This window comes from Trichosurus vulpecula, chromosome 7 (assembly GCF_011100635.1).
Source record: "Trichosurus vulpecula isolate mTriVul1 chromosome 7, mTriVul1.pri, whole genome shotgun sequence".
In the NCBI taxonomy this organism is placed as follows: Eukaryota; Metazoa; Chordata; class Mammalia; order Diprotodontia; family Phalangeridae; genus Trichosurus; species Trichosurus vulpecula.
In genome coordinates, this window is record NC_050579.1 from 263,651,599 (window position 1) to 263,723,514 (window position 71,916).

Sequence of the window (71,916 nt, forward strand, 5' to 3'; positions counted from 1 at the left end):
CACATTAACCTCTTTAATTGGTGTACCTGCAGCAAGTGTTTCCCCTTTCTAATCCATCTTCCATACAACTACCAGGGTAATTTTCCCAAAGTGCAAGTCTCATCGGGTTCCTTCCCTCCTCTATAAACTCCAGTAGTTCCATATTGATTCTAGTATCAAATAGGAGCTTCTTTTTCTAGTTTTTAAAGACTATGAAACCTGCTTGTCCCTTTGGCAGGTTTTCATTGGGGGTGCCCTCCTAACATAGACCATCCTAATAAAGATATATTAAAGATGAGAGGTGGTACGGTGGCTAGAGTGCTGGGCCTGGAAATTATTTTTGTGAGTTCAAATCCAATTAGTTGGGTGACCCTGGGCAAGTCATTTAACCTGTTTGCCTCAGTTTCCTCATCTGTAAAATGAGCTGGAGAAGGAAATGCCCAACCATACCGTTATCTTTGCCAAGAAAACCCCACAGGGAGTCAGTAAGAGTCAGACATGACTAAATAACAACAAAATATATGAGAAACCAGGTCAATGATGTCTTCTTAGGTGCCTTATTTTGATCTGTGATCTTTTCAGTTAAAAAAAAATAACAAACCAAACTTCCCTTCCTTGATGCATTGAAAAGGCATCTCTAAAAGTCTTTATAATTGCTTCAAAGCTGGTTTTAGGAAAAAAAAAACCTGGGAAGACTTGTATGAACTGATGAATGAAATGAGCAGAACCAGAACTCTTTATACTAGAAAAGCAATATTGTAAAAACGAACAACAAGTAAACAACAAACACCCAAGAACTGTGACCAACCCAATAATTATTTATTATTCCAGGGGGCCAATGTTGAACACTGTTTACTTCCTAGAAAAAAAGGTGATGGACTAAATATACGGAATAAGATACACATTTTTACACTTGGCTGATGTGAGAATTTGTTTTAACTGGCTACGAATATACGTTACAAGGATTTTCTTTTTCTTTTAAATAGGAAGGGGGACATGAGAGAGAGAAAATGCATGCTTGTTAATTGAGAAATAATTTATTTTTAAAAAGAAAAAATTCAACATAGATTCGTTCTATATTTATTTGATCATATCAAGGTACTTTTCCTAGTTTAATCTTAAGTGTTGTTCTCTACCTTGGCTAATAAAGTTGTAGAGACAGAATATTCCATTATTTTCATTGATGAGAAAGGATCACAAAAGAGATAATTTGTGACTCATTTATATAGTGCCTTAGAGTTTATCATAGTATCACAGTGATGGAGTAGATGAGGTTGGTCCGTGACCCATGGGGTCCCTGAGACTTCATCAGATCAAAACTATAATAACACTAAGACTTTATTTGCCTATTAAAATATACCTCTCTTTTCTAACTTACATATCTGTGTGAGGCTGGATTTTCTTCATATACTTCAACTAAAACAATACATTATAACAAATTGAATGCAGAAGCAGACATGGGAGTCCAACTATCTTCTATCAAGCCAGATATTAAAGAGATTTGCCAAAATATGAAAACAATGCCATTTCCACTAAATTTTTAAAAATAGTTTTTCTTAAAAATGTTAATGTTAACATATAATGAATTTATCATTTTAAAATAAATTAATAAATGTTTTAAAATTTTATCAGTTTTAATTTTGAGTACAGCAAATATTGTAATATAACTTACATAAACAAAAGCTCTTTGGAGTCTTCAATAATGTGTAAGAGTATAGACAGATAGATCAAGAAGGCCAAAAAAATTGAGAACTACTGTTCTATGCCACACTGCCTTTTAAATGCCCTTTTATTTGGCATCTATCTATTGGCTTCTTTGAGGTTTTAACTTAAATGTGCTCCTGATAATCTGGTTTAGCTGGTTCTCACACCATTGTCCAAGCTGTTTAGTTATTCAGTCGATTGCTTTTAGATGTTTTGTGAGACAGTATGCTTACAGTCTTTCATCATTATCTATTATGTTTGCCTTAAGGTTGGCAGATGAACTTGCTTTCTAAACCAATGGCGGTCACGTCTCCACTGCACAAGTAAATTAAATGGCTATGGCTGTTTCTAACCTTTTAAAAACTTCCACATTATGATTATATTTAAAAAATTATTTGTCATTCTGAATTTAAACAAACCAAATAAAATAATATTAGAAATCTCCTTTTTAATTCAACTAGTAATATTAATAAATATTATTTTCTCTAGGCTAAAAACCCTGTCTATACTTTTCCTGGTTTGAAAGAACAGAAGATCTTTATTAAGGAAATGGATTAAGGTTGAAAACCAAACTTAGCTCGGGTCTGGTAAATCAAACCTTTGCTTTCCCTACTCACCTGAAGTAACTGGACCCAGGATTCACCAAAGGGCAATGTCCTTTTTTAAATTCAAGATTAAGTTACTGATATTGTGGAATCCTGCTCCGGCCCCTTTGAAATACTTTCTGAGTGAACCCCAAAATTAATTTTGGGAGCATTCTTTGGTCCATGACTGAGAAGGCCTGGGTGCCTCGAAAAGGACACTATCATGATTAACAGTACTTCTCTTATCTTGTTGTTTTATGGACTCTATCCTGTTATGACACTCTCATATTTATGACACCCCCTTGTTTATGGCTGACAGAAACCAGACCCCCTGGGGGCATCCTCTTGTTCTATGGAGACTATTATTTTGGGTGACAAAGGACACAGGCATCCTGAGTCAGGGGGACGGAGTGCTTCCTTACTCTGTAGGTATATAATCTGTGTGGCCTGGTCCCAAAGTGAGCTCATTGCCAAATGAACTCCTGTGCATAGGCACATGCAAGGCTGCCACTTTGAGAGAAATAAACATGTGCAAAAAGCCTAATTTTGTTTGTTTTTCTTAGAACAAACTCTGGCAGGTTGATAATACGTAGGGACAAATTCTTTCAGCCCTTGAGGGGTAGAATCCAGAAAGTATAAAGAATGTTAACTGTTAACTGACAATATAATGACTACAGTTAACTGAATGTTAATTCCAAACTGCATACACACACACACACACACACACACTCAATCAATCAATCAATCAGTCAATCAATCAACTAATCTAAGATAATCTTTATTTGATTTGTGAAAGCCTCTTATTTTTTGGCCTTCTGAGCAGCTCTCTTCTGAGCTAGCCCCTTCTTAGGGCCTCTGGCCTTGGCCTTGCTGATCCTTCTGGTCTTCATTTAGCCTTCTTAGAGGTAAACTTCTGGGCAGAGACTTTTGAGGGAAATGTCATATTTTGGGCAACTCCCTTCTTAGGAGACCCCTTCTGGATAGATGCTTCTGGAGCTTCTTCACTTCTCGCTTGATAATTGTTTGTCATTTAGAACACAAAGTCTCATTTAACACAAGGTCTTTTCCTTGTTCAGGATTCCCATAACTGTTATCTTAAATTGTCTTGGAGTAGAGAGTCATGTTGGAGATCATAGGGGAATTATGCAGATTTGACATTGATTTTCCTAAGCCAAAAATGGTTTGGATATTAGATTAATGTTAAAATAAATAAAATTGGTTCTGACAAATGTGCCTAAAATTCAGGACATACTATTAATATATGTTTTTTTCTTTGACAATAGTATAACAGAAGAAGAGGATTATACGTGAAACTCTGCATATCTATTATGTATGTATATTTTAAATATATATAATAAATCCATCATGTAACTTTCAAAATCGTCCTACTTGTTTGTGATTCTTTCTGGCTTTCCTTTCCTTTTGTGCATTTAAAAAACATGCTTCAAAGACTTCTTTCCTTCCTTCCTTCCTTCCTTCCTTCCTTCCTCCCTCCCTCCTCTTGCCTCTTTCCTCCCTTTCTTCCTTCTCTTCCCTTCTTCCTCCTTCCCCCTCCTTTTATCCCCTCTAAAATTGGAAAACAAACCCCTTGTAACAGATAATGCATAGTTAAACCAAATAAATTCTGGTCATTGCATTGATCAGAGGTCTTAGGTCTCTCGAAATTATTCTTCTTTGTAATGTTATTGTATAAATTGTTCTCCTGGATCTTCTAACTTTACATCACTTTATATACAAGTCTTCCTACCCATTTGATCATTTCTTACAGTGCTACGATATTCCCAGTATGCACAAATGATGGGTACTTCCTTGGTTTTCCAATTCTTTTCTATTACAGAAAGAACAGCTATAAATATTTTTTGCATATAAGAGTCCTTTCCCTCTTTTTTTTTGATATTTGGTGTCAAAGGGCATGCACATTTTAGTGACTTTTTTGGGTAAAGTTTCATATTGCTTTCCAACATGTCTGGACAGATTTCACCAAAAGTTCACTAACATGCCTGAAGTTCTTTTCCTGAAGCCCTTTCAACGGTTATTTTCCTTTTTTAAAATCTTTACCAATTTGATGAGTGTGAGGTGGAATCTAAAACATGCTTTTATTTGTATTTATCTTATTGGTTATTTGGAAACCCCCCCTTTTTTTTTTTAAATGTGGCTACTGATAGCTTGGTTTCTTCTTTTGAAAATTGTTCATATCCTCTGACCATTTGTCTTGGGGAGTAGCTCTTGTTCTTATAAATTTGAATTATTCACTTTTATGTAGCTTGAGCCTCAAAGTCCACTGGTAGGGGCCTCTCTCCTTATTGGGGGGGTCAAGGCCCTTCACAAAATTTTTTTTTTATTTTATATAACCAAAATTGTCTGTTTTATCTCCTGTGATCCTCATGAATTCTTCCTCTTTCCTTTTGGATCAAAATTCATTTTAAAGAAGTCTTTTTTTTTTTTAAATCTCAATGTCATTAAGTAATGCATCCGTTTAGAGCTTGTCTTCCATGAATATTTTGTATTGGTTAAACTTTAATAAATGATAGCGCTGAAAGTCCATGTTGTTCTTTTTTGTCAATTTCCCATTTTTTGGAACTGATAGCTTTATTCAATAAATTGGTTTGAGAGTGCTATAAATCAATGCAGTATTTTTATCTTTGGTCTTTTTCCCTCCTTTGCTTTAGCTGTTTCCCTATTGTGTGAACTTCCATTGGGGAGGGCTGAGGAGGAGGAAGAAGAGAAGTGAACCTCACATTATTTGTGCACGTAACAGATCTGATAATTTTATGTACATACATATATTTAGGTTTAACAGGGATGCTCAAATAAGTGAATGAAATAGATTCTGGAATTGTTTCTTATGTACTTTCATACATGTGAATGTATGTTATAGTTTGCTATATTAGATATAAGATATGTTTATATTAATTCATGTATGATAAAATTTGTATATGTAATATGCATTGTATGTAAATGTATAAAATTCTAACCACGAAGCGGAGCTCTTGAGTGAGTTCGTGAGTTCAGAGCTTGCAGTCGCTAGGTTGCTATGGCATGTTACTATGGTAACTGCACAATCAGTTGCTAGCCTCCAGCTCAGATACTGGGCCTGAGGTGATGTGTGTTCTCACTCTTCCCTATTTTCTCCAGAGGTTATGGTTACCATAAGCTAGTGGAAAAACTGGCATCTGATTAAAAGGGACAACAGCTTTCCTTCTTCCAACAGCATGCTGCTTCTGGTTCGATGTCTTTTTACAAAAAGTATGGAAAATAGGACTAAATAGTATATTTTGTCTCAAGTACTTCTGCAAGATTTGTGGTAAAAATACAAGCTCCTCTTTGCCTTTGTGCTCAATGGCTGTAGCCCCAGTAGGCACTAGTAGGGGATTCCTTCCTCTTTCCCTTATCTATGTATTCCTTAATCAACAGATCAAACAGCTTGGGTTTTCCGTTTTCCAATAAATATTTTCTCACAGGGTTGATGTCCTAAAGCATAAAGTAAATATTTGGGAAAACAATAAAGCCTCCAAACCTGGCTGTCTCTCAAAGAGCCTAGTAGGGTCAAATGGAGGCAGGGAATGAGAAAGAATGAATACCACATGTAACCCATACATGGTCTGAGGGTCCTTAACCAAATTCCCACTTCCACTAACCAGTTTGGTCCCTAGAGATTGGTTACACCTCCTCAGAATTCTAGAGGTACTTTTGATGAGTCAGGGATGAATCTCTAATGCTATTATCTCTAGTACCTATCAGTATGATTCCCCAAAGATGATCATTTAAGAAACAATAAGTCCAAAAAAAGAAGGAAAGAAACAATTAGTCAGCCTTAATTAGCTTGTAGAAAGGAATATTTATTAAAGTATTTCAGTAAGAATAGTTGGTACAACAATCCCCCTTGCCCTCCCCGCCCCCCCAAAAAAAACCCAGTCTGTGATATACCTTTCCACAAATATATACAGTTCTAGAGAAACTGGGCTCAAGATTCAAGAGCACGTGTGGCAAAGGAGGTAATACAGCTCCTGGTTGCTGGAAGTCCTTTTCTCCCATTTGTGGGGTACTCAAGAAGTTCCCCTTAAATATGGTGAATTTGTGTCTATTTGTCCTTGGCTGCTGATGCAGACACTGCCATCAGCTGATCTAGAGATTCCGCTAGGACACCAATGGAAAGATGGGAAGTCCAAAATCTTCCCTTTGAATTTGGCGTGGTCTTGTTCCTACCAAACATGGGAAAAGGAGTCCTGGTAAGGGCCAATGCCTTTTCAGGAATGTGCTGGAAAACCACATTTGCTTTAACTTCTGAAATACTCCAGTTCTAGCTAACTCATTCAGATTGGCCAGCAGTTCTGAATTAGTCCAGACTCTAGTTCATATGACTCCATTATCTTCGTACTAGTTTGAAAACATCATTGTTCTCATGGGCCCAGCAGCTCCAGTGATTCCTTTCAGTAACCACTAATGAAGGCTTCTGGTATCTTCCTTTTTTTTCCCCTACAAATTCTTTTCAATTTGAAGTCACTTCTCTCTCGCCTTCATAGAACTATCCCTTGTAACACTGATGTATAATTAAATAAAACACATTAACACACTGACCAGAGTCCACCGTTTAACTGCTGGGGATGGGGGATGGGGGACGGGGTAGGAAGAGGGAGAGGAGGTAATATTTCACAGTCATTTAATCAGTCAGTCAATAAGTATATATATATTTATATATATATATATATATATTCAATAAGGGAGATATGCATATATATATATACATACATACATAGATGTGAATATGTAGACATAAACATAGAGATAGATGTATACAAGACACAAACAAATACGACACTCCTTTTGAGCCCACTTTCCCTGTTGCCACTCTTACTGGCCAGCCAGATCCCCAGGGGGCAGTTGACCTCTTATCTCCTCAGGATCCTAACACCCTGAGGGTTTGTGGCTTCTAGCACAATTGCTCATGAATCCCTAAAGGGTGTCTTCTCCCCAATATTGTTTAAGCAACTGCTATCAATTAGCTTTTACAAAAGGACTAAAGCTAGAAAACATCCCTCAAAATCAGGGCTACATTCTACCTTCTTTACACACTTGGTCCCTGGGAAGAGAATGCTCAAATTGAAAAAGGTAGTGAAGTAGTTACGCAGGTACCTCTCAAGGGTGGCTGAGAGGGTACCACTTGGATGGGGGAATCCTTTTCTCTCTTTGCAGAGTCCCTACCAAGCTCAACTCTGGGTAGGAGAGTGCTGGGACCAGTTCAGACCAGTTCAAGATAGCAATCTGTTAAATTTTCGGTGTGAGCACTTACGCTTGGAAATCAGCAAGTGTTACAAATTGGGGCTCAATTTATCATTTTTGTTAATTGTTTAGATTTAAGAAATTGATGGAGAAAATCTTAATAATGCTGAAATGTGTCATGCATACATTTTTTTCCCTCTTGGTGTGGCAGAATTGATGGATGAGTAGCTCAGCTAGGCGAGGCACTTGTAGTATACAGTGTCTCAGCTGCTGGGTCAACCCACAGCTTGGCTGGGTAAAGCAGGCTCCTCCTCAGGGTTCATTCCTCACTGGACTCAGATACTGTTGCTACCAGCTCTAGCGGGGTCTATCACTGACTCCAGTTGCTGGACCTCTGATAGCTCTTCTGATATTTCAAATCTCACAAGATTGTGACTTGGTCAATTCTATCTTTGAATACTTAGGAAAAAATAGACACCAGAGACAAAAGACACAGAGGTACCAAGCATTCAAAGACTCAAGTTGGCCTGGTGAAAGAGCCTGCTGCTCTTCTCCCACTCTGTAATCCTTCTTACTCAAAAGCTTCTAAGGAAGAGAGCAAGAGATCATCTACTCCCCAAGGCAAAAAAGGATTCCCAGGGCCAGGCTCAGCCTTTACTCAATCATTGCTCCACCTCACTCCTCAGACTGTTCATCTTTAGTACATATGACTTGCTCAGACAAATTTCTGATGACAAATGTCATGATTACATAGTCACTTATGGCTTCTCAGGCACTCATAACTGGGAACTTTAACTCTCCAAAATTCCATGTGTTGTATTAGCAGCAGGAAATGGATATTGGACATGTTCTGTAACCCACCAGGAAAGGCAAATTCATTGGTCATTTGCACATTAATTTGCCAGTAGATAAATACATGTTGGTCAATCACAAAAGAAGTGCATGATCCTTAGCATCTTTACCTCTCACAATGAAGTGGCCTAGATAAAAGAGCCCTGGGCCTGGAGCCAGGAAAACTGAGTTCAAGTTCTGGCCTCAGATATTTATTAGCAGTGTGACCCTAGGCAAACCACTTAACTTCTGTCTGCCTCACTTTCCTCAACTAAAAAAATGAGGATTAATAATAGCACCTAATAGGGTTGTTGTGAATATCATATGAGGTAATATTTGTAAAGCATAGTGCCTAGCACATAGTAGGCGCTTAATAGATGCTTCCTCTCCTCCTAACTTCTTTTTACCACTTTACCACCATTCCTGTGGGAGAGGGGGAGCTACATAGGAATGACAGTTATTTTACATTTTTAAAAACTTCATGGTCCCTGTCACCAAAAAATCTTCATTAGCTAATGACTAGTCTTGTGGGATGGCACTCTTCATACTTAGTCTGGTCCTCAGGCAGCAGACATATTTGTAACCAGCCTTATATGAAGTCTTTTCTACCAGAGCTTGGGCTCCACTTGCAATGGTTTTTGAGAACCCAGGGCCCACACCTGAATGAGGCATTTGAGCAACTTCTGTGGAAGCTCTGAACATAATTGGTACTAATAAATACTTGCTGAAATTTTTTTTTGTGGGGGGGACGGTAGGTAGTAAGGATAAGTCCATACGCAGTTGTCTGGACAACATAGCACTTTTACCCTTCTACTCTGAAGGCCCATACAGTTTCTCTCAGGGCACATTACTAGGATATCAACACACTGAAGAGAGTGCCCAGTGATTCAGACAGCTGATGCTCTCTCTTTCTCTGCCAAAGGGAAGAATCCTATTACCCACAGACTTATGGAGGAAATCCTACTTCTTTTGGGTTCAAAGATGAGTCTCTCTCCCAACCACAGCTTATCAATGTTACTGAGGGTGATGAAGTCCTTCTCTTGCCAGCCCAGAAGAGGTGAAGGAGAATCCTGATCCATTTCTTTGCATAGAGAGTGAAAGCAGAAGAATCCTGCCTGTGATTTGTTGCTGGGGGTTGGTGGGACAAAGGTCACAAGGCTTTTTTTCCTTCCCAGTTATCTTCAGCAAACCACAACCATTGTGATTTGGATAGAACAGAAAAGCATTAAGTGGGGAAGTTTGGGAACAGTATCATCATTTTCATTCAGTTCCTTGTCTCCTTGAGGAATAGAGCCCTGAGAATACTTTGCCTTAACCAGGCAGGCACAATACAACCTAAGAACTAAAATGGATTTCTGACCACAATGCAAATGAGAGTTGAAAGAGTGAGAAGAAACAGAAGGAGAAATTATCTTAGCCTACACATAGACTACCTTCTTTGAGTAGCCTGGTTTAAGATCTTCATAATCATTAGCTGAAACAGCTGGCTAGAAGATCTGTGGCCTTTTTAGGGAGAGACTTGCTGACCACAGCAGGGTAGCTCAAACAAGTATAACTGAGGTTCAGTGACAGACTGAAAGAGCTGGCTAACAGAACAGCTGTATTCCCCTGGAGTTGGGACCCGGGGTTGAGGGAGAGGGGGAAGAGACAGTTTGCTAAATACAGCATTCCAACATTGTAACTTGATAGCTGAAGACCAACTGCATTGGAGATGTGATGCTTACCTCATCAGCAAGCCCCTCAGAAAGCAGAATGATGGCATTGCCAAAAGACACATCAGTACCTCTGTAGTGTTGGAAGCTTTCGGTCCCTTCATGCATGTGCCTTGGTTATAGGTGTTTTATTTGTTGTACATGTCTCCATAAAGGTATCCTAACCTCATATCTTCTGTATGTATTTATACCCTATATGTGATTCTCATAAGTATATACTCTTTCAACTCAGAGTAAGTATATTCTTTAGAAAATAAGTTCAAGGGTTTATGGAAGGATATTGTGTTTTTACTTTTATTACTATGGAATCTGATTAAAATGCCTTTTGCTTAGAACAGAATCCTCTGGCTGACTAGTAAAAGTAAACACATTAGTGGGGGTTCTTGAATTATGTTTTGGTTTGGAGATGCTAATGGCTGAAAGCAGCTCCTACCTCACTCAAAAAAGAAAAGGAGACAGTGGGACCAAAGCCAATGAGGACTTCCCAGAAGGCCTTGAGAATGAAACTTTTGCTTCCTTATGCAGTAGAGACAAGAAGAGGATAGAAGAGATTGTCTTTTATGGACAATCCCAAGCATAAGGAACTTAAGTCAATAAGCATTTACTGTGTGCCAGGCACAGTGCTAAGTTCTGGAGATACAAATAGAGGAGAAAACATAGTCCCTGCTCTTAAGGAGCTCACATTCTAATAGGGAAAGTAACATATAAAAATTGTCCTATGATATGTATATATCTTGTATGTATATTTACATACGTGTAGTATATATATTTACTTGTATACACAAACATATTTATATACATATATAAATAAATGTATATTTATATACATGCACAATGTAAATGGAAGGTCATCTCAGAGGGAAGGCAATTAGCAATAGGCTAGTAGGTAGTGACCAGGAGACACTTCCTATAGAAGTTGGGATTTAGGGGCAGCTAGGTGGCATAATTGATAGAGCACTGGTCCTGGAGTCGAGCCTCAGACACTTGACACATCTAGCTGTGTGAATGTGGGCAAGTCACTTAACCCTGATTGCCTGATTAAAAAAAAAAAAAGAAATTGGGATTTGAATTGGGTCTTAAGGAAGCCAGAAAAGCCAGGAGGCAGAGGTGAGGAGAGAGACCATTCCAGGCATGGGGGATGGCCAGTGTAAAGGGACAGAGTAGGAAGATAAAGTGTATTGTTCCCAAAATAGCAAGAAGAAGGCCAATGTACCAGAAATACAGAAAGCCAAAAAAAAAAAAAAGAATTGAGATTGAGATGAGGGTAGGGATGGGGAGAGGAAGGTACAGACACATAAGAGGCAGTGACAGCCACATAGTGTGCTGATGATGAGGACACAGTCTCTGGGAACCCCTTGAACCCTTGAACTCTCCTTGAATCTTCCCACTCGACCTGGCCTTGGCCTGAGGCTATAACCATTAAGCCCAAATGCCTACCTTGCCCAGTCCTCTATTGTCCAGCTGTTTCCCATCCTTAATCCTGATCAAAATATCTATACCCTAGCTCGCTACCCCAGCCCTTTATGGTCTGTCATTTCCATATAGCCTTCAGCTATTTCCCCCACCCGGGAGTCTGACCTCATCCCAGTCCTTTCAGGCTCCTCCTTAGACTCCTCCTTAAGTCCTTCCCTAGACCCCTCCTCTGGCCACCCCAGACCACCCCTCAATCCCTCCCACAACCTTTGTGTATATAATCTCCATCTTGCCTCCATGAAGGGGGTCAGATCCAATCTAGCTCGGATTGATCTGGTCCGCTTTCCTTACAGGCGTCGCAAGGGGTGGGATGTCTTGGGGCAGGTCTATTTGGCTAACTCTTAATAAACTTTATCTTTTCCCTTGGCTGAGAAAGCTTGAGCCGAATTCTTTCGGCAGGACCCGGTGTGTCGGTACTTTGGGGTGTCGAGCACCTCTCACCCCAAACCCTCATCACTGAGAATTAAGTCAAGCAAAGACAGGAAGAGAAATATCCAAACGCGGGGAGAAAAAGAGAAAGAATTACTAAAAACGTGAAACATACATATAGTGAATGGACTGAGGACTAGTTTCTTGGACCATATGGATCAGATAATACAAAAATGAGAAGGAAAGAGAGACACAGAAGAATGGATAATCTGTTTAAATTATTTTTTGTGGTTTAGAATGTTTAAAAATATTAAATATTTAAAATATTTAAAATATTAAAATATTTAATATTCAAATATTTAAAACATTCAAAATGTTTTTCTTATTTATATATTTTATTTTTGCTTTACCTGTATTTCTGAATATATCCTGCCCTTATCCATTCAGCCTTATATTGTAACAAAGTTTAAAAATAAATTGAAAAGCAATTCTGCAAAGCCAACCAGCCAACATATATGGCTGATCTGATGTTTTTTTCACAACTGTAAAGAAGGGAGGTAAGTATGTTTCTTCGACTCTTCTCCAGGACTGAGTTTGGTTATGACAAATTATCTATTTAAAGCAAGACATTTAGGGGGTTGCTAGGGATTTGGGTCAGGGGTCCTATATTTAGTACTGCAGAGGAGCCTGGGAAAGGTTTTGGGAAACTCAACACCTCAGGTTGTCTGGCCCTGTTAGGCCTGATTATGCAGCCAGGGCTGACACTGGGGTTGGCTACAGGGGGAAGAGAGGCATGGGTCAGGGTGCTTATCAGGACTCTCCTCTCCTCACTGTGGGAGTGATAGATATCAGCTTTGGACTTTGCTTTTCCACCTGCTCAGGTCTGTTTCTTCCAGCTGAGCCAGTCAAATTGGGATAGCCAGGAAAAATGGGGAGGGGTGAGTTGTAAGGAGAAGAGGAGGGTAGGAGGAAGGAACAGATGTGAAAGGGAGGGGGGGGGGAGAGAGAGAGAGCGCGCGGAGTCCCAACAGACTCTCATCTCTTACTGGAAATCTTCCCCACCTCCTTTGAATTCTAGTGCCTTCCTTCTGTTTATTATTTCCTATTCATCCAGTTATGGCTTGTTTTGTATATATTTATTTGCATGTTGTCTCCCCTATTAGATTGTCAGCTCCTTGAGGGAAGGTACTGTCTTTTGCCTCTTTTTGTATCCGAAGTGCTTAACACAGTGCTTGGAATATAGTAGACGCTTAATAAATGCTTATTATTGAGACAGATAGAGACACAGAAAGAATCCGAAGTTGACCCAGAGACTTGGGGACAGGGTAGGGACGGTTGACAAGACTCCCACACTCTGCCCCGTCTGTAGGAAGAGCCTGGGTATGGGCAGGGCTGGCGAGAGGCGGGGAGGGGAGGGGAGTAATTAGAGCTGTCTGTGGTTTCACTTTTTGGGTTGGGGAAGGGGTTTGGGGGCAGAATTGGCTTGAGCCTTTGCACACTGGAGAACAAGGGTACCCGGGCTCTCATGCTCAGGACTAGTCAGCATCACCAGGGGAGGAGACAACTTCAGCTCGTTCCTGCCTCCAGGGACCCTCCATCTTAGTCCGCTCCCCGACCCCCACGCCACGCCTCCCTCGGGCCGAGCCTCAGGCCACGCCCCTGCCTCAGAGCCCCACCCCCTCAGTCAGTCCCGGGGCCCTCTCCCAGAGGCGGCTGGCTGAACGTGCCATCCCAGAACTGGGGGTGTTGCAGCGGAGGCGGCGGCGGCGGCGGCAGCGGCGGCAGTTGGAGCCGCCGAACCCGATGGCGGCGGTGGGGCCGAGGTCCGGCCCTAGTGCCGGCGCCGAGGCTCTGGCCCTGGCGGCCGAGCTGCACGGGGAAGCGACGTGCTCCATCTGCTTGGAGCTCTTCCAGGACCCCGTGTCCATCGAGTGCGGCCACAGCTTCTGTCGCTCCTGCATCGCCCGCTGCTGGGAGCGCCCGGGCATCCCGGTGTCGCCTGCCCCCCGAGCCCTGCCCTGCCCTCAGTGCCGGGAGCCGGCCCGGCCCAGCCAGCTCCGCCCCAATCGCCAGCTGGCCGGGGTGGCCAGTCTGCTCCGCCGCTACAGCCTCTCCCCGTGCGGGGACGGGGACGGGGAGGGCGCGGGGAGCCTGGTGTCCGGCTGCGTCCAGCACGGGGAGCCTCTGAAGCTCTACTGCCAGGATGACGGGCGGGCCATCTGCGTGGTGTGCGACCGCGCCCGGGAGCACCGCGCCCACGCCGTGTTGCCGCTGGACGAGGCGGTGCAGGAGGCCAAGGTGAGGGAGACCCCGCTGCGCGCGCCCGGGCCGTTGGCATTGAGCGACTCCTCGTGGCGGCTGCCGGCCGCCTGCCCCTCGGGCTCCCGGTCCCCGCAGCCACCGCCCGCCCCTCGCCCCTCTTCTCGTCTTCGTCTGCGGCCCTTCACCCAGCACTGACCCCCAGCCCTGTCTGCCCCCCTTGCTTTCCTCTCCTTCCCCGTCTCCCCCGAGTCTCGGAGTCGTACCCCCGCTCTCCCCCGATGACAATCCTGCGGGGATGTTGCTTTGTTGTTTGCATGTCCTCTCCCGTATTAGATTGCTATTTCCTTGAGAGCAGGAGCTGCCCTCTGCCCTTCTTTATATCCCCAGGGCTTAGCATATAGGAGGTGCTTAATAAATGCTTGCCCACTGATTATGCTCCGGATGCCCCTAGGTGGGCTCCCCTGCTATGGCAGTTGGACCTACGGGACGAGCCCCCGTGGTTCTTCCACTTCCTCCTCCTTCATCCCCGGTGTGTCATGTTCCTGCTTAAAGAGACGTAGACTTTGCCAAGCTGTCCCAGCCCTGGGTGGCGAAGGCTTGGGGAGAGGTGTGGGACAATCTCCTCCAAGCTGGCAGAGCTCTTGAGAGCCACCCAGGGCTGGGGTAGGATCAGGCCCCTGTTGGGCGAAATGAGGAGTGCAGAAATGCCTGCTGGTACACACACCTCCTGATAAATGCCCCGTCACCCCTGGAGCCATGGGCGCTATTCTTCATCACCCCTTCCTCAATTCGGTACATTCCGTCCTTCTTCCTCTCTTGGTTATGAGGGGGTCCTTGGAATGTGCTAAGACTGGGAGGAATTTGGAGACCTCCCATCCAGCCACTAGATGCTTTCCTTCCACAGATGGGTGGCAAGCTTCCTAGATGAGTCGGAGGAGTCACCTGTTAGAGGAAAGCTTGCCTTCCTCAACCCTTACCGAGGGGTAGTGCTCACCTAAAGCCTCCTCACTGGTGTGGAGGCCTGTCCCTGCCCTTTCATGAACAGATCGCTGGGTGGATGTGGGACCACCGCCTCAGCTTCTTCATACATACAAGTAATAATACTTGCTCTAGCCAACCTGACAGGGCTCCTGTGAAGTGAATGCCTTGTGCATCTTCGGTAACAGCTGTTACTATTTTAGAAGCATTGTGGTGCAATGGACAAGTTACTACTCTGAGTCTGTTTCCTCCTCAGTAGAACGAGGTTATTACTTTTGGGTGATAGCTCAGAGGATTATGGGGTTTGTGAACCTGTTAATTTTTTTTGGTAATTATTTCAATATAATTGATTTCCTTTCATTTTTTAAAAAGATTGTGAGAAGGGGTCTCATTTACCAGACTGCCGAAAGGGTCCATTATGACAAAAGAAAAAGGTTTAAGAACCCCCTCTCAAATGAAAATGTATGTCAGTTCCATTACTTACATTTTAGAAGTGCTATATAAATACATCTCATCGCTCCCACCCCCATGTTCTGGTTGGGCCTTCCCAGCCACACTTTAGCCTGGAGCAAAATACTACCCACCCCCACCCCCCACAATTGCATTTCACCAGTTCTTGTCTCAGGCTTCCTAATATATGCTCATCTTCGAAAGGTTAGCTCTCTCCCCGTCCTCCCCTAGCTCCCATTACTTCCCTCACATGGCAGGAAGCTTGTGTATTTTAGCTGTGGTCTTTTGGAGACAACCCTCTAGAGGAGTGAAACAAGAACACTTGAGTGGAAGTTACACAGGCAGATAGAGGCTTGGAATCAGGAAAACCTTCTTCACAATTAAATGGCCCACAAACAGAATGGGCAACCTTGGGGGATGGCGGGTTCCACCTGATTGGAATTCTTCAAACTGGATGATCAGGGAAGGGAATGATCCCCTTGCAACAACCTTCTCAGGTAGTTGCTGTTATCTTCCCCGCTTTACAGTTGACAAAACTGAGCAAACAGGTTAAGGGACTTGAGGAGGGCCACTTAGCCAGCAAGTATCTAATGTCAGGTTTTGAACTCAGATCTTCCACTTTGCCAAGTATCTGCCCCGTTATTTAGTTGAACCAATGGTCAGGTATGCTGCAGTGGTTCTTCCTTTCTGGTATGAGTTGTATTAGGTGGCTACTGAGGTCCCTCCCGACTATGAGTTCTGTGATTCTGAATGTTTGCTCAGGTAAAATAGAGGAAGGCTGATGAGAGTTAGGTTGTTGCAGGCCTGTGGGGGAGATATTTTTGAGTAGGGGGACCTTGTGCCATTGTTCAAATCTTATCATAGCCATGGGTCATTGTTCTCGCATAACCCTCCGGTCACCGAAGGTTATTTTTGCTTTTTCTTCAGTGAACAGAATCAGCCCTGTATCCTGAGAGCAAAGCATGGTGGAAAAGCTGGGATGTTCTAAATTTCCTTCTCCCCCACTCAAAGTCAGTGAATTCACTTGTTGTTCCTCCCATCCAGGAGATGTTGGAGTCCCGGCTAGGTGCTCTGAAGAAGGAATTGGAGGAGTTTGAAGATTTTAAGTCCATGGAGGAGAAGGAGAGCCGAGAACTCCTGGTGAGGAGGTGGAGGCTGGGGAGGTACCTTATATTGAATACCATAGTCTGGGTACCCAATGTGACTACTGCACCACTTCCAAATAGGTGTATGTGGAATAAGAACAGGTACAGTTATGGGTGGAAGAGACAGAAATGTATATATATATATATATATATACATATATATATATATATATATATATATATATATATATATATATATATATACACACACACACACGCAGGATGTCCCAAAAGTCTTGGTGCAGGTTAAAACTATTAAAGCTTAAAATTGCACTAAAACTCTTGGAAGGTCTTGTATAGACTTGAAGGATGGGGAGAGAGGGAAGTATATGTCTCTGCAGAAGAATTCATTTGTGTAGAAGAGAGGAGCATGTGTGTATGTCTGGGAGAAGTCTGAGGTGGATATGGGTGCATGCATATATGAGGCGCTTTCTGTCTTTCTCTGCTCTATTACCTGAGGCAGGCACACAGACCAATAATGGGGAGACTGAGTAGAACTGGAGGTCAGAGAATTCTGAGGGCTCAGGCTGCGTTTTACTTTTGGACTTCTGGGATTCCAGAAAAGAGGATTTGGGAGTTCCTCTGCTCATGACCCTTCTAACTGATCTCTGATACCCTGGAATACCTGCCTTTTGCTGCTGGAGAAGTATGTGTATTTTTGTCAGGTCAAAAGTACTCCCTTGCCCTACCTTTGGTCTGTGATTGCTGTGATTTCAATAGGGAGGGGCAACTCCTGGTGTGGACTCTCCCTTCAACAATTCTTACAATTCCTGGGTAACTTAAGGGCATAAAGTTGTTTTAGGGCACTTGGAGTGACTCATCAATGCTCACTCACCTTACCAAATATTGAAAATGTTTCTTATGACATTCTCACGGTTCTAGTTAGTTTAGAGATAATCTAAACTTCCTTCCCCCTCTAAAATTCTACGCTTCCTATACCTGTCTTTGCAGGATCTCATTCTGAAGGATTCTGCCTGATGTTTGGTTTAGCTTGGATGGGATGCTGTATATGCCTTATTTTTCAACGTTCTCTCCTCCACCTCCTCCATCTGCAATGCCACTAGTTAGCTAGTTGGCTTTTTTGTTTAGTTGTTTTCCAGTCACGTCCAATTTCATGGCCCCATTTGAGGTTTTCGTAGAAAAGATGCTGAAGTGACTTTATCGTTTCCTTCTCCAGATCATTTACAGAAGAGGTAATTGAGGCAAGCAGGGTGACTTGCCCAGTGTCACACAGCTAGTAGTGTCTGAGGCTGGATTTGAATTCAGGTCCTCCTGACTCCAGGCACTGCTCTCTATCCACTGTGCCACCTAGCTGCAAAAGCCCTAGCTTATGGGGCTTTGGTTAAGTCAGTTCTTCCATTAATACAGTTCATACACAGTAGCCTTGAAAAGGTTTTAGTGGGGAATTAAGGAGAAGGCTAAAATAAGATAAAATCTTAAGCTAAGAAGTTGACATAGTCGGAGGATGTTAATATGCTTAGCTCTGTAGGACCCTGCCTGTCTGACCCTTACCCCAAAGTCCTGTTTATCACTTCTTGGCATTTGACACTTAAACACATATACTCCCATCTGCCTCTGCCCTAGGTGGGAAGTTGCCTCAGCCAGTCAGTCATTCAGTCAACAAGCTCCATATGCCTGTTTTTCATTTTGTACGAAGGTGGAGTGATGATGGATAATGCCCTCAGAACAGCTCATTTATACCATGAACTGCCCCCCCCCCCCACTTCAATCTCTCCTTCACGTAGATCAATAAATCTGACGAACATCCAGGAGCCCTTCTTTTTTCGTTTTGGAGAGAGAGACAAATATGAATAAGAAAATTGGAACAGGCCCATTCCAAAATATGGAAGAGTGGAATGTTAAGAGCTTCTTTTCACTGCAGGCCTTTTCTAATCTTTCCCCTGATACCTCGCCTTTCCCCCTCCCTCCCTCTTCCCACCCTTGTCCTTTATCTACTTAAAGGAATTGCTTTTGCTGAGAGAATGTAAGTACCTCGAGGGAAGGGATGGTTTGGCTTTTCTGTGTGTATACCCCATGCCTAGCAGGCTCTTAGTAGATGCCTGCTGACTTTGTGAGTGGATGAATGAATACGAACCTGTGGGTCTTAGGTAACTGAACAGAAGAGCAGGGAGGGCATGCAAGGTTGCTTCTTTAGAAAAGACAGTAAATGGATGAGTAAATGGATAATGACTGATTTTAAGACAGTTACCTTAGTCTGTGCTCCCAATCGAGTGCTACTCTCTTCACAGTAGTTACTTTGGGAGAACATACAATGTCTTCTAATGATACTTCCATTGTTCCAAAACATTTTTGAACTCTTCTTTGGAAATTCTGTAGAAGAATGTACTACAGGTTCTAGAATGTTTTCATAAGTTGCAAATCTTGCTAGTTTTAATTTGGATTTGATTTTTGGAAACAGCCAAAGGGCATGGGCAGTCTCAGTCGGTAAGGTAAGTGACCAGACTGGATGACATTTTTTTGTCACCTTGGTCTAGTGGAAGGAGCCAGCGCATTTCATTTGAGGCCTAGCTGTGTAACTTTGGGTAAGATGGTTGGGGCGTCTCTTTGAGTCTAAGCCTCTTCATCTACCAGATAGGGAAAATGTCTACCTGCCCTATCCCATGGGGTTCTAGAGAGGATTAAAAAGAGATTCTTTGCATGAAGGCACAGTGTGATTATAACTGTAAAGTAATATGTAAATGTAAGTTGCTGTTATTACAAAAGAGAATAATTTATGTAGCGCGTTAAGGTTTGTGAAGCCTGTTTTGTTCACAGCAACCTTGCGCATTAGATTAAATGCTTTCCTCACAACAATCCTGGCAGGTAGGGACTGTGAAAGATTGTGCAAGGAAACTGGGGCTCTGAGGAATTAAGTCACTTGTATGTGACTGAATTAGAAGTGGGATTCAAATCCGGGTCTCCTGACTCTAGAAATTTGACCATGTTGCCTCTCCAGATTTGTTGGGTTTTTTTTTTAATTTCCAGTTCTTTATGACTCTATTTGGGATTTTCTTTGTAAAGATGCTAGAATGGTTTGCCATTTCCTTTTCCAGCTCATTTTACAGATGAGGAAACTGAGGCAAACAGGGTTTTATGACTTGCCCAAGGTCACCCAGCTAGCAAGTATCTGAGGTCAGGTTTCAACTCCTGAACATGAATCTTCCTGACTTCTAGCCTGGCACTCTATCCACTGTACCCCCTAGCTGCCTATAAACCCGTGAATGTTGTTAAGTTGTTTTCCAGTGGTGTCTGATTCTTCATGACCCTATATTTTCTTGGCAAAGATATTGGAGTAGTTTGCACTCTATCCACCATGCAAACCCAAGTAGAAACAGACCCCCGAAGGCCTCATATTGATATAGAAAAACACAAATTGACATTATCTATGCTATGCTGCATTTTTATTTATTTTACTAAACATTTTCCAATTACATTTGAATCTGTTTCTTTGGGTAAGTTTTGCAATACCAGGATGGGATATATACCAGCTCTAGATATATCTAACCATAAAATAGACTGGATTTTTTTAATGTGTTTTCTAAACTTTAAAGACAAGCAGCTCTAGAAGAGGAGTCCCCAAAAAGATTTTGAATAATAGTAGCATAATTGGAGTAAGTGTGTAATCCCAAAGGGTAGATGATCATTTAGATATGGAGTGAGGAGTTGGACAGTAGCAAATCTGGGTACATTTCCTAACATGCTTGTGTAGCAAAAAAAGGCTGTCTGAACAACGCTTTATTTCCATAAGGGCAGAGGGTTATTTTTTCATGGGGAAGAAACAGAGAACCTGGGAGGAGGAAGAAGAAGCTGGGGAAAACCCAAAGACTTTCTTCTCTTTTCTGAAGTGTTAGGCTGCACAGACCCTTGGGATGCTATGTTCTGGCCAGAGGGCCTTGCATCTGCTGCCCAGCACAACACATTGAGAGTTATTAGCTGGCTGAAATCCTGGTTTCCTGACTCCATTGTAGATGTATAAGTTTTGTTCTTGTTTTTTTTTTTTTTTTGTTTAACTGACAGGCTGAATAAGAAAGACTATTAGAATGATAGAGTCAAAGATCATTAGAATGATTCTATGAATATATAGTTTCATCTCATATAAGATGAATGGGGTGTGTATAAGAAGGACTTGGTAACCAAGAGGAAGAAATATGTTTATATAATAGATGAGAATGTGTGTCTGAGAGTATACAGAAGAACAAGTTCTGTTATATGAGTATGTATAGACTGGTGTGCATGTGTGCCTATTCTGATATGTAGTTGAGAGGTGGGAGTGTGTGTTCTTCCTTTATGGGCTGCACAATCTCATCTCAGTGTTTAGAGATCCGTGTCTCTTAACTTATTCCCACTCCCTTTCTCCTTGGCAGAAGCAAGTGACTGTGGAGCGGGAGAAGGTGGGGGCTGAGTTCCAAGCACTAAGGGCCTTCCTGATGGAGCAGGAAAGCAGGCTGGTGGGGCGTCTGGAAGAGCTGGCCAGGGAGGTGACCCAAAGGCAAACTGAGAACCTGAACCAGCTTGGAAGCGAGATCTCCCTGCTGTCGAAACTCACCACCGAGATGGAAGAGACATCCCACAAACCTGACTTGGACTTCCTGCAGGTGAGCTGGGCCTGACTTGTTTAAGACAAGATTGTTTAAGACTCAACAATAGTGGGAAAATACCGGCGAGATACTATAAGTTTATCATATCACCAAGGCTTCTTTTGGGTGGGACGGAGTAGTAAGCAAGGTGATATTAGAGTAAGAGGATATTAGAATCTGATTCTGTGATTTTATGAAGATCATAGAATTGTGGTGTTGGAAGGGACCGGGAGAAATCAACCCCTCCAACGTAGCAGAATTTCAAACTGGTTTCCTCTGCTTCAAACGCTGAGAGTATTCAGTCTTAATTTAGCACTTGGCTGCGTACTGTCTCCTTTGCTTTTGTTTCCTGTGACTAGAACTGGACTTGGATTCAGAAAATCTTTGCCGAAGTCTCAATTCTGAGTCTAGGTGTCTGACCTTGGTCCGTTTCTACCTACCTATTTTCAAGGGGAATGAGACTTAGAGATCTTTAGGAGTGAGAGTTGTCTCCCTGATCTAGTTGTAAGCTCCTTGAGGGCAGAGACTATTGTGCTTTCTAACTTCATTTTATATTAGCACCTAACATTGTACTAACAACAATGCTCCATTATTGTATGTTGGCTGATTAAACCGTGTAGCACAGATGGCCGATTGTTCTTTTCTCCAAGATCATCAGTGATAGAGCCTTGGTTTTGTTCCCTAGCTAAGAGAGATGTCTCATAAATTTGAGCTAGAAGGGAACTCAGGGGTCCCTATTCTACAGATGAGGAAACCGAGTAGCAGGACCAAGATTAAAACCCTAGTTCTTGGATTCTAAATCCTGAACTCTTATCATGGTACCCTTTTGTCTCTTTGGTCTTGGTTTAAGAAACATCATAGGTTTCCTGTAATCCCATCCCATTCCCCCAACTCCCCCCTCACTCTGCCAAAAAAAAAGTTCTCTAACCATGTGTGTAACAAATAGCATTAAAGGGTAAGGAATTTGTGGCTGGGGTTGTTGGAAAGTTGGAAGGCTACATGTTCTCCTTGTAGCTTCCTGTAGTCTCTGTTCAATTTATTGAGAATTTGTTATATACAAAGCTCTGTGCTAGCATTTATTAAGCTTCTACTGTGTGCCAGGCACAGCAGTAACTGAGGAAGATACAAAACAGGGCAAAAGAACTGTCCCTGCTCTCGAGGAGGTTATAGTCTAGCAGAGGAGACGGTGCGCAACAATTATGTTCAAAAAGACATGTATACAGGATAAATTGGAGGTAATCAACAGAGCGAAGAAACTAGCACGAAGGGTGCTCCGTAAAGGTTTCTTGTAGTGATACAGAAACACGAAGAAGTGTAAGACATGGTACGGGACTGAGGTTACTTATACAGTCCAGTTAGGGATAGAAAGCACAAATATTAAAACAAAATAAGATAGTAATACAAGGCAGTGCGCAGCTAAGTGCCAAATGTGTGATAAGAAGTTCCATAGAAATTCAGAGGAAGAAGGGTGTTCATGGAAAACATCCCAGAGGAGGTAGCCCCTGAACTGGGCTTTACAGAGTAGGCAGGATTCAGATGCTAAGAAAATGTCACCTTGTGAGGAGGGGAAGACCCCGGGCAACAAATTTGGCCTGTATTATGGCCCCAAAACCTGGAAGAGAAAACTTTTCTCTACAAAGTAGGGGGAAATGAGATCTCCTATGGGGATAGTTTTCAGGTCTTAGAAAATCAGAGAGAAGGAGGAAATGACCATGGTTTCTTTGTTTGAAGCCTAACCTGATTTTTCTTTCTTTGTCTGGAGAATAAGGCATGTTCAGTGTTGATTATTTTCTTCATTATTTCTGTTTAGGAGTTCAAGAACACATTAGGCAGGTAAGTAAACTATAACTCTTTGCATTTTTAAAAACCCTTCTCTGTTTATCCTTTCTCTTCATATCCACCGTTGTGGGGAGGAAAAACTGGATGACCTCCCCCAAGGAAAGTTGATGCCAAGCCGTGGTTGTAAAGGGTTCTGGAGGAATGGTTCTCTTCTCTACCACCAAGCTCTTAACAGTGTAGCTTCCATCCCCTCTGAGGACTCCAGGCATATGCTCTGTGGTTCCCCAGGAATCCTCCCCACATTGCCTGTGTAAATAGAAGGAATGGAACTAAGATGGGCTACTTAATCAACTCTTCCTGGAGGTGGGACGCACATTAAACCCTGTTTGCAAGAAATGGACATCATGTCAGGAGAGGGATAGAGTCTATCATGGGGGTTCCTACAGACTAAAAGACAAGAACCATGCTAGGAAGTTCTGTGGTAGCCCCTTTCTCATTACCGGGTGTTCTCATGGCTCCATTTCCCAGAGACCAAAAGGGAAACAAGACCAGGGAAAGGGAGGTAGTTGGTGCCAATGACATCCTCTCTGTTCTTCCCTCCAAGGTGTGACAATGTGCCTGGCCCCAAACCAGCCTCAGTCTCTTCTGAAATGAAGAGTAAAGTTTGGAATATTTCACTCAAGACCTTTGTTTTGAAGGGACTGCTAAAGAAGTTCAAAGGTGATGGGTTTTGTTGGGGATGGGTAGCTGGGAGGGTTTGAATACAGAGACTGCGTACGAGAGAGCAGAAGCTAAAATGTGTCTAATGAGGCTCATGCAGGAGGGGCAAGAGATACTATAGCCCAGCTTTGTCAGCTGGTTAATTCAAAAGCGTTCATTAAATGCCTGTTGTGTGACAGGCCCTGTGCTTAGGTTCTGAATGTTTTATCCTGGTGGAGCTGGTGGGGAAGGATGAGAGAGCAGTGCAAAAAGGGGAAGGTATAAGCAGCAACAGGGTCACCCTAGAAGGGTGTCTTTTCTGTCTTGCCAGAGAGACTGTTCCATTCTTTATCCTGGAGAAAGAATACATGTGCAGGGAAGGACTTTGAGTGGGCTGCAGAGACTGGAATAAGGCAGGATGGGGAGCAGGGCGGCATTTTAAACTCCTTGAGGGTCCTGCAGATAGGTTACAAAGTGGATAGAACACTGGGCTTGGAGAGAGGAAGACCTGAATTCGAATGTGGATTCAGGTTTTTATCAGCCCCGTAATCACAGACAAGTCACTTGATCCCTGTTTGTAAAATGGGGACATTAATGTAACCCACCTTCCAGGTAAAATGCTTAGCACAGTGCCTGGCACACAGTAGAAGTCTATAAATGCTTGTTTTCTTCCTTCCTTCCCAGCCCTGCCTAGCCCAGTGCCTGGTCTTATAGTAGATTTAATAAAATATTGCTTGAATGAATGTTGACTTGTTAACTCAACTAGAACATTCATTCTTGCTGTTTGTGTTCCTCCTCCTTTCAGAGGATCTTCGGGGAGAACTGGAAAAAGAGGAGAAAGGTAAATGTTGTTAGCAGTAAAGAAGTAAAGCAAAGCGATTCTCCCCATCTCTTAGATCTGTCTCCCAGTCTCTGTCTCTCTCTCTGGCATCGCCAGCTATCTTAGAGGGAGGCAACGTGTGCTATAGGGCAGAGAGCCCCAGACCAGGAGTTAGGAGACCTGGCTCTGCTGAGTGACCATGGGCAAGTCACTTCCTCTTTCCTGGGGCCTCCGTCTTCTCTGTAAAATGAGACTGAACCTGAGATCCTTTCCAGCTCTGACATCTATTACTTTTGTCTTTTTTTTGTGGGTTGTGTGGGTCTTTTTCTATAGATGTGCCTCTTCTTTTTTCTGCCTTTTCCATTATGCAGGTGGGACTACCCCAGAGGGCAATGGGGCATGTTCTCTGTGGCCTGTGGGGTAACCTGTACTGTTGGCACTTCTCCCAGGGGGAGGGAGCAACACTATGGCCTGGGTCTCTGGATACTTTATTTTGGGAAGGTCTGTCAGTCTACAACATGTACTGACCCTGATGTGCCTCTTTCCCCCCCATTCCCGCCCGCCCTGTACAGATAGATCCCTGTACCAGGCACATTGGGGGGGAGAGACAGAAGAAAGGAAGAAACATGGTCCCTGCCCTTGGAGAGCTCCTGGTATGATGGGGGATACAGGGCATACACTTAACACTGACTTTTTTTTTTTAACATAGAGCACAGTGCAAATGGTCAGAGTGAGATCTGAGTGTACACAGGATAAAAGGAATGGTCAGGGTCTGGTGGGATGTAGGAATCCTGGAAGGCTTCCAAATGGAAAAGGGATTTTTTTTTTGAGTCAGGTTTAGGAAGAGAAGAGAGAGATACAGCTTTTCTGAGAGGAGGGGGGATATCCCACCGAGAGTCAGGGAGCTATACCCAATGATGCTTTTCTCTGCCTTTGTCTTTTCCTCTTTTCCTTCTCCCCCAAAGTGGAATTGACATTGGATCCTGACACAGCCAACCCCCGCCTCATCCTCTCACTGGATCTCAAGAGTGTCCGCCTGGGCCCACGACCCCAAGATCTGCCTCCTAATCCCCGGCGCTTTGACACGAATACTCGAGTGTTGGCCTCTCGTGGATTTTCTTCAGGCCGTCACCACTGGGAGGTGGAGGTGGGCTCGGCCGATGGCTGGGCCTTTGGGGTGGCCCGGGAGAGCGTTCGGCGTAAGGGCCTCACCCCCTTCACTCCCGAAGAGGGCGTCTGGGCCCTTCAGCTCAATGGTGGGCAGTACTGGGCCGTGACATCTCCCGAGCGCACCTCCCTGAGCCCCGGGGGGCGGCTGGCCCGGGTCCGGGTCGCCCTGGATTTAGAGGCTGGTGCGGTGTCTTTCTACGCTGCGGAGGACATGCGGCACATCTACACCTTCCGAGTGGCCTTCCGAGAGCGAGTCTTTCCCCTCTTCTCTGTCTGCTCTACTGGGACATACCTGCGGATCTGGCCATGAGATGGGGCCAGAAGGGATGGGCCACCAAGAGGATGGGGCTGATTCAGGCCTGTGGGTTTTGGGAGCTACAGGAAGTTGGTCCTGCCAACCCTGGCTTTCTGCCTGGCCAGATCTCACTTTGTTTTCTTTGAGAGATGGGATACAAGCAAGAAGTTAATGTTGTATGTATAGGCCTCTCCCAAATCCTGGCTTCTTGTTTGCCATGTGCTGGCTTTATGCCTTCTCCTGCCTCTTGCTGGGGCTTATTACAAGGAAAGAAGCCAGATTATCTCATACAGACTTCACCATTTCCCCTCTTTGTGCTGGGCTACCTTTTCACCAAAACTCATCTGTGGATTTAACCTTGAGGCCTATGGATACTGGGGACTTTGGCCATCCCTCCCTTTGGCAGGTGGCAACAACTGTGGCCAAGTAGCAAGTTTAGGCTGTACATATCTGCCTGGCTCCTTGTTCCTGGTCTCACTTCATCTCTAGATCTTAAACCTGCTCTGTGTCTCCTTTCTCTGGCTGTTGATACTGGCTTTCGTCTCAGCTTTCTTCTGCCTCTTCATTTTCCCCAGGACTTTAGGAGGTGTTGGGGAAAGGTGGTAGGGGGAAGAGCCAAATTCCCTAGGTTCTTTAGGTTCCTGCGTACTTGAATCTCAGTCCTGAGCTATCCCGACTGAGGAGGAAGGCAGCTCTGGGTTTGGGGCGGGACATTTCATCTTCTCTGCTTTGTACTTTTGTCAGGCTGTAGCCAACAGGATCAAAAGTGGACTCAAAGCTGAGTGGACTTAGCTGCTTGTCTTTGGACTCTGAGGTCATCAATTTTCCTGGCTACAGCTGACATTTGGAATCAGGAAAGAGCTCAGTTTCTAAGATGTCAGTCTCCGCCCAGACTAGAATTAGACCCTTGCCCCTGGATGTGACCATGCAGCCACTCAAGGGAATAAATGCCAACACACTTTTGGGAATTCACACTCACACTGCCCTATAACCTTCCTTCCCCTCCCCCACCTCCACCATATAACAGCTTACCAATACTAACTGGGTTTAAGGTTTTATGAAAGAAGAAAGAAAGACAGATAGAAGGAAAGAAAGAAATCTAGCCAGCAAACCCCACGTTAAGTGGGCAGCTTCTGGCCATTAAAAATAGATTGTACCACCATAAGTCCCAGCCGAAGCTCCACTTAATGGCTGTATTTTGAGCCCTCCTGGTTTAGAGTGAATGTCAATGGTAACTTTCTCTTTGGAACACCCACCCTGAAGGTCTTCCCCTTCCAACCTGATTTATTTTTCTTTTTTTCTAATTAAAGGGGCCATCCCTTGACTCACTTCTTAGGGAGCCTATTCACTGCATGGGTGTTACCTCACTCTTAAGTGATTATATGAAAAGGCTTTAGCCTAAAAGACTAGGGTCTCCCATTGCATCCTGGGTCATCTCCAGTCATCCTGATCAATATCTGGTCACTGGACCCAGATGGCTCTGGAGGAGAAAGTGAGGCTGGTGACCTTGCACAGCCCTCCTTCAACCAAAACAAAGGCAACTAACTACAAGTCATATCTTCATTTCCCTGATGCCATGGTCCTCTTGGAAAACAAAGGACCAGCACAACCAATATGAAGGCATGCCCTCCACCGACTATAGGGATAGATCACTGCTCCCAAATCCATGTGCAAATCCACACTCATAACTTCACAGTCACGTCAGTGTACAAACCTACAGGCACGAATGCACTCATCATAATCAATATGCAGGTACTTCCTGCCACTGTTTGGCCAAATGATGTAAATACACTTGGAACACCTTTCCAAGAAGCACACCTAGAAAGTATGTCATACATAAATATACATATTATCTAGACCTTGAATCACCGGGTTCTAGATTCTCCCTCATGATCTTCACGGCCTCTTTACCAGGATGGTGCCTCAGTTTCCCCAATTGGTGGTATTTCCTGCTCTTCGTGACTATGGCAGAGGGAGGGGAACAGACCAAGAAGGGAGGAAGAGTGGCTTTCCCTGATCAGCTTTCCTTCGGAGAGTCAGAAATGCAGACTATGAGTTCATCTCATTACTTGGTTTCCTGGTGGGTGAGGTGGGTGGGAAGGGGAGTATGTCCTTGAGGGGTTTCTGGGAGTCCGTGTGTGATTGTATCTATAGATTATTTCTCTATCCTGAGTGGTGATGTGAGTATTTCTGTGTGAATGTGTACATTATTTAGGGAATCTGGATAGTAGTGTATGTGGGTGTGTGAAGGGAGTATACGTTTATTGTAGTCTCCCATTATGTGAATGTGGGTGTACTTGTGTGTACTTGTACTCTCAGTACTAATATGTGCTTGTCCGTTTGGGGCTGTGTGGTAATGGAGGAGGGTTTTTGAATGTTCTGAGTGTGTCTGAGTCCTTGCTTGTGCATATAGATATGTTTGCATGTGAGTATGCTATAATTAAGTGAATGTATGTCTCTGTAGCAGGACTGAATACTTACTTGACTGGTAGCTGCTCTGGGTAGGGAGAAAGGAAAAGTTTGGCATAGAATCTAGGCCCTAGAGCAGGAGTTCTTAGGATTTGTGAACCTGTGTTTGAAAAAAAATTTTTTTTGTTAACTGTATTTCAATATAATTGGTTTCTTTTGTTATCCTATGTATTTTATCTTATTCAATTCACAACATTATTCTGAGAAGAGGTCTTTCCATCGGTGTCCCCAGACTGTCAAGAAGGGCCCATGACACAAAACTTAAGAACCTTTGCCCTAGAAGAAGGCTGTATGCAAAGCAGTTACTTGTGATGTCATCACGTTTCTGTCTGATTCTGTGAGTTCCTCTCTCCACTCTCCCATTCTCAGAAGGACCTGAGGTTCCTTCCCACACTCTCCGTGTTCAAATGATGGTCCCTATTAAGTGGCGGAGGTGAGCTGGGTGGTTGTGGGAACAGGAGGGTCTGTCACATTTCCTGAGGCAGGTCCACACCGCCTGTGGAGGCAGCGGTAGAACCAGGCTTGAGGTAAGCCCAGCTACCCAAACTGACTGGAAACTCCCATATTCCAGGAATCCTGCCTTTGAGCTGATAGTAGTCACCTTAACTTCTACCATCCACTTTGTTCTTTTATTTTTCTCTGCCTTCCTTTTTTTTTTTTAAAGGCATTTCCTTGCTCCCCTTTTTCTGGACATAGATATCTGTCCAGAAGCTCCTTTTTCTCTTTAGGGATCCATGTGTCTCAGTCTTCCTTTTTCTGGGAACTAGAGCTGACTCTTGGATGACTGGTTTGCACACAGAGCGGTAAGAGGTCCACAGCGTCTCGCACAGCGTCTCGCACGTAGATGCCCACACAAACGTTTGATGAAAAGTGAATTTCCACATCTGTAATAACCAGCATTTCTATGTCACTTAAAGGTGAGCAAAGTGCTTTACAAATAAATTTGATCTCAGAAACCCTGGGAGGTAGTGGCTCTTATTACCCCATCTTTGTAGAGGAGGGAATTGAAGAATGAGGTTAAATAGTTGTCTGAGGCAGATTTGAACTCCTGTGTCTTGAGTCCAGGGCCAGGCTACTTAACTGCAACATTGGATCACTAAGAATTGACTACTTTGAATGGAGTGGCAAGATCACTAGATTTGACGTTAGAAGACCAGAGTCCAGATCCCAGCTCTTTCAACAAGCACTGGGACGCACTGGGAATGCAAATATATAATGAAAACTCTTCAAAGAGCCCTTATTCTATGGAGGGAGGCAACAAGGACGGTGCATAAGTAAGATAATACAAGGCGGTGTTTAGGAACAGGCACAGGCATCTAGGGAGATCAGGCAAGGCTTCACGTAGAGCTGAGCTCTTAAAGGAAGTGGCCATGGTGATGGGGAAGTGCCTTACAGGCACAGGGAGACAGCCGCACAGAGATGGGAGATTGTGAGGAACGGCAAGTAAATCAGTGTGGCTCTATGTGAAGGGGAAAATGTAATAAGACTGGAAAGGTAGGTTGGAGTCAGATTTTGAAGGGCTTTAAATGCCCAATAGAAGTTATTTTATTTCATCCCAGAGGTATCAGGATACTCCTGGAGTTGTTCTGGGTCACCTGTGTGACCTGGGGAAAATAATTTCACTCTCTAGGCCTCATTTATCTGTAGAATGAGGGTTTTGCCCTAGCCTAGATCATCTCCAAGGTCCTTTACTGCTTTAAATCTGTTCTACGATTCTAATTAGGGAAGTAACGTGGAGGAGGTAAAGTGTTAGGAACCCTGAATAAAGGTGGTGAAATGTTTTGTCATTCTTTGGTGATGGGGTATTTCAGGCAACACGTATAACTTAGGAAAAAGCCCAGAGGGAAGAAAAGCATGTTTAATAAAAGGAATATTGACTCAATCTAAGAAGAAAAGGGGAGGTTCTAAAGATTAAGAAAATCAAGTAATTTGTAGAGAACCCAGTGAAAGTTTTAAGACTGGATTTTGGAAATGCTCTGTAGTGTAATGGTAAACATCCAAGTAGGGGGATGGTACGGTCAGAACAGCAATGAGGGAAGAAAACTTAGTAATCATGAAGGTCAACTGCAAAGAGAGGATGAAACAAGGAGGAGTAGTCTGGTTAAGGAAATATCAATATATTAAGTGAGAAATGACTAGATTAGGTTTGTGCTTGAAAGGTGAAAGGTAAGATTGAGTTATTTATGCCCTCATCATCTCTCTTGGGGTATTGCAAGAGCTTCCAAACTGGCCTCCAATCCATCACTCATGCAGCTGCCAAATTGATATATTTTTTTAAAAGTTAAAAATTGGGAGACAGTCTACCAAAATATCTTCAATATATCCATAGTTTCAATTACATCATACTCCTTTCAGGAATAAAGAGCCACTTAAATACCTGGAAGAATATATGGTACAGATGGCTGAGCTGGGCCAATAGAAAAATTCAAATAGAACCAAAGTTAATATACAGATTTAATGTTATGCAAAAGTGCCAAATGAGATATTTTTCAGGGCTAGATAACATCATAACCCATTTGGAAGAAGAAACTATCCACACCATCAAGAAATGAAAAAAGGAATGAATGTAAAAACAGCTTTTTCGGGCCTTTAAACATAACACAGAGCAACGGTAATCAAAACCATTTGGTACTAGTTTAAAAAATAGAAAAGTCAACAGAACATATTAAACAAGGGAGAACCAGAAATATTGAACTCAATGTTCAATAAACCTAAAAAACAAGTTACTTAGGAAAGACCTTATTTGCTGAGTACACCTAGGAAAAATGGCAAGTAGTCTTGTAGAAATTAGGTTTGAATGAGCATATCATTTTCTATAATAAATTCAAAGTGGATATGTGATCTGAATATTAAAGATCATACCATAAAAAGACCAAGAGAAGCAGATCGTATACTTTTCACAGTTTTGTGATAATTTTTTACATGAAATGGAAACAGTTCTTAACCAACTAGGATAAGAGAAGTAATTTTTGACTCAAATATCTCTGGTAAGGGTTTCCTGCCTAAGATATACGTACTAACAGAACTATGAACTAACAAAAATAAAGACCCAAAACTATTTTCTAATTAAAAGTGGCCAAAGAATATGCCAAAAGAATTTCAAACTATTAATAACCATATGAAAGGATGCTCTAAAATACTAATAAGAGAAATGCAAATCAAAACAAATAGCAAAGATTCTAAATGATGGAAATAATATTGGAGAGGTGAAAAGATGAAAATCATTGCATTATTGGTGGAGCTGTGAATTGGTACAACCCATTCTGGAAAAAATTTTGGAAGTATGCAAATAAAGTAACTAAAATGGCCATACCCTTTTGTCCAGGAATTCCACTACTAGGCATATACCCCAGAGAGGTCATTGAGAAAATAAAAGGTTCCACCTAGGCTAAAATATTTATAGGTGCTCTTCTGGTCACAAAGGACCGGAAACAAGTAGATGCCCATCTGTTGTGGAATGGCTAAGCAAATTGTGATACATGAATGTAATGGAATATTACTGCGCTGTAAGATAACAGTGAATATGATGAATACAGAGAAAGATGTGAAGACATACACTGATTGAAAGACGAATTGGTTGACTTGGATGTTTAGGAGGTTGGACTCTAGTCAAAAAAAAAGTCACCATTCTGTGCTGGCCATATAAAAAAAGGGAGTATATAGACCTGCTTAGGACTTCTTAGGCTTCTTTTACCTTCTCTTTTTCAACTTCTGGAATGCTTCCCAGATAGGAGAGAGGAGGAATTTCTCTTCCTTTCTTCTTCCCACCCTCTCCTGGCAGTTAAAGGCTTCCTTAGGGCAGAAGCCCAATGTGTTTACTCAAGTTGACCTACAAAGAAAGAGTTCCTTTTTTTCAATTTTGAGTATAAGTCCGAGACTTGAGAGTGAATGTCCCAGATCAAGAGATGACAACAGTTGGTCCACTAGGTCCAGAGACAGGCACATAAGTGTACACATAAGCCATACACATGGCCACAGAAGAGCATTCCTCAACTGTAGTTCTAATTAGAGACTGGAGGGTTTTCTAGGCTTTTTCTGTAGCTAGAATGTTGCCTCCTACCTGGCCAGAGAAGGAAGGTTTCTTGGGCATTACTAGCCTTGAAGAGGGCTAGGGAGTAAAAAACCAAAAACAAAACCACCTTCCTGTCCTCTAGGAACTATATAGTCTATGGGAGGATGGAGAGGGAGAGAAGAAATATAGTATTTCAAATATGGGGAACAACTTGTGCAAAGGCCCCAGAAGTGCCCTATTACAGAGAGTAGAAAGTAGGCCTTTTTGGAAGGAACAGCCTGGAAAGCTAGGCTATAGCAAGATTGCAAAGGACTTTAGGTGAAAAACGAAGTTAGTATTTTCTCTTAAGAGATGTGCCACTTCCTATAGTAAACCTGTGTTACACCTCCCATCCCTACATTTGCTAGTGTCCTGCCCTTCAAAATGATAGGTTTTCTTTTAAATTTTCTTTGTATATTTTGGAACTGCTTTCTTTCTGCTTACTTCCTCTTTCCTTACTATAGAGCTCCCTGGGGGCAGAAAGGTAGGGTTGATTTTTACATTTGTAGGCTTATCTAGCAGAGTCTAGTATACAGTACACAGTACTTGATTAATAAATGCTTGCTGAATTGAATTGAATGGGGAGGTAATGGATCTTCTTGAGCAGAAAAGTGACCTAAATTTATACTCGGGGAATATCTATTGGAAATAAAACTGAATGCTGTGTAAGGAGAGCCTCAGCTTGGCCTCAGCGAAGATGAACCTCCCTTCTTTGCAGAAATGGGGAAGATGGATGTGGAATATTGAATAGACTCTCAGATATGGTTATTTTTAAAAAATCTGTTATAAGGGATGTTGAGATGGGGAAAGTATGTCAAAAAATATCAATTTTTTAAAAAGTTGATTTTTACTGATTTTTAATTTTTGCCTTACCAAGATTTCCCACTGTATCCATCTCCTCCCAGAGAGCCATCATTTAGGACAAAGATTATTTTTTAAGAAAAGAGAAAGAAGAAGGCCCAGAATATAATCATTCACCAGGTGATGAGGAGTAAACTAACACGGGCTTCTAGAGCTCAATCCCTTTATGAGAGATGAAGTCTTTCTGATTGAGTCAAGAAAGGAACAAGGATTGACAGAAAAATTATCCTCATGCCTCTGTACCTTGAGTGAATTTCAGAACTGGAGGGTTGGAGGCACTTGTGGCATAGATCCTTGCATCTATCCTAAAGGGCAGCAAGAGGGGGAGGAGATTTCTTCTATTCCCTACTTTCTATTCCCTATCCAACATGTTGCTTTGAATCAGAACTAGTTTACCAGTAGAGAAAGAATATATCCAGCCAGGAGCAGAGGCCCACATTCCATACAGATTCAGATAAAGACAGTTACCAGAGGGAGGAAACAGCTCCAAAGAAACTCCTGGCAGCAGAGAAGAGAGAGAGATAGTTGAGCAACTAGCCCAGCAGACTCTGCACCCAAGGAGCCACTTTGAAAGGCTTACATAAGGAGAGAAAAGGCTGCTAGGCCTGAAATACCAAGACTTGGGAGTTGCCTTTGACATTGCTATGTTCTACACCGGTACCTCGCTATCATTGTACCTTACGGTCTTCGCCGGTTTTCCCCACTGATGCTTTGTGTATTTGTGGGGGAATTCTCCCCAGTTTTATGTGAGGAATGCTTCACACCAACTGTTCTTGGTATGTACCATCTTAATAAATGCCTTTGCTATGAGCAAATTGCATTGACTACTGTCTTTTTCAAAATTTATTTTTTTGTGGGGGGAGGGTGACCCAAGTTTTTATTGGCACAATCCGGGAAGCTACAACTACAGGCCAGGCCAGGCTGGAGGCCAACCTGTGCATGGCGGTCCATCGGGGGCCAAGGGGCAATTTCTTTCAGCATTTCACAGACCGATGAGTGACCTTGTAGATTCCCACCAACACCTGGGCTTTTTCGTCCTAGTCCGTCCAGTCCGTTTCAAGCAGGTTTATGTCGCCGCAAACTGTCCAGGTCTCTGCGCACTCTGCAGCAAAGCCAGCCTGGGTGGAACTGGCAAACAGCTGATGAGTTTGGGTCAGGGCCCTTGGGGATGTGGTCTTGGGGTTGAAAGTAAACTGGCTCCAGGCCCCGACATTCAAACTCCACGACTGTCTTGAACTTCTTACTCTTTTCATCGTTGTCAGGCTTGATGCCGTTGCTCAGAATGTCAACGGAGTTGTCCCGGGAACAGGGCTTACATTTCTGCACCATGGTTGCAGAGCCCCGGCCTCCCTTCAGGGGAGCACCGCCCATCAGCCGGATGTACTGCCACTTCTCCGACACCTCGCCTCAATTGCCGCATTTCATCTTAAGGTACCGGCGAAAGTCATCACCCATGGGCCGCAGGTGTGTCACACTCGTGGCCTTGAGCTGCAGCCGGATCCTCTCCTTGGCTGGCCAGAACGGCCTTTTAAAATTATACACTGAACTTAGACACTTCCTTGTAAAAAAGAGCATTTCTACATATACAGTAGAACACAAAAAGAGGATTCGATATGAAACCAGGAATCTCTTATACCACTTGTTTTTTTAAAGGTGTTTAATAAATCCTACATATTACTTTCAAAACTGACCTGTTTGTGCTTCCTTCTGGGTTTTCTTGTTCTCCTTTGTTCTCTGTCACTCAAAAATGTTAAAATGGCTCCCACTTTTTTTTTTCTCATCAAAATTGCTAATGCCTGTCCCTGCCCCTCATTAAAAACCTTAACCCTGCCTCATTAACCCTCATTAAAAAGAATTCTGGTAGCAAATAAACAGAGCCAAACAAAATGGATCCACATAGTGGTCATGCCCCACAGCGTATGTCTTTGCACCTTGTGACCATCACTTTTATGTCAGGTTGTGGGTAACATGCTTCATCATTGGTTCTCTGATGGCATGGATGGTCATTGTTTTTGATCAGAGTTTTTAAGTCTTCCAAAGTTGTTTTTCTTTACAATATTGCTTTCTTTGTATAAATTGTTCTCCTAGTTCTGCCTACTTTACTGTTTCAGTTTATACTATGTAGGATTCCCTGAAATCATTTTTAGTCATGTGTAAAGACACAATGATATTCTGTTGTATTAATATGCCACAATTTGTTCAGCCAATCCCCCATTGTCTTGAGGCAATGTAAAATACCTCCTTAGATTCCAGGTTTTGATTTTTCTCCTTTTAATTCCACATTCTTCATCAATAAGTTTTTTATTTTTATTTTTTTGACTTGGGACTATTCCCTTTCCTTGTAATATCCTCTCGCAATACCAAGTGGATTGCTGCCTGCAATCTGCTGGCTTCACAGATCCCTGCCTTGGGGACCACCCTGGGCCATTTTCAGAGGAGCTCTCCACTTTTGCTGCTTCTGGACAGAATCTTGCAGACTACAAGTGTCCTGTCTCCGTTTGTGTTGGAATGCTACCCTGTGCTGGTGCTGGCTTTATGGGATGGCCCCCTTTTCCTATAGCTTGTGGGCTGACTTTTGCACAGTTCTGGGGTAGGAGTCACTTTCCATAGTTTCTCACTGTATCTCTCAATTATTATTTAGGTCTGGTCTGAACTTTTTTGAGTTTTGTTGGAGTAGGTATGCGGAAGCTGGAAGGTCTGCAGCCATCTTGGTAGGAAGTCCTTAGCATGAGTCTTAATGGGAAGCATACTGGTGGGCAGACACAAGAATCGGAGGGAGAAGCCACCCTCTAAAGAGGAAGCCAACCTGTCACTGAGAATGGAAGTGCAAGTTAGGGGAGCAGGAAAAAAATAGGGGACTCCTTAGAGTAAGTGATTAAAGAGAGATTGAATGATTTTAAGAAAACAATTCTCTCTCATGTGCCAAAAATTGTCACTTTTGTTCTGTTATATGAATCACACCGCTACCTAAGTTTACTAGTCCTGTTTCATCTTGATTATGGAATTTTGCCTATGTTTTGAAGAGGTGGCCCTACTCCTTGCCACGGAAAACCCCTCTCCATGCATAAGTGATCCATTTCCACCCCATCTGTTCCAGCAGATTGCCCATTCTGTCATTTCTACTCTCTTCTTGATCTTTAGTCTCTCCCTGTTTTCTGGATGCTTCCTTACTGCCTATGAGCAATCCCATGTCTCCTCCGTCCTCAAAAAACTCTCATTTGAACCATCCATCCCTGCTGGTTATCATCCCATGTCTCTTCTCCATTGGGCAGCTAAACTCTTTGAGAAGGCCTTCTATAACTGGTGCCTCTGCTTCCTTTGCTCTCACTCTTTTCTTAATTCTCTTTCTCCACGAATGAAGCAGAGCTGTAGTAGCTCAAAAGAAATGTGGGATGTGCGAATTTAGAGACATCTCCACCGCAAATGTTCATGCGGACTCCTTGTGCCCCACCTGTGGTGGAGCCTTCTGAGCTTGTATTGGTCTGATCAGCCACAGCCTGACACACTGTACCTGGACTCCAACATAGTGACGTCATCTTGATCCTCTTCAAGAACAAAGGACAACAAGCAATTAACTCCTCATAATCTGCCTTTGGACTTCCTTACTCAACTGAAATAGCTTTCTCTAAATTTACCAATTATCTCCTAACTGCAAAATCTAATGGCCACTTCTCAATCCTTATCCTTCCTGACCTTTGACACTCTATTCTCCTTGATACTCTCTTCTCTCTAGATTTTCAGGATACTACTCTCTCCTGGTTCTCCTTCTACATGTCTGATAGCTCCTCAGTCTTTTTCGCTGGACCTTTAGGCAGGTCATGCCCACTAACTGTGGGTATCACAAAGGGCTCTATCCTGGATCCTCTGATCTTCTGCCTCTATATTATTTGGTACCTCTACTTTTCCTTTATCTTCTAAATTCAGTAGTCTGGCTCCCAACTTCGTCATTCTCCCCAAAGTTACTATTGAGTGGCTAATTGTGATAACTTTTCTCAGTCCTCAAACTCCTTGACCTCTCTGCAACTTCTGAGTCTGTCTTCTCCTTTATACTCTGTTTTCTCTAGGTTTTTCATGACACTGCTCTCTTCATACAGGTCTCATTTACTAATTATGGATGTCCTCCAAGACTGTTGTGGGCCCTCTTCTCTTCTCGCTCTATACTGTTTTTCTTGGTGATATCATCAGCTCTCATGTATACAATTATCATTGGTGTGAAGATGATTCTCCACCTCTCTCTTGACCTCCAGTCTCACATGGCAGTCTCAAACACCTATTGGGCATCTCTAAATGGATATCCTATACACATCTTAAACTCACCATGTTAAAAAAAAAACTCATCATGTCTAAAATTGAACTTACTATTTTCACCCTGAAATTCTCCCTAACTTCCTTATAATTGTCAAGGGCATCATAATCTTTTCTATCACTCAGGCTCTTGACATAAGTGTCATCTTCAACTCCTCAATCTTACCCTCCATATCCAGATAGCTGCTAAATCTTGAAGATCCTTCCTTCATAACCTCTGTTGCCTATGTCTTCTTCTCTCCTCTGACACTGCTACCACCATGGTACAGGCCCTCATCTCCTCAAGACTGGACTGTTGTAGCAGCCTTCTGGTTGGACTTAGGGCCTTTACTCTTCTTTATTCTAGTCCATTTATCTCTTGGTCATCAAACTGATTTTTCCTAAAGCACAGGTCTTACCATGCTCTCCCTGTTTAGTAAACTCTAATGGCTCCCTATGACATTCATGATCAAATATAAACTCCTCTCTTTGGCTTTTAAAGTGCTTTATAAGCTGTACCCTTCCTAGATTTCCAATCTTCTTATAGCTCACCAATTAATATCTCACCATATCAATTCTCCTCCACATACTCAGTGATCCAGTGACATTAGCCTCCTTGCTGTTCCTGAAACAAGACAGTCCATCGCTTGTGAATCTTCACTGGTTGTTCCAATGTTTAGAATTCTCTTTATTGTCATCTCTTCCCCCTTGTTTTCTTCACCTCTCCCCTAAAATTCTACCTTCTGTAAGAAGCCTTTCTCAGGTGTAATCCTAGCTACAGGGGAGGCTGAGGTTGGAAGATCTCTTGAACCAGAGAGTTCTGAGCTTCAGTGGGCTAATCCAAGCAGGTGTCAATACTCAGTTAAACATTAGTATGGTGAGTCTGTGGCAGTGGAGGGCAACCAGGTTGCCTAGAGAAGGGTGAACCAGCTCAAATCTGAAATAGAGCAGGTCAAATCTCTGGTGCTGATCAGACTAAGGTTTTCCCCTGAGTAGACCCTACACTTCAAGGCTGGGGAGATTGGAATTACCAGTTAAAAAAAGATCAATAAAGAAGCCTTTTCAGATCTCTGAATTAGTGCCAGTAATCTGGTCTCTCCCCCTCTTAATTCTAGTGTCTTCCCTCAGCTGGTTATATCCAGTTTATCCTGCAGGTATCTTGTTTGTTCATAGCTATTTGCGTATTGTCTTCCCAGCCAGATTGAGCTCCTTAAAATCAGGGACTGCCTTTTGCCTTCCTTCTATCTCAAGTACTTAGCACAAGGTGTGCCTGGTAGTAGGTGCTTAATAAATGCTTGTGGACTTGACCTTGTACATTGTAGTAAGAAAACTTACTTGGGTAGAGAGATTTCCAAAGGCGGGATGCCTTTCTGTTCCTTCAGAGATCCTCAGAACTATTTAAATAATAAAGTTGTCTCTGGCAGATGTGTGCCCATAATAGAGGTTTTTTTTCTCCTGTACCCCAAAATCATATCTCCATCTTTGTCAGTAGTCCTCCTGTTTTCTCTGTGAGCATAATCAAATCCTGGAAATTCAGACTATCATAACCAGTCATTAGACCGTATTGATTTCTCTCTCTCTCTCTGTTTCTGTCTCTCAGACTAGCCATGCTATTTCCTCAGAGGGACTCAGTTGTCTTGATGGACAGGTAAGGGCTGGGAGGCAGCTTTTGCAGACCTGAAGCAGGGCATATTTGATCCGCCAATTTTCTAGCAGTATGGCATTGGTTCCTCACCACCATGCTATGGGTCAGCTACAGTAAGCTAGTAAGATGCTTAAGCAGCGCATTGTGGATGATGAATCTGTCCGGGGCTGTCTTGGAGCCTACACCAGGCAATTTTGGCCCAGCAGCCCTATTCCTTCTGGCCTCATCTTGCAAACTAGGAAATGGAATATTGCTCCACCTTTGATAAAGTCTTTTACTCTAACTGCACCATTTTATCACAGGTCCTCACCCCATCACCTTGAGCCTGGACTAGTGACAGCAATCTGTTCCCTCCGCCTCGCGGATCTCTCCAATTCATTGTATCCATTACTGTCAGAATCATTTCCTCCCAAATAAGTCTTCTTATTCAACTCTCCCTCTTCCAGTCAGTTGCAAATATGCTGCCAGCCTGGCATCCTTGCGGTTTGTAGCCTGGCATCCTTGCGGTTTGTAGCCTGGCATCCTTGCGGTTTGCAGCCTGGCATCCTTGCATTTTACCGGTCCACCCCTAGGACCGGCCCATTTCGGTGGCGTTTGCATCTGCTGATTTTGGCAGGTGGCGGGGAAAGCAGACCTTCCATTTGTCACAGCGGCCAAACTCACGGCCCCCTCTTTCTCCAACCCTCCTCCACCTCAATCCCCAGAGTCAGCTGTCTTGCCCCCCTCTGCCTTTGTTGAATCTAAAGCTGGAAAGAGATCCCCACTCCCGCTTTTTTTTTTTTCCTGAGGTCCAGGGGTGACTGGGTCAAGGTCACACAGCTGGGCTGCGATCGAGTGACCCAGCAAGCATTCGAGCCCGCGTTTCTCCGGTACCAGGCTAGGGCTCTGCCCTGTTCTACGCACTGCCCTCTGGTCCGGGCCCCTGTCCTCCTGGGTTCCAGATTTCTGGCCCTTCCCCCGCCCCACACGCGATCGCTGCGGCTCCTGTGCCCAGGCATTCATTGGCTTCCCGCCTTCCTTGTCTCCCAGGCCCTGGAGCCGTTCTTGCCGCTTGGTTTGCGGCGGCGCGTGCCCGGCACTGAAGCCCTCTCCAACTCTCTCTGCAGTGCGGCCGCACCTCGGCCCGTGACAACATAGGAGTGTCTCTGCAAACTGCAAGCGTGGCTGGCTCCATAGCTCAGGGGTTAGAGCACTGGTCTTGTAAACCAGGGGTCGCGAGTTCAAATCTCGCTGGGGCCTACGCTGTGTTTCGTTTTCTTTTCCCTTGAAGGTAAGGTAATGGTTACTGAAACCGAGAAAATGTTAGGGAAGAGAAGAATTTCCAAATCTCTGCTTTGTAATGTCGATAAGGCTCTTTGTAGTTAACCTTCTTTTGGTCAGTCTTTTCCTGTTTACCCAGATGTCTTCCTTCTTCTAGGTATTGCACAAATGCAAGGAGGCAGGCGGGAAACATTTACTATGTACAAAATACTGTGATAAAGGAAGCAAGGAAGACAAGAAGGCAGCCAGCAAAGCAACAAACGTTTATTAATTGCTTACTTGTGTGCTACGCACTGTGCCAAGGAGGGCAGGGGAGCAAGGAAGGCAGCAAGCATTTTATTAAACACTTACCATGTGCCATGAGCATTATGCTGAAGAAGGAAACAAGTAGTTATTAAGTGCTTACTATGTGCTAGGCACTGTGCTAAGAAAAAAAGGAAGGATGGATTGATGGAAGGAAGGTGGAAAGATGGGAGGAGGGAAGGAGGGAAGGAAAGAAGGAGGGAAGGAAGGAAAGAAGGAAGGAAGGAAAGAAGGAAGAAAGGAAAGCAGGAAGGAAGGAAGGAAGGAAGGAAGGAAGGAAGGAAGGAAGGAAGGAGAGAAGGAAGGAGAGAAGGATGGAGGGAAGGAAGGAGAGAAGGAAGGAAGAAAGGAAGAAAGGAAGGAAGGAAGGAAAGAAGAAAGGAAGGAAAGGAGAGAAGGAAGGAGGGAAGGAAGAGAAGGAAGGAAGAAAGGAAGGAAGGAAAGAAGGAGAGAAGGAAGGAAAGAAGGAGGGAAGGAAAGAAGGAATGAGAGAAGGAAGGAAAAAATTCGTATGATTATGGTGCCATTCTTCTGAATGCCCCATCCCCTGTCCCAGCTCTCTAGCCCTTTTAGTTCTCTGTGCTCATCTTTTCCTCTGCAGTTCTCTTTCATTAATTTCCAACAGTATAGGCCCAGATACCTAATAGATAAATCTTCTACAAAGGAGAATGGGTGAATTCTGCGGATTAAAGGAAATTCCTTTTAAGACTAATTTCTTGGTCAAAAGATATATGAACAGTTTCTAAGAGAACAAATAAAAATGATCACCAGCTTTATGAGGAAACTTTTCAAATCGCTAATAATGATTTTAAAAAGGAAATGAAAAGAACTCTGAGGTTTTACCTGGCACCCAGCAAATCAGCAAAGATTGATAAAATGAAGGAAATGTTGAAGAGCCTGTGGAAATAAAGGCACACTAATGTTGGTGGAAGCTATGAATTGGTCCAACCTTCTGGAAAATAATTTGGAACAATGTTAGAAGAATGGGATTATTCGGATCCTTTGAGCCATGGATAATGCTACAAGGCACTTGCCCCCAGGAGTCAAAGAGAGGAAAGATCTTGGGAAATAAAAATATTGAAATTTTTAGTATCAAGAAACTAGAAACATAGAGTGCCTATCAATTGGGGAATGGATGAGAATTATAGTATATAAATATAATGGAATATTGCTTCTTTGTGTAAAAAATTAAAATGAAGAATTCAGAAAAACTTGAGAAGATGTATATGAGCTGATGAAGAATGATAAATAGAACTGAGAGAACAGCATCTCAAACCGACCACAATCACTTAAATGTAAACACTACAAAACATCAGAACTCAGATCCAATCCACTCCAGTTGATCTTCCATTTAGTTGCCAAAGCAGTCTTCCTAAAATGTAAGTCTGATCATGTTACTACCTCCCCTTTCATCACTCAAACTCCAGTAGCTCCTGGTTACTTCCAAGATCAAATATAAACCTCTTTGTGTGGCTTTTAAAGCTACAACCTAGCCCCTTCCCACCTTTCTAGTCTCATAATCCCCACCATGACCTCTATGATCTAGTGACACTAGCCTTCTTTCTGTTTCTCCCACGTGACACCCCATCTCTTTACTATGTATGCCTTTTCCCTGGCTGGCCCTCATGCCTAGAATACTCTCCTTCCTTCCCTCTAACTCCTGGCTTCTTAGCCTTCCTTCAAATCAGCTCAAATATCACTTTGGCTGAAGGCCTTTCCCAGTCGGTCAGTTTTCCCCCCTCTTGCTCCGCCCCCCCCCCCCAAGAGTCTTCCTTCTAAGACATTTTCTATACTGTATTTTATAGTTTCAGTTCCAGATTCTGATTTCTGACTCCCAAGAGTTTATCCATGTGCACATAGTCTGCATAGAGATTATTACATGACTAGTCAGAGGAATGTATGGCCCCACTTCCCTTGGCCTGTCTCCTGTTTTACAGGTCTGGTATACTTAAGGTTCAAAGTGTGTCTAATTTTAGTTAGAACTCTAAACTGAACCTTTCTAGCAATCTTGTTGATGCCACACAATTATAATTCTACTTTTTACATCCTTAATAGGGCTTCCTGGTTAATTTTTAGAAATCCCTCTTTTGCTACTAATCTATGTTCCCTGACCCCGTCACCTCACCTTTGAAAGTGGTCAGCTGCCAAAGCTGGCCCTGTGAAAACCATACATAATCCAGACCTTGGACTGGAGGACATATCCTACTGCTAGTCTGGGCTGCTATCCCAGCATGCTGCACCATGGGATGGGTGGGCTGGTGGGGTCAAGGGAGGCTGCTTGGGACTATCCCTGACTTAACTGCTGTTTATCTGTCCATACCCTCCTATGATGTGGTGACCAATAAATTATTCCAGTCTTGTTGCTTGCCATTCACCCCAACTATGCTCAAAATTTGCAAGATATTAAATTTAAAAAAAATGAAATGTGCTATTTTTTAGAGAAAAATGATTAACTTTTTTCAAGTGTTCTTTGATATATAAAGACAATATCTTTGTTTCATGACAAAGACAAATAAGGATTTCACATATGTGCAGGAAAGTCTGGCTTGCTCTTATTGTCTCCCTCCCTCCCTCTCTGGTAATTTTAAATATAGTTTGGTTCTCTCTCTCTCTCTTTCTTTCATTTTCACATTTGTCTGAGATTGTGACTGCCTCTTCTGTTTTTTTTGAATTCACCTGAATCATAATAAATTTTTCTCCAAGGCCTCATTTAAATCTTTGTGAATTTTATGTTTTAAGCATGTTTCTTGTATTCTGTAATTATTTGGCTTGTGCTTTGTAATCCATTCTAACTGTTTTCTGGTCAAGCTGGTCACATTCATATTCACAGTTAAGACGGCTGTTGGACTTATTCTCCCTCTGTTACAATGTTTCTTCTTGGGGAAGGAAAAAAAAGGATAGGAATCAATACTAGGTTATCTAGAGTTTATAGTGTTTGGAACAATATGTTCTGTCTCCTTTTCTTCTCCCTTCCCAGCACACACCCAAATCACAGAATTTTTCCTTTTTTCTCTCTTTCTTTTGTAACCAGCTCTCCATAGCTGGAATTTGTTTTCACTTGACACAATTTTTTCCCTGCCTCCAAGTGGATTCCCAATTACATAAGGACCTGTAAATTCCTCTCTTTTATCCCTTTCTTGGCAGGGCATTTTTGTTTGTTTTCTGAATATACATGCCCAGAGCCTGTCCCTTTTGGGACAGGTTGTCTCCTCTTAGAGAGGAGAGTGGGACTATGAAGAGACTATAATTTAAAATGTAAGGCTTGGTTGCTTGTCTAAGTTTGTTTTGTCTTCTCGTGTTTCGATTTTGAAGAGCTTTGATTCTTTTTTCCCCGGTAAGAATGCTTGGAAGTTATGAATTCTGTTAAAAAAACCTCACCCCTCCCTCTTTTTTCTTTCTGAAGACTTATGATTAGCTTTCCAGCACAGGATAATTTGGGGGTATGGGTCACCTGTAGAGACTCTGGAGACAATGGACAGAAGTCTGGCTTTGGAGTCTGGAGGGTCTAAAACCCTCTTTGGCATTTACAAGCTGTATGACCATAGGCAAGTGCCTTAACCTCTCTGAGTTTTATTGTAATTTCTTCATCTGTAAAATGAGGGGACTAGGCTAGTTCTTTGTGGTCCTTGTAGTTTTTTGCCCTTTTTGGTGTTCCAGTCTCAATGGTGATGTGAACAATTCCTCCTAGCCAATTTGGGACATCCAGAATGATCGCAGAGTTCTTCAAATGGGTTAGGTATTACGCCGATTAATTAAATTTGGAAGTAGGGAGGGGAGGTGAAGAAAAGCCATGAAGCCTGAAGCCTGTCTGCTTTTTAAAAACTTCTATCCCCGGAGCTTAGCACACAGTGCCTGCACACATGAATGGCTTGATCGCTGATTAGAAGGAAATTGAGAAGGAATCAGAGTAACTGAGGGTTGATTTGAGGCGATCATACTCTGAGGTTATTACAGTGTGGGCCAATGTAGATGAATCCTAGAATTAAATACTTTGTAACTGAGGTCTCGTAGCTTTGGCTCAGATGTTGGTTAATTTGGGGTTAATTTAAAAGAATACAGATGAATCTAATGGGGTAAACGAACGCGGTCGAGTAGACTCATAAAGATTCTGATCGGGACAACTGCCGGCCGGCTCGTTGGTCTAGGGGTATGATTCTCGCTTTGGGTGCGAGAGGTCCCGGGTTCAAATCCCGGACGAGCCCGTGGCTTTTTTTTTTTTTTTTACCTTTTTTTTCTCCGTCTAAAACAGAAATACATAGAATTTAATTAGTGTGGCTTGCTTTGATGTTCGAAACAAGAAAAAGGAGGAAAAACTGCAGTAGAAGAACGAATGCTACTATGTTACATATGTTACTATAATGGCGTAGTAACAACTGCCAGTGCATCAAAGCAAAGGATACTTGGGCGGCCACGCAGGTACATTTGTACGTGGTTAAAGTACCACGTGCTTTAGGTCTGTGCTTTGGCGCGGTTTGGTGAATTGCGTGTTTGCCTCTCTGTTGGCACTGTGTTTCAGAGAGAAGTGGTAGAGAACCCCCAAGCCTGCATGAGATGGCGTACACGCCGCTTTGCCCAGGAGTGTTCATGAACGTTTTTCTGATAACTATTGTGAATTGACATTTGTGCTATCAGTCTAGTGCTAGTTTATGAAGTGGGCGTTGTCTAAGCCACATACACAACCTTGTGTGTGCAATGGATATCGTGTTCCCCCTACATTTATTATTATTTAAAACATTCTTTTAAAATTTTGAGTTCCAAATTCTTTCCCTCCCTCCCACCACTCCCGTAACCACTGAGAAAGCAAGCAATGTGATTTCAATTATGCACGTGAAAATTATGCCATATTGCATATTAGTCAAGTTGCAAAAAAAAAAGCGAGAAGATTATACTTCGATTTGCACTTAGAGTTCCTCATTTCTTTCTCTGGGGCATAATGTCTTGGATCATTGTATTGATCAGAGCCACCAAGTCTTTCACTGCTGATCGTTAGAACATTGCTGTTACTGTGCATAATGTTTTCCCGGTTATTCTGACTCCACTTTGCCTCGGTTCCTACAGGTTGCCAGGTTTTTCTGACCTCACCCCCAACTCCCCATCCCTCCACTCCGCCCCTGCCGCTTTCTGTTATTTCTTATAGCACAGCAGAACTTCATCACAATCGTAAGCCACAACTTGTCCAGGCATTCTTCAGTCGATGAACATCACCTCAATTTCCAATTCTTTGCCTCCTCAAAAAGTGTTGCCATAAATATTTTTGTCCATATAGGTTCTTTTCCTTTGATCTCTTTGGGGTACGAATCTACTGGTGGCATTGCTCAGTCAAAGGGTATGCACCGTTATATAGTTCCAAATCGTTCTGTTGGAGCAGTTTACAACTGTGCCTACAGTTATGCAGGTCATTTTTAATGAATATATACCAGGTTGTGTCGTGCTTATTAAGGTTGCTTAACACACTTCCACTTCTCGTGACGAGAGCGGCCAGGATCAAAAGAATTTGCACCATTTTGCAATATAACACATAGGAGTTTAGTCATCGAAACGAAGGCTTGGGCAATTAAAGTCTAGCAAAAGAACAAGCCTCCCCGCGTCTTCTCCTTTCCCTACCCATCCTTTTCTCTCGAGGTCCCCTCCCCACACCTACAAATAGTGTGATGACCATGGAGGAGTCACCGCGCCCTGAGCTGAAGGATGTATGCAAAGCGCTTCTGCCGGCCTCTACAACTGATAACTATCCCAACGATTATTTTCTTCCTCCTCTCATCCCTATTTCACCCGTAACCACGTGTCCAACCCAGCTAATTGTGTCGGCATTCACTTGGGAAAGAGGAGCTGAGATCGGGGATGAGGATGAGTTACGTTGCGTATCGGTACGTCACACTCACACTCCCCTCCATCACTTTTAACAGCGATCCATCACATAGGGATACTGATCCATCCGATGATAATCTCACAGTAACCCATCACGTATTACAACGCATTTACTTGTTCAGCCATTCACTAGGAGAGAGAGCCTCTCCTTTTTTGCCGCCACGAAATGCTTTTCTCTACGTTCGCGCTGTCATCAATTACACTTCAAACGAGGACTGTGGGACACACGTACTGCTGACCGGAAGAACAGAAACGCTGGGGCCAGGAAGCACCCGAGGCGGGCGGGCGGGGCTATCCGCGAGGCCGGAAAACACTTCAGGAACAGGTGTTGGTTCCTTCGCTAGCCTTAACCAAACTGTTACTAAGGTAACGGGCGGCACTGGACGCCAACTCTGCTGAGTATTATAACCAAGAGATGACGTTATTATCCAAAACGTTGCTGGAAAAAAAGGTTCACCCATTGGCAGCGGTGGGATTCGAACCCACGCCCCCGAAGAGACTGGAGCCTTAATCCAGCGCCTTAGACCGCTCGGCCACGCTACCAAATCTGTAACGGCTCTGCAGGCGTATGGGTCTTCAAGGCGATAATGAGTGCTGCTGCTAGTAGTGACGGGAGTGGTGCGGTGAGGTGTTCATTTATTACAAAGCGAGGGAGAGAGAAATTAGGTGAACCGCTAACTGGCGGATGGAAGTGGGGTCCCAGACGGACCCAGACGGGCCATTTTATAAGGTGGAGACGCATGTTTGCATGTATGCACTTAGGCCGAGGAGTTGGATTCTTCTAGACGTTATTTAGTCCAGCCCCTTACCCTACCGCCTCCCACCCCCCATGTTTTTAACCCCTGCCTTGAAACTTTATCACCTGAAATCCTTGCCGTCCCCCTCCCGTCCCCCCCTCCGTCCCCCCTCCGTTCCCCCCGTCCCCCCCCTCCCGTCCCCCTCCCCCCTCCGTCCCCCCCCCAAGTCCTTTGGGATAAAACGCTGTATTTTTCTTTACAATTTTTAAAATTGATTCTTCGTCTTTCTTTTCCTCCCTCCCTTCTTCTTCCCTGGCACTTCCCACTAAGTCTCCAACTTCTCATGGAATCCTCCTCCAGTCAAGCAAAACAAATCAACACATTGGGTGTAGTCTAAGAACGTTCGTCTCTTTTTGCACCCCAACTTTTCTGCCTAGAAGAGAGAGCCACGCCGTACTCGTGGTCGTGATGGTGCCGTCACTATTGGTCGGTGCTTTAACCTGAGGTCTGAGGCCTATCGGTGTTGTTTTTCTTCACGTTGTTGTGATCATACAATGTTCTCCTGGTTCTCTACCTGCTTTGTTTTGCACCGATTTATTTTTTAAAAAAAGTCTTGCCGGGTTAAACATGGTGTTTCTTACTTTTCTCTGCCTCCTTCCTGAAGGAAGTGCCGCTGAGTTTTGGCTGTCTTATGGAAATGAGAGAAATGTACAGATGGAAGCTGGGAAATCTGGTGGACTAGCAAATGAATTCATATTGTTTTCTTTTCCCAGTTCTACTAATCCTGTGGTAGTTTGGTATGGCACTGAATAAGTAAATTAAGTAATATTTTATTATCTTGACTTGGCCTGCTCATGACTGATTAATATTTGTCCAATTATTTAGATCTGGCTTTTTTGGGCAAAGAGTCTTTTATAGCTCGATTCGTGTGGTTCCCATGTGTTTCTTGGCAGATACACTCCCAAGTATTCAATACTTATTGCAGTTATTTTAAATGGAGTTTTTTCCTAAATCTACCAGTTGGATTTTGTTGGCATTATACAGAAATGGCTGGTTTTTAAATGAATTTATCTTATATTTGGCAACTTTGTTTAAGTTATTCATTATTTCCATTTAATAATTAGTTGACTAATGTACATCATCATATCATCAGCAAAAAGTGATAATTTTATTTCCTCTTTGCCTCTGTTTTTCCCCTCAGTTTCTTTTTTAGCACTATATTGAATAGTTATAGTCATAACCGACATCTTTGCTTTACCCTGGTCTTATTGGAAAGGCCTCTGGTTTATCACCCTTACAGTTTGTCAGTATTACAGATAATGTTGATTTTAGAAAGATCCCATTTATTATATTAAGGAAAGAGTCATTTATCTTTATACTTTCTAAGGGTTTTTAAAAAACAGAAATACACGTTGAAAAGCTTTTTCTGCGTGTACTGAGACAATTATGTGATTTTTATTTTTCTCATTACATTAATGCTAATTTATTAGCGGTCATTTATGTTTGTAGTTTTCCTAATATGTCCTTTCTACTTTCTATTAGGAGCTGTGCTTGGTTTGTTCTTCAAGGAACTTCATAGCCCTCCCAGGATAAGCCAACCGTCTGAAATCTCATCGTTAAGCTTATTGATTTGGGTACTCAACACCTTCTTAATTTTCTTGGCCTTCTCTCTCCTCTGAATGGAGGGCTGGAGGATAGAGCACTAAATTCGGAGGAAGGTTTTCTTTATCCCAACTTTCTAGCTAACTCTCCCCTTTTCATCAACAACTCTGTTTGCTTTGGACTCCAGGGGACATTATGCCTCCACACCTAGCACCCCAGGTTGCTTTTTCCCATTCAGGTTTCAGTTTGTGTGTTGTCTTCTCCCATTACATTCTAAGCTCCTTGAGGGCAAGGACTGCTTTTGAAATTTTTTATTTGTATCCCCAGCATAGTGCCTGGCATATAGTAGGTGCTTAACATATGCTTATTTAATTGAATTCCTAGTATAAATTCCTAGTATAAATCCAGCCTGGTCATAGGATATAATTTTTGTGATATGTTGCTATTTCATAAAATTAAAAATTTTTGTACTAATATTCATTCGAGATTATTGGTCTATCGTTTCCTTTCTTTGTTTTCACTCCCTCTAGTTTAGGTATAAAGATCATATTTGAATCCTAGAAGAATTTTGGTAGGAAACAGCCTATGTAATATTATAATCAATTGTTCTTTAAATGTTTGATAGAATTTGCTTGTAAATCCATCTGGTCCTGGGTTGTTATTTTTTTCCCCCTTTGGGGATTCATTTATAGCTTCTCCAGTTTCTTTTCCTGAGATTGGGTTTAGTCTTCTATTTTTTCCTGTCAATCTGAGCATTTTATATTTTTGTAAATATTTATAGATTTCATTTCAATTATCAGTTTTATTGGAATGTAATTGGGTGAAACAGTTCCTAATAATTTAAGAAATTTTCTTCACTGGCTGTGAATTTTCCTTTTTGTTTTTGTTGATATTGTTCATCTGGTTTTCTTCTTTCAAAAATCATATAATTTTTTTTGATTCAGTGCTTTGTTTTTTATTCCAAGTCCATCATCTGTGCACTTATCATGCTGTTTTCCTAAACCATTGAGTGAGCATTAGATCAGAAATCAGAAGGTCTGTATTTGAGTCAACTGCCTATGTGTTCTTGGGCAAGTCATTTTTACCTCTATGAGCCTTAGCGTGTGAGGTAAATAAAATGTGAAGACTTCACAGGGAAGATATGGATAAATATATATCTATATCTATACTAAGAAATGTTTAAAAATCAAGAAATAGGGAAGTGAAAAAAAAAATTCTGAGGCCATGAGAGTCCGATGGCTCAGCCTCTGGGAAAGTTTACCCTGAAACTTTTTGTTCTTTCTTCTGGTTCTGGTTTAAAGATTTGCTCAGTAAGAACAGGGTCATAATGACCTGTTTTTCTCTACTGTAAAGAATGGAGAGGGTCTCCCCCTCCCCTTATCCTATTCTCCTTCTTTAGATTTATAGATGTCACCTCAGTCATAATCATTAACTAAGGGAATGGGAATGGGAGTTTCTGTGCCTCAATTTCCCAGCTCTTTGTCTAGCTTTCATGCTCAGATTGTAAGCCAACTTCCAGCCAATGGTGAGAAGGGTCAGAGGTGGGTGGGAATTCTCTTGTGTTAGGTATAATTATGGGTGCTTTGCCCCTTGTAAAGTGCCTACCTTGCTGGATTTGTTCTAGCAGGGGATGCCCAATTCTCAAGAATTGAATAAAATTTATTTCTGTTCCCATCCTGAGATGGCTCCTTATTAATTTTTAATTGGTGAGGGTCTTTCATCCCACACACTCAGTAAAATGGGGACAGTGATACCTACACTACCTACCTTAGAGAAAAAATTATTAGTTATGTCCTTCAGAAATGTCTACCCTTATTTTTAATTTTTTAAAGAACTAGTCATCAAAAATTCTTCCTTCTCTCCTTCCCATCCTTGAGAAAGAAAGAAAAACAAAACCCCTGTTACAAAGATGTGCAGTCAAGCAAAACAAATTCCCATATTGCCCATATTAAAAAAAAATCCTTCTCACTCTGGCCTCTTCATCTTTCACCTCTCTGTCAGGAGGTAGAGGGCATGTTTCATCACGAGTCTTCTGCAAACACGGTCATTCTTTGTGCAGATCAGAGTTCCTAAGTCATTCAGTTTTTGGTCTTTGCATAATTGTTATTGTATAAATTGTTGTCTTGGTTCTTCTGTTCACTTCACCTTCCCGGGTTTCTACAAAACTTCCCCCTTTGTCATTTCTTGTAGCCATCATAGTCATACATCATAACTTATCCAGCCATTCCCCAGTTGGTGGTCTGCCCTTATGTATCAGTAAAACAATAATAATAATGTAGATGATGATTGTCAAAATGCCTGTGTGGTTCTGTATCGCAAAGTACATGAGACTCTCCACACAGAAGGTAGAAGAAGTAAACCATTTATTCAGACGCCAGAGAACCATGTCTCACCCATATCCCACATCCCATTTATGCGATCTATCAGAGCAGTAAAGCATTCCGTACATAATATCGCAACATGGAGCCTTGCCATCTGAAAACCTCTCTGACCCTGACTCTGCTGGGGTCTTCCCAAAGACAAACTCACAGTAGAGTTAAGTCAGCCTGTTCAGTTATGACTATCACGACGTCAGCCATTAGCAGCCATAACTGCTCTCTCTCTCTCTCTCTCTCTCTCTCTCTCTCTCTCTCTCAGCATTACCTGTGACATAACTTCCTTTTCCTGTCAGGAAGCTCCTCCCACCACATGTAACAGGTGTCCTGTGACATAAGCAGGTCACATGACCTATTAATGGGTGGGAAAGATCTTCAAATCTAAATCGCTATCACATTTGGCCCCAAGATCTTTCTTATCTATCACATAAGGCAATGGGAATTTGTGGGATAACTGGTGTCAACAGAACTTTACACAGCAATATAACAGGGATAACACAAGATAAGTATATAAAACAACGTCATCATTCCCCCTCTGAAGCGATGGGGCTCAAAATCCTGCCGTAAGAGGCGAGAGTCTTGTCCTCCTTCCAAAGCTTCTTCCTGCTGAATTTGGATGTGGAGCTGTTCTTGCCCCAAGAGATTAAGAGGCCTATTTAAGAGGTCAGTTCTTTAGCAAGCTGGCACCAGGTTCAGGGATGACACATCACAGTTGTGGACAGGTCCAGGGGTGACGTCCAAACACATCGGAAGGTGACAGCTGGCTTAAGCAATCAGGCGTCTGCAGGAAACAAATGTCACAAACAAATTTAATAGACAAAAGCCAAAAAGAAACAAAGAGACTATCATAGCCTCATTCACGATAGAATACATGAATCAAGGGTGCAATTTCATAATCATTTTCTCCTGGGTAAACCACGTTACAGTGTTGTCTTTCCCATGTGCTATAATTTCTGCAGCCTTTGGAATGTTGTCTATCTTCCGTTTTATCCATATTTTATTCTGTCAGAACCAATTCCTTCCTTTCCTCTGATGGTTATTTTGAAAGGAGGATCAGTATTCACAAGAGGTATTGTTTCACAAGGAATAATAATCAATTGAACTATTCTATCATTTTTACACAACTATATAGGTTCTTCACCTAAATTCTGGAGTGTCACAATAATTTCTCCTTGATAACCAGAATCTATCACTCCAGCCAATACATGTATTCCCTGAGCTGCTAATCCTAGTTTAGGTAATATCCATCCAAAATGATTCTTAGGGATTCTCATACATATCCCAGTAGAGAGTTTTCTTATCTCTTTTCTATCCAACCCGAAGTTCTCTAAACAATGTAAATCATATCCTGCCTAACCAGGTATTCCTAGATACGGTGGTGGGACATCTTCTCTCACAGTCCAATACTCAATATGTTGGATCTTATGTGTTTGCTGTTTTCTAATTTGCAGATTCGGGGTCATCATTCTGGCCGGAGGTGTACTTCCTCCTAATAGCCTATTATTCAAATTACATAAAGCAGTGAACAAATTATTCTTCCAATGTTGATACGAATTATTAGACCTTACCTTTCTTAACTGTTCTTTCGACAATCCATTCATTCTTTCAATGATATATCCACTCTATATCATTCAATACACAATATCTCTTCATCTCATTACCTATGAAATGTGACCCATTGTCACTTTGAATCTGCATTGGGGTTCCATAATAGAAACTTATAATATCTAGAGTTTTACAGGTGTTTTTCTGGGTTGCATTCTTATAAGGACAAGCCACTAGTACACCTGGATAGGTGTCAGCACAAGTTCATACGAATTTACATCCTTTATCTTGGGGTAGTGGTCCAATATAATCTGTCTGCCAGATCTGGGCTGGAACTTTTCCCCTTGCTATTTCTCCAGTTACTACCCGAGGAACAGTTCATTCCTTTTCCAACTGACACATATGACATTCCTCTGCTACTTGCTTCAACAATGAACAAGAGATACTAATAACTTGATCTTGTGCCCACCGGTGTGTGGTCTGGACTCCGAAATGGCCAGCCTTTTGGTGGACCCATTTTGCTGGTACTGGATCATCAGTTGGTGTTGGAGTAGGGATAATATGTTCAATAGCAACCTTTGCGAGTGGATCAGCATGTGCGTTGTACTCATGTTCTGGCACAGTGAGGGGCATGTGAGCGTTTTCGTGAAAAACTGACAAATTAGTAACCAAAGACATGTCCCATATATCTTCCCATAGTTCTTTGCTCCAAACTTGTTTACCATGAGTTTTCCAATTTTGATTTTTCCACATTGGTATCCATGTAGCTAACCCATTAGCTATTGCCCAAAAATCAGTGAATATATGACACTGTCTTCCTTTCTCTGTTTTAATAGCTTGATGTACTGCCATAAATTCAAAATATTGACTACTTTCCAAAGTTCTATTAGTACATGGTGTTCCAACAATCTGACTAGCAGCTGCTGTGTGGGTGAAAGACCAACACAAGCCCAACGAGAACACTACTGGCATGCTGCAAAAGCACAGGTTCTTTTGATCCGCTTAACTAAGGAAAGCAACATTAAGGGGTTGACAAGCTTACTTTAATTCAGCATACAAATGCCATTCACTTAGTTCAGGGGAAAAAGCCAGCACCCTGAACTTTGGAACAAATACAAACAAATTACAAAGTGCAAACATTGACAGGCAGACCTTGTCTGATTCAAATCCCAATACATAGTTACCAGAGTTTAACAAAGTCCCAGCATCCGGGTTTACAAGCTGGAGGGCCCTTAGCTACAGCTGCCCAGAGTCTCTGCGAGCCACCAAAAGTGAAAGCCCTGTGCAGATGGCTCTGTCTTCTCTTCTTAAAGCATTTCGGATGTCATCAAATGTCATCTGAATGACCAGAACTTAGGCTCCCCTGATTGCCTCTGGTTTTAGCCCCTCCCCTTAGGACCCTGGGAGCTTCATGCCCACATCAGCTTAGCACCTAATAGGGGTTTGGACCTGGGGCTTAGCACCTAGTAAGACCCAATGAAATACACTGAATTACTCAAAGGAAACAAAAGCCAAACTCTTCAAGGGCACTTGGTTGAACTAAGTGCTAAGAGCCCATTTTGCTTACCAACACACATGGTTTATAGGCTAGTGCTTTCCAATGTCTTTTATGGCCCAAATATTTTGCTGTCCCATCAGTAAACTAACAGCAGTGGTGCGCAGTGTGGGATGAAGTAATAGACACTCACACATGTGGGGCTAGGTGAGTCATACAGACTGACTTTAAAGGAGATGCTGAAAGCCTTTTATACAGGTTAATTGCTGAGTCATTCTGACTTCTCAGAAAACTACAATGCTGTAGTGGATCAACATAGAAAAATTTTTTATCTCCTCTTTCCTGGATATGAAACACTGATTCCCTCCATGCTAACCACATTGAAACATTTCTGTTCTTTCCCATGCAGCTAGCAGCTGCAAGGGCAGGTCCTTGCCATGCCCTCTTACACTCAGATGGCCTTGCCTTGCATAGGCTTAAACAGGATATAGCTGGCTCTCCACAGTAAACCATGCATGTTTCTTCTGTTCTTGAGTTAGTTCATCATATCTGCTATTCCATTTTATCAAGGATTGTACCAACTGTTGTCTTGATTCAGAGGGTTTGTCATTTCCATCAATATCACTTCATGAGCCAGAGTCAGTTGTTCAGTCTCTACCAAAGCCCAATATGCAACTAACAACTGCTTTTCAAAAGGTGTATATTGTAGTCCAGATGAAGGTAGTTTCCTAGACCAAAATCCTAAGGGTACCTTTTGGCTTTGTTGTTTCTGCCACAAACTCCAATTCACATAGTCATCTTGTACAGTCACTTGTAATTCCACCAGTCCACTTTACATAGGCCGTAAATCCAGAGCCAAATGTATGGCAGCTTTAGCTTCTTCAAAAGCTTTACTCTGTTTAAATCTCCAATCAAATTCATCTTTTTTCCTGGTAACTTTATATAAGGGTTTCAAAATCTGTCCAAGATGTGGAATGTGGTGCCTCCAATATCCAAATAGTCCTATGAACTTTTGGGCCTCTTTCTTATTGGTGGGGATAGGAAAATCTTGAATCTTCTGTCGAGCTTGTGGGAGAATTTCTCTCAGTCCTTTATTCCACTGTATACTCTGAAATTTTACAGTTTTAGCTGGTCCTTGAATCTTTGCAGGGTTAATTTCCCATCCTTTGCTTTTCATATGCTCAATTAGAAGTATTAAACTCTTCTCCGCTTCTTTTACATTTTCTCCCTGTATCAAAATATCATCTATGTAGTGGGTAACCTGTACACCAGGTAACTTAATTCATCCAAATGTTCAGCCACAATCCTGTGACAAACAGGCTATGCAGATATCCTTGTGACAAGTGTGCAAAAGTATATTGTCGGCCCTGCCACATGAAAGCAAACTGGTCCCATTATTTGGAGTCTATTGGGATCATAAAGAAAGCACTGGCTGAATCAACAACTGTGTACCGTATTTCTGGATCCTTTCTGTTAAGGTAACAGTATCTGGACCAGCAGCATACAAGGGAGGAGTCGTTTTATTCAACTGTCTATAATCCACTGTCGTTCTCCACGTTCCATCTGACTTTCGTACTGGCCATACAGGATTATGCCATTGAATGGTTGTAGGGACTAATAGTCCTGCTTCATTCCATTTTATTTTATGTGATTTTTAAAATCATTTGTTTAGTCATGAACTTTTCCCCATCCATAGATAAAAAGGGTAATCTCTTCCTTATTCATTTCGTTTGTTTACGATTTGATTTTTTTTTTTTAATTTTGAGGCAACCATAGTTAAGTGACTAGCTTAGAGTCACAGAGCTACTAAGTGTCAGAAGCCAGAACTGAATGAAGTCCTCCTAATTCCAGGGCCAGTGCACCATCTTGCTGCCCCAGATTTTTTACATCTAAAACATGTATCCCTTAGAAATTATCTTGGTATAGGGTATGAAAGTTGATCTCAACCCAATTTCTATCAGTCTGCCAAATCAGTTTTTGCAGTAGTTTTGTTGAGGGAGAAATGAACCCCAGGGATGTAGGAATCCCAAACCAAAGTTCCCAGGTCTCCTGGAATGAATTCATGGACCCAAGCATTTTTTTAAGTCAAGGAGGCAAAGATTTATTACGCTTTATGTAAATAAAGCGGGCAAGAGTTCTTAGGGAACCTGCAACCATCCAGGGCTACAGGGAAAGTTTAACTACATGATTTAGGGGTGAAGCCTGTCGATTAGGTGTTTTGGGGTGGAACTAGGGAGTGATTAAGGAGTGGTCAGTTCTTAAAGGAACATGCACTTTTCGTATCTACTGCACAGGTATCTTACCCAGAGTTCACTGGGAAATAGCCAAAGGTGGGGCTACATATGGGTGTGGTTTTTGCTGTGAATTGTCACCAAGTCAGCAGGAGTTCAGGGCTGACTGGGAATATCCAGGTGGATTCCATCATGTGTCTTGTTAGTCAAGATTAATGAAAGGGAGTATACATTTGACTATGTCTAGGATGTGTGTTAGACTCAGTGTATCATCCGGAATCAATCCATAATTGGGCATAGCTGCTTGCTGAGGAAGAAGCAGAGATAAGTTAGTTGGGGCACGCTGCCTTTTAGCTAGAGAGTGCTAGGGCCAATGCTTTGAAGCTAGGGAGAGATGTGATTTTAGAACTGGAGTTCAGACACAGGCACCGAGGCAGAGGCTAAGAGGAAATGTGATGTTAGAATTAGGGTCAAGCACAAGCACCCCATCAGTTTTTAAAAAAAAAATCAATACTGAGACGCCAGTAACTGAGGTCTTTGGGTTATCAAACACTATGATGTTGTTTGCTTCTGTACGTTGTGTACCTTCTCTATTCCACTGACTGGTCTCTCTCTTTTCACACCCACCCCCCAACATTAATACCAAATCATTTTAATGGATATTGCTTTGCTGTACAGTTTGAAATCTGGGATCTCCCCTTTCCACTTTTTTTTCATTGTTACCCTTTAGATTCTTGATCTTCTCTTCCATATGAATTTTGCTATTTTTTTCTGGTTTTATAAAATATTATTTTGGAAGTTTGATTGCTTTGGCAGTGAATAAGTTAATTTAAATAGTATTAATTTTATCATATTGGTTCAAGCTACCTATGAGCAATCAATGCTTCTCCAATTATTTAGATCTATCTTTATTTCCACAAAGAGCACTTTATAGTTAGATTCACATATTCTTCGGGTAAGTCTTGGAAGTTACACTCCAGAGTATTTTATAGCTTTTGTTTTAATTTTCAGTGGAATTTCTCTTTCTAGCTCTTCTTGCTGAGTTTGGGCAGTTATATATAGTAATACTGATGCAACTCTGCTGAAGTTTTTAATTATTTCAATTAATTTTTGGTTGATTAGGGTGCTCTAACTACACTATCAAATCATTTGCAAAAAGTGAAAGTTTTGTTTTCTTTACTTATGTTTATTCCTTGAATTTCTTTTTTCTTGTCCCATAGCTAGCTTTTCTAGGAATATGTTAGTAGTGGTGATAGATAATAGATTGGAAGTCTTTGACTTGTTTTTCATGGTTTTCTTGCATCACTCTCATTTCTCTTCCGAATTTTTCCTCTACTTTTCTTACTCGATTTTCAAAATCCTTTCTGAGCCCTTCTGTGGCCTGTGATCAATCTGTATTTTTCTTGGAGGCTTTGGATGTAGGAGCTTTGAATCTGTTGTGTTCTTCTGGTTGTATGTTTTGATCTTCCTTGTCACCAAAGTAAGATTCTATAGTTTGATTTTTCCCTCCACTGTTTGCTCATTTTCCCAGCCAATTACTTAACTCTTGAGCTCTTTGTCAAGATAGGACTTAGCTTCCATTGGGGGTGGTGGGGTGTACTGTGCCAAGATTCAGGGTTTTGTGCAGCTGTTTTCAGAATTACTTCTAGGGACCTGTAGATTTTCAGCTCTTCCAAGGTGGTATGGTCAAAGGAGAGGTGTTTACTCCTCTCTTAGCCTGTACTCTAGTGTGTGAGTGACTTCAAGCACTCTTTTCTGCCTTGGAACTGTGAGGAGGATCCCTTCTCCACTGCTGCCCCAAGCTCTGCCACGCCAGTGCTCCTCCTCACCCCAGGACTACCACGCAAGACTTCGACCCAGATAAAAGCATGGGCAAAGCAAGAGAATCCTGCCTCAGAGCCAGGAAAGAGATCCCTGCAATCCCCCTCTGATCAGCTGCTTGATCCCCACACCACGTGTGAGCCTAGAGCTCTGGAAACAGCCATTACCGCTGCTGCTGCCACCACCACCATTCTGGAGCTGGGGCCAGACCACGCTCCTCTCTCACACCGGTGAGACAGACTTTTCCTACTAACCTTCTAAGTTGTCTTTGGTGTTTTGTGGTTGAGAAATCTGGAAACCACTGCAGCTGCCAGTGATTCAGTCCCCTGAGACCTGCTCCAGCTCTGTCTGTGCGGGCACGGCCTGCGCTGGACTGTGCTCTCCTCTCAGACTGGTGCAACAGACCTTCCAGGTTGTCTTGGGCTGGAAATTTGTTTCCCTCTCTCATTTCGTGAGTTCTACTGCTCTAAAATTTATTTAGAGTCATTTTTACAGGTGTTTGGAGGGGTTTGGGTGGGAGAGCTCAAGCAAGTACCTGCTTTTACTCGGCCATCTTGCCTCCACCCAGACTCCATAGGTCTTTCTCTGCATGTGGATAGAATTTTCCATCATGAGTCGTCTGGAATTGTCTTAGATCAGGAGAGCTAAGTCTACCAAAGTCAGTCCTTGCACAGTGTTGCCGTTATTGTGTACAGTGAGTGTTCTCCTGGCTCTGCTCACTTCACTCAGCATCAGTTCATCCAAGTCTTTCCATATTTTACTGAAGTCTGCCTGCTCATCGTTTCTTGTAGCACAATAATATTCTATTACATTCATATACCACAACTTGTTCAGCCCTTCCGCAATTGATGGGCATCCCCTAAATTCTTTGCCACCACAAAAAGTGCTGCTGAAAATATTTTTGTGTATGTGGGTCCTTTTCCTTTTTTTATGATCTCTTTGGGATACAAACCTAGTAGTGGTATTGCTAGATCAAAGGGTATGCACAGTTTTATAGTCCTTTGGGCATAGTTCCAAATTGAGCTCAAGAATGGTTGGATCAGTTCACAACTCCACCAACAATGAATTAATGTTATTTTCCCCCATGTTCTCTAACATTTATCATTTTACTGTTTTGTCATGTTAGCCAATCTGATAGGTGTGATATGGTACCTCAGAGTTATTTAAATTTACATTTCTCTAATCAATAGTGATTTAGAACATTTTTTCATATGACTATAGATAGCTTTAATTTCTTCATCTGGAGACTGCCTGTTCATATCCTTTGGCCATTTATCAATTGGGGAATGACTTGTATTCTTGTAGATTTGACTCAGTTCTGTATATATTTTAGAAATGAGTCCTTTATTAGAGACACTGGTTGTAAAAATTGTTTCCCAGCTTTCTGCTTCCCTTCTAATCTTGGTTGTATTGGCTTTGTTTTTGTAAAAACCTTTTAATTTAATGTAATAAAAATTATCTATTTTGCATTTCATAATGTTCTCTATCTCTTATTTGATCATAAATTCTTCCCTTCTCCATAGATCTGACAGGTAAACTATTCCTTGCTCTCTTAATTTGTTTATAGTTCCACCCTTTATGTCTAAATCGTGTACCCATTTTGACCTTTTCTTGGTATAGGGTGTAAGGTGTTGGTCTATACCTAGTTTCTGCCATACTATTTTCCAGTTTTCCCAGCAGTTTTTGTCAGATAATGAGTTCTTATCCCAGAAACTGGAATCTTTGTGTTTATCAAATAGTAGATTATTATAGTCATTGATTGCTCTGTCTTGTGTACTTAACCTATTCTACTTATCTACCACTATTTCTTATCCAGAACCAAGCAGTTTTGATGATTGCTGCTTTAGTACAGTGAGGCCACCTTCCCTTGCGTTTCTTTTCATTAATTCCCTTGATATTCTAGACCTTTTGTTCTTCCAGATGAGTTTTGTTATTATTTTTTCTAGCTCTATAAAACAATTTTTGGTAGTTTGATTGGTATGGCACTGAATAAGTAAATTAATTTAAGTAGAACTGTCATTTTTGGTATATTAGCTCAGCCTAACCATGAGCAACTGATATTTTTCCAGTTATTTGGATGTGACTTTATTTGGGTGAAAAGTGTTTTGTAATTGTGTTCATATAGTTCTGAACTTTCAGTTTTTAGTCTTGTGGCTCTCAAAGGCTCAAGTGAACCCCTGATTACATTTTTCTTAATTTTCTTTTACAGTGCCTTTGTCTAGGGAGTTTTTCTTTGCTTTGTTCTCTTCTTTTCTGATTGTTCTGAATTTTATTTAATCATTTGTGGAGTATATCCTTATTTGGTATTTCTTTATTCTCAGCGGCCCTTATGGGGCTGAACTGTCAAGTTTGAACTCCCTCTTTATCTTTTCCTATCCCTATTTTTTTTCTACTGACCCTCACTCTTAGAAATATTAATTTATGAAGGAAACAATTCAGAAAGAAGCAAGAGTGCAAAATGTGTCCCATGTCCCAAATGATGTGGCTTAGTCCTTTCTCTTGACCTTACCATGATCAATCCCCTTCCCAGTGGCCATGCCAGCTCATCTCTGGATCTGTCTCCCTCTACCTGCATCACTGTTCTGGGTATTATCTGCTTCTTGGAACACACATATTCCTTTTCTTGCAATGGGATACTGCTCATTACAATAAGATGTCAAAGAAGGTGATTTTTCAGTGCACAAGCTCCTAGGCTAAATTCATCTTCCACTGTAGGCATACAACTTCCCTATGGAAGAAGTCATAGGCAGATCCTCTTTCTTCTCATTCCTAACTAGGGTGGGAATCCCTTTTCTAGTTGACTCCCCTGTTGCTTCTACTATTCTACCACCATGTCACATTTTGCTGTGACGTTATAGGATTATTATCTCTTCACTGTTCCCTCATAGACTTTTTCACTTGCTCTCTGCCCACCATCTCTCCTGTGCCTATTCACACAACTTCCCATTATGTAACTCTATCCTACAAATGATATTGATTACCTGTAGTGGGGTCAGAGACTTTAGTCCATGGCATCTCAGTTAAATTCTTCTACTCCTGTTCTGATTATTTATCTCCTTATGTCCTTTTAAAATACCTCAATGATCCCTCTTTGTTTTTTCTTTTACCTCACAAGTCAATCTTCCTTTCTCTTTCCATAATCAGTAGACTCCAAATAATCAGTTAATTTCACATCAATGCATTTTATTGGCAGTTGTATTTATTTACCTTTCTCATCTTTCACTTGTTTGGGATATTTGCCAAATCTAACATCATGCTCACTTCTTTTTTAATTCTTTATTTTTTTTGGGAGGGGCTCTCAAATACCTCTCTTTTTGTTCAATGTTCTTTTTTCATCGATGATTAAGTCCAGGTTTGTGAGATATGTTATTTTGGGTATTTTTGGAATATATTAGTCTATTCCTTTAGGCAATAATCTTGGAACAATCTTGCGCTATTTGAATTTCATTTCCTTCACTTTTGAAGGTCTTTATCTTGGCTACTTGAAAAACTTGTTTATTATTTTATTTACACTGTTAAATTTTACTACCACCTGTTTTCAGCATTTGAAACTTGGGTTTTTTTGTTTGGTGGTGATCCACAGATCCTCTCTATAAATCCTCTCTATAAATGCCATGATGACTGAATGCAGAAATTCTAGGCAATTTTCTTACATTCTTTTCTGCTTTGCGATATCTTTTTTTTTTTTCATTTGTCATAGTCTTCTGGAACACCTATGATGCTTAATTTAACTCTATGCACCCTGTCTTCAGGCAGCTAGGTGGCACAGTGGATCGAGTTCTAAGGCCTAGAATCAGGAAGAGTTGAGTTTGAATATGGCCTCTGATATTTACTAGCTATATGACTCTGGGCAAATCACATAACCCTGTTTGCCTCAGTTTCCTCATCTATAAAATGAACTGGGGAAGAAAATGGCAAACCACTGCAGTACCTTTGCAAGAAAACTCCAGATGTGGTCATGAAGGATGACTGAACAACAACAACAATCCTTTCTTCAACGATAAGTTGCTTTGACTTGTATAGAATTCATGCATTTTTTTAAACACTGTTGCTTTTTCCCCATCTTCTGCAAAATTTTCCTCCACTTCAGCGCTGTAATCTACATGTTACCAATTTTTTTCACTTCTTCAGAGAGATCATAGATTCAATTTTTTTTCTAATTTAATTTTGTTTTTCAAATACTATATTGAAAGCTCTGATTTCTGGCCTATATTAACTCCCAGTTTCTTTTATTGGTTTTATTTATCTTTTGAACTGTTCTAGAGATTTGTGCTGTTCCATGGTTTATGGGGAGTCCATAGGATTCTATCTTTCTTTAGGGAGCTGTATTGGCAACCAAAAATGGGCTCCTTAGCACTTAGTCAACAAGTGCCCTTGACTAGTTTGGCTTTTTCCCCTGAACTGAATGCTGTTTGTATGTTGGACTGGAGTAAGCTTGTCGGCCCCTTCACCTTGCTTCCCTTGCTTAAGCTGATGGAAAGAACCTGTGCTTTCCCGGTCAACCCCTTCACCTTGCTTAAGCAGATTGAAAGAACCTGTGCTTTCCCCGGCATACCTTACACCCCCGCAGAAGCTGGATGGTTAAAAGCAGCTCCCGTTGGAGCCAGAGGCTGCTACAGCCACAGCCACAGCCACAGCCACAGCCACAGCCACAGCCACAGCCACAGCCACAGCCACAGCCACAGCCACAGCCACAGCTGAAGCAGGAGCTGCCAGTAGCAGAGCTGACCTACGGGAGGAAGCTGAACAAAGACTTCAGGCCAGTGGGTAATCTTTTTACCATAGAGGGGGAAGCATGATTTTGGAGCATTGGTTCACTTTTGCTAAGTGAGCTTTTATTCTCTTTCATATTTTACTCACAATTCTTCCAGGTTTTAGGTTCTTCTTTGTTGATTTATCTGTTTGTACACTCAGATTTTATTGAGACTCCTCCCCACCCCCAGATTTTCTGTGGCATTTTTGTCTTCTTAATATTTCTCTTTACCTCACTTTATGGATTTCTCCCTTTGGTGGTGAGTAGAGCCCCACATCCATGCAAGGCTGACAGTCTCTTTGCTGTTGGGAGACAAAATTTGCCAGCCTGAGTAATCTCCGGAAAGACATTGTATTTAAAAACCCTTTCATTTGGGCTGGATGACCACTCTGGCACCCCTTCTCATTCCCTCTTCTCCCCTTATTCTTTTTCTCATGTGACTAGGTAGAGTCAGCATCTGTTGCTTTTTTTATCCAGTGAGATAATGGAGTGGAGGGCGTTTGAGCAAAGTCATGGTCACAGAAGAAATGATCTTATTACTCACATCTGGTTATTCAGAGGACCTTCACATCTTCCCAGTCCACTCCCCCAACTCATTATAACATAGGAGTTTGAAAAAGCTGGGTTATGACTCTCAGGAGTCTGCCTTCCCTATTTTTCCTTCCTACTAATGAGATCCCAAAGGTCTTGGAGGTGAACTTTCTGGAGTCTGAAAACCTTGGTCTCTAGAGTACCTTATTTCCCAGTCACTCAATAGCAGACTTTCTTCTGGGAATGACTAAGAGGGAACATAGGTTTGGCAAAATACCACATATATCCCCAGAAACTTCTTTTGAGAGAAAGATGTGTTCAATTTACTCTAGTGTATCAGGCTAGTGTACATGGCAGACCTACTTATTTTCCATCTAAGATATTTTATTTTCTAGTGATGTAAATTCCATATTCTCATATTAGACTCAATATTAATACTTATATAGGATTCAGTAATAAAGCAAATATCAGTACCTTATTATTAAAAGAATAAACAAAGCAAATTTTGCAAAATTTTATCAATGGAACTAACTTATGAGGAAACATAAACTGGAAAAAACCAACTATACAATTATAACCTATTCTCCCTTCCTCTTCCCCACCCCCGTTTAAAGTCTTGGGTAGAGAATCTCTCCAAGGGTCTCTGCAAATGCAAAAGGTACAATTTTATCCCATGTAACCTCTATATGTAACAGGGGGTCTAATTCCTGTTCTACTCTCTAGGGGCCAGTTAAATTTCAACCCTCCCTTCTTTTCTGGTTCCCTGAGGGAGTTGGGGAGTTTCTTTTCTTTGTCATTGGCTTCAGCCCTCACCAATAGAATTCGTTTTATTTTTAGGGGCCCCCAGTTCCATATAACCATTTAACATTGGATTAGCTTGTACGGAAGAATAGTTTCCTCAAAGATATATCAAGAACAAACATGAAAACATCTACCCTAACACTTTGGGGTCATAATCTCCTCTCTACCCCTCTTCCTCCCCATACTGTCCACCAACTCAACTTAGCTTATTTTCTACACAGTATTAGTCTTAGAAAGTTTGAGTCCAAAACCCTGATGGTCTAGTGTCTCTTGGCCCTTGCTCTTTTGGGCTGGTTGCAACAACCATCTTACATTCTTGGACTCCTTGATCTCTAGATTTAAAATCCTGGGTTGAAGATTCTACCCCTTGGCACCTAGAAAAGAAAATGATTAAAGAAATGGCTAAAGGCTTGTTTCTAGGGCCCAAATGGCCTAAGGGGTTGAGGGAAAGAAGTGGCTCCCAGGCCTCATGATTTCATTTGCTATAAGTGAAGGAGTCCTTTATCCTCAGACATGAATAGAGGAAAAGCCCTGATGGTATGAAAGAGTCAAATAGTTCTGGACATATCGTCCATGGAAAAAGGCAACTTCCAACCATGTGGTAAGTTAACTCAAAAAATCCACTCATGCTCTAGTCCTCCAGTCTCCTGGATACAGCACCCTATAGTTTTCCATGTAGTAATGTCATCTTAGATGGTCTAGGGCTAGGCATTGTGATACCTCCCCTCCCCCAACCCACCCCTACCGCCCACCCCTCACCTAAAAAATGAGATGAATCACTGGAGCAGTGACTTCTGAGGCTATGGCCCAATGGAACCAGTGCTGAGACATTCTCACCAGCAGAGTTCCATAGGGTTGGGGAACACTCCTGATGATTTATTGTTGCAGAGTTAACTAAACCAATCAGGCTCCAGATAGAAATTGCCCATTGTGTCTATTTAGGTGGGTTCTATGGGAGTTATTTGTACCTGGACCTGTAAAGATAAATTCATGTTGCAGTCAGTTCCTGAAAGGAAGGAATCTTCTAAAGGAAATGGATTTGATAGATTGGATCTATGCATACCATCTGCCTTTTCTGTCCCCTCACTGCCCCCCCCAAACCCTCCCCTGTTCCCATGACCTGCCAGATTTGAAGGTAATTAGATCCCACATTCTGAGTAGTGCCCCACCAGAATCTCTCCTGCCACACAACCATATTGGTGTGGGATGATCAACTGATGAAATTTGGACAGAAGGTTGGGATAGCTGTGGATTGGGCAAATACTACTTCCATCACAAATGGTGCTCTGAGAAGGGAGAGGGAGAAGTTACAAATCCTTCCACTCTGCCAGGTGGATAAAGGACAATTACTCTCTCTCTAGGAGAGAGTTTTGGATGTAGCTTCTAAAACATGGAATTGATAAGGAAGCAATTGATAGCCAGCATATGGGGGTGCTAGTAAAACTGAATGGGGAAATTTAGCAACAGAATAGTAGGTGTCTTTCAGCCCTACCTAAGTCTAAAACTTTGAAAGCCCACCTCCCATTTGGATATCTGTATCAGTAGTTAAGATGGGACTTTGTTTTACTGTTTTCTCTTTCGGAGCACTTAAGTGATCAAGTGCCTTTGATGAGTCTGGCCTTTGTTTCTTTGATTAAATCATGAGTCTTTGATGACCTGCTTACCTCAAGGGAAAGCCAAGTTCACACAGGTTTGAATTGCCTGGCTGTGATGCCTAAAGACGTGTCACATGGTTTTGAGTCCCATGGTTGCAATGCCCTTTGACCCTGAACAAGGTATGTAAACTCAGAGGTTAGCATTTTGTTTGGGGCTCTCACTCACTGGAAGACTGTTGATGTAGAGACTCTGGGTAGCCACTGGAGTCCCCTGGCTTTGAAGAAAACCCAGATGTTGGTGCTTCTCTTTTTGGTAACTATGTATGTGATGTCTTAGTTAGACAAAGCCTGTCTGTTGAATTGTGTTATTTGATCTCTTGTTATTTTCTGTTTGTAATTTCTATTTGTATTTGCTCTGAAGTTCAGGGTGCTGGCTTTTCCTCCTGAACTAGGTGAATGATATATGAATGTTTGATTAAAGTGAGATTGTTAACCCCTTAAAGTTGCTTTCCTTAGAAAAGCAGATCAAAGAACCTATACTGGCAGCTCTTGTTGCTGGTCTTGTTGAGTCTTACACCCCTACAGCAGCTACTAGCCGAATTGTTGTTACAAAAATTAGATAATGGACCATGGTGTATCATGAGCTCTTGGGAGTAGAGACAAATGGAAATTCTTGGTGTTGCTCAAACCATTCTGTGAAGTTAACACCAAATAAGATATGGTCCCCAGGGGGTTGAAAGATCTTCCTTCCTTCCTTCCTTCCCTCCCTTCTGCCTTCCTTCCTTCCTTCCCTCCCTTCTTCCTTCCTTCCTTCCTTCCTTCCTTCCTTCCTTCCTTTCTTCCTTCCTTCCTTCCTTCCTTCCTTCCTTCTTTCCTTTCTTCCTTCCTTCCTTCTTTCCTTCCTTCCTTCCCTCCCTTCTTCCTTCCTTCCTTTTATAAATAGTATTTTATTTTTTTCTCAATTACATGTAAAGGCATTTTTCAACATTGATTTTTTATAAGATTTTGAATTCCAAATTTTTCTCTCTCCTACTCTCCCTCCCCTTCCCAAAATGGCAAGCAATTTGATATAGATTATACATGTGTAATCTTGTTAAACATATTTCCGCTTTAGTCATGTTGTGAAAAAAGAAATAGAACAAAAGAGAAAAAGCGAGAAAAAAAAGTGAAAATACTACGCTTCAATCTGCTTTCAGATGCCATAGTTCTTTCTCTGGATGTGGATTGAATTTTCCATTTGAGTCTTTTAACATTTTCTTGGATCATAGTATTTCTGAGAAGAGCTAAGTTGTTCAAAGTTGATCATTGCACAATGTTGCTGTAATTGTTACTGCGTACAATGTTCTCCTGGTTCTGCTCACTTCCCTCAACCTCAGTTCATGTAAGTCTTTCCAGGTTTTTCTGAAATCCACCTGCTCATCATTTCTTATAGAACAATAAGTATTCCACTATATTCATATACCACAGTTTGTTCAGCCATTCCCCAATTGGTAGGCAATCCCTCAATTTACAATTTTTTTGCCACCACAAAAAGAACTGATATAAATATTTTTGTACATGTAGGTCCTTTTCCCTTTTTTATGATCTCTTTGGGATACAGACCTAATAGTGATATTGCTAGATGAAAGGGTATGCACAGTTTGATTGTCCTTTGAGTATGGTTCCTAATTGCTCTCCATATTGGTTGGATTAGTTTACAACTCCATCAACAATGCATTAGTGTCCTAATTTTCCTACATCTTTTCCAACATTTATCATTGAAAGATATTTCTTCTCTAGTGCTGGATATGAAGGAATCTGGAGTATTTTGTTATTCCAGTTCCCTGTACAACAACCCTGTGTTGCCCTTGCAGAAGGTTGATGGCTCCTGGCAGCTAATGGACAACAGAGAGATAAACAAAGTCATCACGGTTTCACTACACCTGTTCCTGATTTCATCAATGTCATTGACTAGATAGCCCATGCCCAGGGTGAGTGGTTTGGGGCTATTGACTTCACTAATGCTTTTTTCTCTGTCTGTGGCTGGGACTATTCAGGAGCAATTTGATTCCACCTGGGAAAGAATCCGAGGAGATATTTTTGCTATCCTTTCCTAGGGCTGAATTCTCCCTTGAACTTCCACATTATGCTGGGCAGAGATCAGAAAGAGGTCTCCTTCCTAAGAGCATCAGTGTATACCACAACATTGATGACATAATGTTAATAGGGCCAGATGAAGCCATGGTGGCAGATCCCGTAGATAAGGTGATGGCCCATTTGAGGAACAAAGGGTAGGAAATCAACCCTAAGAAAATGTGGTGAACAGCTCATTCAGTCAAGTTTTGGGGAACACTGTCAGTGGTGAAAATCAAGAAGAGTATAGGCACTGTCTGGAATATGCTATTGACACTCTACTCACTCCAGTCTATTATCTGATTATCTGTCAAATACTACAAATTTGACTATATCACCCCCATTCAATCAACTTCAGTGGCTTCATATTACCAAAGGATTAACAAAATGGATTATAAAGCGCAATATGTTATTTACAAGAAACATACATGAAAAATGATTCAGTTAAGATAAGGGCCTATGTTTTATTATGTTTCAGGTGAATTAAAAATGGGGTAAAAGCATGACCTCAGGCAAAACAATAAACACTGAAATGTTTAAAATTTAAAAAAATAAAGTGCATTATGATTAAAAGCACTATAGATAAGAAAATCACATCAATACCTAATAAAGATGCACCAAATGGTATAGTTTCTAAGTACTTAGGGAACAATTTAAATGAATTACAAGGAGAAATAAATAGTAAAACCACAATAATTGGGGCTTCAGTGTGCTCCTTTTAGACTTAGATAAATATAACAAAAAGATAAACAAGAAACTAAAGAATTTGAGAAAAATTAGATAGAATTGTGTTTGTCCTTTGTTTTCGAAGAGGACCATGGCATCAGGGAAATGAGGACATGACTTGCAGTTGACTTTGATTTGAGTGAGGGAGGGCTGTGCAAGGTCACCAGCCTCACTTCCCCCTCTAGAGCCATCTGGATCCAGTGACCAGATGTTCATCAGGATAACTGGAGATTGCCCAGGATGCAATGGGAGACCCTGGCTCTTTTAGACTAAGACCTTTTCAGGTACTCACTTAGTGAGATAATGCCCATTCAATGAATAAGGCTCTTTAAGAAGTGAGTCAAGGGATGGCCCCTTTTATTTGGAAAAAAAGGAAAAAAAAATCAAGCTGGGAGGGGAAGACCCAGTATTTTAGATAGATAGATAGATAGATAGATAGATGGATAGATAGATAGATAGACAGACAGACAGATAGATAGAATAGCTCTTTGTTGATTGTTGTTGTTCAGTTGTGTCCAACTCTTTGTGACCTCATTTGGGGTTTTCTTGGCAAAAATCCTGGAGTGGTTTACCATTTTGCTTCTCCAGCTCATTTTAAAGATGAGGAAACTCAGGCAAACAGGATTAAGTAATTTGCTGAGAATCCCACAGCTAATAAGTGTCTGGGGCTGGATTTGTGCTCAGGTCTTCTGTGTTGGCAACCAAAAATGGGCTCCTTAGCACTTAGTCAACAAGTGCCCTTGACTAGTTTGGCTTTTTCCCCTGAACTGAATGCTGTTTGTATGTTGGACTGGAGTAAGCTTGTTGGCCCCTTCACCTTGCTTCCCTTGCTTAAGCTGATGGAAAGAACCTGTGCTTTCCCGGTCAACCCCTTCACCTTGCTTAAGCAGATTGAAAGAACCTGTGCTTTCTCCGGCGTACCTTACACCCCCGCAGAAGCCAGATGGTTAAAAGCAGCTCCCGTTGGAGCCAGAGGCTGCTACAGCCACAGCCACAGCCACAGCCACAGCCACAGCCACAGCCACAGCTGAAGCAGGAGCTGCCAGTGGCAGAGCTGACCTACGGGAGGAAGCTGAACAAGGACTTCAGGCCAGTGGGTAATCTTTTTACCATAGAGGGGGAAGCATGATTTTGCTTTATGCAATCATGCTTCTCTGTAGCCTCCTGGTTACTCTTTCAAGGCGTACTTATTGGGCCTGGAAGCTTTTGATCAATATATCAAAATGGGGTTGCTGGTTCATGGGTTGGTTACTGTGGAGCCTAAATATATGTTTTGATTCTTCTGCCTTCTACTTTGAGAGTTTCTTATATCCGGCGGTTCCGAACCTTTCAGACATGTATATGATCCTCTTTGAGATTATAAACTCTGCCCTCCTAATACATCTTCATGACTCCAAGCCCAGAGTTCTATCCTCGGTACCACCTAGCTGCCCTATTTGTTAATTATAATACGTTGCTTTGTGTTCAATAAAGGATGTGCTTAATATTTCTGCTTTTTCCTTATGAAATGCTTATGCTTATGAAATTTTTATATCTTTATACCACTCCAGTGTCTTTACACCACTCCAGTATCTTTACCAAGAAAATCCCAAATGAGGTCATGTAGAATAGGATGTATCTGAAGCGACTGAAGAACATAATTAATAAAAGGTATTTAAAGAAAAGATTCAAACTTAGCAATTAAATAATTTAACCCTAAAGTATCAGTGGGTCAAAGAACATGTCATAGAAATAATGGATAATTTCATTAAAGAATAATTAATGACAAAGAGACAACATACCAAGTCAAAGCAGTCTTTAGGGGAGAATTTATATCCCTAACAAAAAGACAGAAAAATATTGGTGAACTGTGAATGTAACAAAAAAACAGTGAAAAGCAATAAATCAAGAAATCCTAATAAACATAAATATAGAAATTCTGAAAATCAATGAAGATATTTTAAAAATTGGAAGTAAAAAGTCCATTGAATTGATAAACAAAATAGAAGCTTTAAAAAAAACCTAATAAAATATACATGCAGTTAGCTAATCTCGTTTTGAAAGAGATGAAAACCAAATTGCAGGATCAAAAAATGAAAAAGGAGTATTCTGAAGAATCAACAGAGAGAAATTATTAGAAATGATTTCACTCAATTATATGCAACAAAATTGGAAATGTGAATGAAATGGATGAATATTTATAAAAATATAAAATATTCAAGTTAACAGAATAGAAAAATTTAATTATCCTAATTCAGAAAAAGAAATTGACTAAGTCATAAATGAATCCTAATAATGGACCAGATATATTTATAAGTGAATTCTATTAAATATTTTAAAGCAACTAATTTTGATATTACATAAACTATTTACAAAAAAATTGAAAAAGGGATCCCACTAAATTCATCCTATGGAACAAATATGTTCTTGGTACCTAAACTGGGGAGAGTAAAAGCAGAGAAAGAAAACAAAACTGTATATCAATACTCTTAATGAATATTGGTGTAAACATATTGAATAAAACATTCAAATAGGTTATGAAGCATATTAAAAAAGATGATGCATGATGATTAGGTTGGATTTATGCACAGAATGCAATATTGGTTCAATATTTGGAAAACTATAAGCAAAATGGAACATATTAGTAACAAATCAATTAAAATCACATGATCAGCTTTTTGCAAAATACAGTTATCATCCATTTTTATCCAAATCATGAAAGAGAATGGGAATAAATAGACCTTCCAACTCATCATTGGGAAATCTCATCAAATGGCAAAAGATTTAATCAACCTTGGTACTTACACTTCTTTCATAAACCTCTT

General features: G+C 41.8%; 1 protein-coding gene and 3 non-coding genes across 5 annotated transcripts; 3 read left to right on the forward strand and 1 right to left on the reverse strand.

The window, feature by feature from the left end:
• The first annotated feature begins 13,560 nt into the window (after positions 1–13,560).
• Positions 13,561–34,236, forward strand: TRIM7 (tripartite motif containing 7). Of its 2 annotated transcripts, XM_036766031.1 has the most exons (8): positions 13,676–14,170; positions 16,607–16,702; positions 21,072–21,302; positions 23,095–23,117; positions 23,668–23,783; positions 24,568–24,603; positions 25,155–25,235; positions 25,548–28,676. In XM_036766031.1, the coding sequence occupies exons 1-8, from the start codon at positions 13,676–13,678 to the stop codon at positions 26,060–26,062; spliced, it is 1,593 nt and encodes a 530-aa protein (XP_036621926.1). In that variant the 3' UTR covers positions 26,063–28,676. The 2 variants fall into 2 exon arrangements, with proteins under 2 accessions (XP_036621927.1, XP_036621926.1); XM_036766032.1 differs by lacking the exon at positions 25,155–25,235 and having other exon boundaries at positions 13,561–14,170; positions 25,548–34,236.
• Positions 34,237–40,523: 6,287 nt separating this feature from the next.
• On the forward strand, positions 40,524–40,596 carry TRNAT-UGU. Its single transcript has one exon. It is a non-coding gene; the product is annotated as a tRNA-Thr (tRNA).
• Positions 40,597–45,050: 4,454 nt separating this feature from the next.
• On the forward strand, positions 45,051–45,122 carry TRNAP-UGG. The gene has a single exon. It is a non-coding gene; the product is annotated as a tRNA-Pro (tRNA).
• Positions 45,123–47,249: 2,127 nt separating this feature from the next.
• TRNAL-AAG lies at positions 47,250–47,331 on the reverse strand. The gene has a single exon. It is a non-coding gene; the product is annotated as a tRNA-Leu (tRNA).
• Positions 47,332–71,916: the final 24,585 nt, after the last annotated feature.

Coding starts and splice junctions, on each gene's coding strand:
- TRIM7 (XM_036766031.1), top strand. CDS start 13,676: ATGGCGGCGGTGGGGCCGAGGTCCGGCCCTAGTGCCGGCGCCGAGGCT. Junction 14,171..16,606: donor AGGCGGTGCAGGAGGCCAAG/GTGAGGGAGACC, acceptor CCTCCCATCCAG/GAGATGTTGGAGTCCCGGCT. Junction 23,784..24,567: donor ACTGCTAAAGAAGTTCAAAG/GTGATGGGTTTT, acceptor TCCTCCTTTCAG/AGGATCTTCGGGGAGAACTG.